Source organism: Rhipicephalus sanguineus, unplaced genomic scaffold, assembly GCF_013339695.2.
Source record: "Rhipicephalus sanguineus isolate Rsan-2018 unplaced genomic scaffold, BIME_Rsan_1.4 Seq216, whole genome shotgun sequence".
Classification (NCBI taxonomy): Eukaryota; Metazoa; Arthropoda; class Arachnida; order Ixodida; family Ixodidae; genus Rhipicephalus; species Rhipicephalus sanguineus.
Genome location: NW_023614789.1, coordinates 392017 through 464105, shown reverse-complemented (window position 1 = coordinate 464105; position 72089 = coordinate 392017). Strand labels below are relative to the sequence as shown.

Here is a 72089-nt window from a genome sequence, read left to right as displayed (position 1 = left end):
CCTCAAGCTGTGGTTGCCTCTATAGACTGAGTACCCTGATTCCTCCATGGTTGAAAGTCTCACTGCACTACGCACTATTTTACTCCCGGTTAATTTATTGTATGTTGATTTGGGGCACTACTACGCAAAAAAAACTATAATGAATTGATAGTACTGCAAAAAAGTCCTACGTGCATTTGAGGGTTATCGTGGACATTTACAAAACTTTAAAACAAAACCTTTTTTTCTAAAATATTCTATGTTAAAGGCAAATATACTACTATAAGTTGATGCAACACATCAAACAAAACAGAACACAGCATATTATGAATGTTCCCCCAATCCGCACTACAGCTTCCAACAATACATATGAGGACACCAAAAATAAGAACGAACTATACGGGAAACGGTTACCAGGCACCTACACTACAAAATCGACTACGTGACTTTGACGACGAAGCTATAGAAGGTTCGAATGAATCGTACAAAACGCTTCTCCTTTCACAAAATATTGAGTTTGTATGACTAGAACTGCAGTAAATATTGTCAATTCCTTGTTGCTCAGTGATATTCACGTTTTAGTTGTCGTTTAAGGCAAAACGTTTTCGATTGTATTCTATCGCTTTTTTTTACTTTTTCCTGTATACATGTTATTTTGTTTTCGCGGCTATTCAACTGAATCCGTATGTACGGTATATTTTATGCTTTGTGTGCTATACGTACGGCCTGCGTGCCGAATTGTTACAGGAGCAGAAGCCTTTGTCAGGCCACATGACCTCTAGTTTCTGCTTCATTTCTTTTGTAAACAGGAGAAATGAAATTCAATTTAACCTTGACAAATTAACTTTCACTACTTAATCCACTACTCCCTTAATTTAGATGAACTGAGCGCTGGGCGAGTTGGTAATACCTTACGACGGAAACTGCGCGAGAAACGGGGACAAGGAAGGCACACGCACAAGCGCAGACTGGCAACAGAAAGCTTATTGGGAGAAACACACGTAAATATACAACATGTTACAAAGAAACATGAACAACTACAGGTTAGCGCTTAGGTAGCCTATGTCAAGTTTGTGCAACATAACCGATGGCAACGCACAGGGCACCATACTTATTAATAAAAAGAAAAACGCCTCTGATACTTCCCGCTGTCCTATCTTTATACCCGGACAGCACCTTGGTTTGACGCTGCAATGGGCGGCATTGCAATCTTTGCAGCGTAAGCACAAATTAGACGACGGCTGAGCCTTCAGTGATGCCCTGTGATACATTAATCGGTTGTTCAAACACCTCCCGGTATGACACTTTCCGCAGGACAAGGAAACGCAGCGCCCTTTCCACAATCAACTACCGCGTCCCGGTGGCTTACGTGACACCCACTCCTCCTTTTTGTTTTACCTTGTCCCCGTTTCTTGAGCAGTTTACGTCCCTTAATTTTCTTTGATCATCATCTTATTAAGTGGATCACGCTTTCACTCGACGCTTCTGTACGACTTTCGCTCCCCGAGACGTCACGTGAGCTTTTCTTGCTGTGACTTCTCACGCCAGCGTTTCGTTCGAGACATGTACAGGCATTCGCCCAAAGGGCCCCTAACCTACAAAATGCGACGCGTTGTTCTCTCCCGGCGTTACCCGTCTTTCCCGCGAAATTCGTGACGCCAGCATCTGTTCACGTGCGTCACGAAGAAATAACCCCTCGATTGGTCCGTGTACGAGGGATATCAGTTGTGAATTGTCTCCAACCCCGCTTTTTCACGCAGTCGCACGGCCGTTATTCATTGTCTCGCATGACTATCGTGCGCGTTCAACTAATTTGACTTCGTTTTGTGCGTTTTCGAGTGCGCAACCGAAGATCAGCGTGTAGCCGAAAAGCGCCAAGTACTGGTAGGCGCAACGCAGAGCTGACATTGTCCACGTGTTTTATGAAGAAGCAAATGGCGAGGAGGAGATAGCACCTGTAAGGGTAGTGAATGCGCTCTCGTCCTTGAGCTGAGTGGTTTAGTGACCCCTTTCATACACGTATTTGCGTGAAATCCCTTTCCACGCCGCCTGAATCAACTTGGAGCGTCTGCGCATCCCACAACGAACTTACCCGAGGCCTCCGATGCAGACGAGCTGCATTTGGACGAGCGAGCCGTAGCGCTGCCGGTATCTCGTTGACGTCCACCTGGCGCGTGCACCGCAGCGGTTGTACAAGCGCAGAAAGATGAACACGACCCGACGACGGCCGCCACCGCGAACACGCTCATCAGCAGGCATAGCACGTACACCACGGCTGGTGGGACCGCAGCTGAGGCGTGCGTCAAATGATCTCACTCGACAAGAAATCGACACACCCTTTAGCTGAGGACCCTACGCTTTCAAGTTCGATTTACCGTTAATTTATAACACGTCACTCACATTTGATTCACCTTGAGTCACTTTAATATTCGATTCATGTTTATTTCGCGTACTATACAACTTCAATTAACCTTAGTTCACAAGTGACTGACATTTAATTCACCTTAATTCATAGGCGTGCGCAGGTTTCCCCATTAGGGGGTGGGGGCAAAGGTTCGTCGAAGCGCCCCCCCCCCCACCCTACTAAGTCAATGTATGGGGCAGATTTCGCCCCCCCCCTTTTTTTAGGCGACTAGAAGGGTCAATGTACGGGACAGATTTTGCGCCCCCCCCCCCTCTTAATGATTAGAGGGGACGCCCCCCCCCCCCCCCTGCCGCCCTGTGCGCACGCCTATGCCTTAATTCGTATCTGAATCACCTTATGCACGTAATGGTCACTTTTCTAATCACTTGGCACACACTTGCTACATTAATTCACTCTAGGTCACATGTCGTTTGCCTTTAAATATCATTACTTCTCACCCGGGGAATGGAGGTACGCGCCACATGTAACTTTTGGTGCAGTTCGTGTTGCAACGCCCAATTTTTTTTTTTTTTACTCATATGAGCCATACAAGGCTATCGCCTTAAAGTAATGTGGCCTTAAAAGTACTGCATTTTTACCTACACAACATGCATGTGAACACGACATATTCTACACATTTAATTGCTGGGCTAGTTGGTGCGATTATTTTGCGTAAACGGAAAGACTGACGGCAGATCGAGGATGCAACAGGAAAGACGCGCTCACTTGCGAATGAGGTTAACCTTATAATTGTTCCACTGTGACGTATACTTAGCACGCGCTCAGAGCGGAGCATAGAGCAATAAGGATTAAAAGGCTGAAGAAAAGGGGCAATAAATGTGATAAGGCGAACGTTTAAATTTAAAAAATCGCTGACATCAGCAGTCACACATAATCTATGGAAGTTAAGTGCACCAAATCTATGGTCCCTATTCATAAACAAAAGTGTCCATGTGTGACCGGGATAGTTTACAAATAATTGTGTACGACGCCGTGGTATCGCGCTGCTAAGCGAGGATGCCGGTTCGATTCCCGGTCATGGCGGCCGCACCTCGGTGGAGGCGAAATGCAACGAACGCCTGTGTATTTATATCTATACGCACGTTAAAAAACACCGTCTCGTTGAAATTAATCCAGAGTACTGATGCGGCTGCTCGGCACATTTGTAAGAGGCTGTCGTGACACGTAGAACATACGGCGAATTAGCTCACGTGCGCATACGTGAACTAAGTGTACCGCCAGTGCATCGTATACGAAGCCTTCGTTTCAATTCTATGAACGCGTTCTTGCGGTATCCATCGCACAGCTTCGGAAATTGGCACGGGGGATTCTACAGAATAAGGCTGCTCCATAAGCACTTAGGCCTTATGCATGAAGCCTTACGCTGGACAAATGACAGTCCAGGGGCTTCCTCCCTCGTCCTTCTCGACGGGTGCAAATAAATTTTTTTCTCTCTCTCTCCAGGGACTGGCACCGACTGCAGACGAACACATAACCAAACTTACACTAAGACACACACCACGGGATACTGAGACGAATGCCCCTAGTGCGGAGGGACACCAACACTAATACACAGTACTTGCAAGCGTCCCTCACATCACAGTGAAGCGAAGTCCTCGCTAATACAGTCGAACCACCATCACACTTGCAAGCTGGTCCTCCAAAAGTTTCAACGTATAGTGACCCCCCCCCCCCCCTTGCCCTCCCGTTGGTAGAGTCCGAAAGGAAACGAGCTCTGTAATGGGTGTAAAAATGAAAATGAAACGATCACGTGCTTCGCACAAAGGCCTGCCATTGGTCCTCGGCCCTTTAGATAAAGGGGCTGGCGCACGCCTATGAGCACACTGGTCGTGAGAGGGCGAACCTCCTAACTGGCCCTGAGAAGCCAACTGGCAACCTTGGACCCGGCCCAGTGGAGCCTGGGACTAAAAGTCCCACCCACCTTAGATCAATGAACTTTCGACCAGACAAATGTTTATCTCTCTCTCTCCGTAAGCATATCAACTGCACATCAGTATCTCTGAATCATAATAGTTTTCGTACCAGAGTTACATACGCCAACGATGATTTCCGGTGGAATGCAGCCTGCAGATCTTTGTAGAAACCTGGGCATCAAGATATGCATAAAAATGCCATGAAAACGCGGCCGAAAAACATATGAAACTGCAGCGCATTTAGAGACCCAGCAATTCGAGGTGTAGCATATGTTTACAGGGCCGTGAAATATATCATTTTCATGGAGAAAATGCATTTACATCGAAACAAAGTATATTTTATGCTGATACAAATTATTCACAGTTATACACTTTAACATTAACATGACTTAATTTATCACCTGTGAAGTCATCCACATACGTTTTGTACAGTTTCAGGAGGTGTTAATAAAATCTAGTATATTAGAATCACGAGTATATCTATAGGTTGGCTGACGATCAACATGCTGCAATGAATTGCGATGAAATCGGAATAGTGCAACAAGCTGACGACAACACAGGCCAATTTGTCAAAGTGTAAAAGCTTCGAGATGGAAATATGTCCGCTGATGGACATATCTCAAGGGCAAGAACAATGCTATTACGTATAGGTTATCTACGAAGGACGGATTTGAATCAGGTGGACGGTGACAGCAGCGTGGGCGTCGGCAGGGGCCGTGAAAGGGGCACTTGCCCCCCTCAAGCCCCACCAGCACTTGCCTCCCACCCAAGCTACACCAATGCTTCCCCGGCAGCGGTGCAACACGGGTTTGCATCCCCCAAGACAAAATCCTGTCCACGCCCCTGCAGCAGCCTAACGATAGTTCCACGAAATCACTTTCGAACGCTATCCATGAAGTCTCAAGGTTAAGGTCGGTACCAACTTAAGACGACATCATCTCTTCCTATAACATATACAAGTACACGCCTCCGCCGCCTTTCAGCGCGTTCACATGGATGATATTGTGTTATTTGGACAAATTTCATTGTCTAAAATGTCGGGATTGAGCCACATTCTGGTGCAAATGATATCAAATCATACAGTATCGTCAAGACAACAGACCACCTGGTGCGTTTCACTAAGTTGCTAAAAGGAAAGTGATATAAAAGGTCCAAAAAATTTTGACGGCTGCATGACCTTTCTGGACGGCAGTATTGCTCTTCAGCTAGATTGCACAGCTGTCTATGGTGGCGCTACTGTATGCATTATAGTTGTCTCTGCGAAATCCTGATAATTAAGCTTTTTTAAAAGCCCTACCTGCATTTCACAAATGGTATAATTTCTTTCTGGCCAATGGTACCACAGTGCACCTAGAGATAAGTACTGGGTAAAACTGAAATTTAACGGCACTGACAGAATGTGATATTTATCCTTCTTCAGTTTATAGCTACGGTCGGCCTACTTTATTATCAGAATGCTGGTGCAAGTCACATCATACAGTATCGTCAAGAAAACAGAATGGAAGTGCGTGCCTGTTACGGCTCCCAGTAACAATACCAAGTTTCTGTGAGCAAGCTTATTTTTATTTTATTTTTAGAGTTAGTCCAATTCTTACGACAATACTCAAAACCGTTCAGATATACTTTCAAATTTAAATTAATTTTTTATCCCAAAATACAAGAGACGGCTCGCGAATCCATGGGCAATGGCGTGAGCTGCGAGCTGTGAGATAGTTGACGCATGTGTTTGGTTCTCGTAGACGGCCTTGGGCACAATGCCGCGAATGTTTTAGTTGATGGAATCGACCAAAAAAAAAAAAAAAAACCAACTGAGCAAAAGCTGTCAGCTGTATACGAGCTTTGACGTCAGTGTACTGACTCGGTCTTGGTTTGATGGCAATGGCATGCACCAGCATCTTGGCTGCGCTGTTCCATGCGGCCATGACACCAGTGTGAATGACGAGCGCAGGGGCGTTGCGCCGGCGACGGCGCCTGCGCGTCAGCAGCTGTCGGGAAAGACTGCGTCGGAGTCTGCGCCAACCGGAGAGGGAAACCACCGCATTATGAGGCCAAAACATAAGCGCGCTAAGCAGACCACAGTGCAGCCGTACTCCTGCTGTGGTTTACTTTTAAAAAAATATTGAATTCTGACTTTGCCAAAATCACAAAACTCCATATGGTTCGCCCACGTCGATATACATGTCACCGTGGCCGAGAATCGAACCTGCGCCTTCGTGCTAACATAGCATGCGCAACAACACCAGGGCGGGCGGGTCCATTTTGATTGAATTGGCGTTTTCAGTTTGCGGGATGGTTTCCATAACTTCAGCTAAGGCAAGAGTGATTCCGTGCAAGTGCACCCGCCGCGGTGGTCTTGTGGTTATGGCGCTCGACTGCCGACCAGACGGCCGCGGGATCGAATCCCGGCCGTGGCGGCCCATTTCGATGGAGGCGAAATTATAGAGGCCCATCTACTTAGATTTAGGTACTTAGATTCACACGTCAAAGAACACCTACAAATTGTCAAAATTTCCGGAGCTCTCCGCTGCGACGTCCCTCATAATTATGTTGTGCTTTGGAGACGTAAAAGACTAACAATTGTTATTACTACGCAGTAGACATCACAATGATCCGGTGGTGAATGTGCATCAAGTTCACTGTAGAACCTGTGCGAGAGCAACCTTTGCGTCTACATTAGATAAGCCAGAAACGACGAAAGTTTTATGAGATATATAATATATACGTACATATACATTGGCGAGGATATTTCACTGCCGAATCGGGTCTCACCTTGTTCGAGCATATCTTCAGGCTGTTTGACGATCCTGAAAACTACAGTGCCAGCTGCAGCCCCGCAAGCAACTTCTTCTTCCTTATCTCTGCGGCCTCGTGCTCATTCGACGGTCGAGTCGAAGGTCCAACAAAATGGACCGAATTTTCCCGCGAAGGTTCGGCGGCGAGCGGCACCGTGCCGTCGTCGTCACCACGACCTCCTGTATTTAAATCATAAAGGAGGCCGCGGTCGTCACACATATGCAACAAAAAAACAGGGGGCGACCACCCCCATGATTTCAGTGTTGCTAGAAGCGCCGTGGTTTATTGCACCGTAAAGTTAAAACAAGACAGCTTTGGTTTTACAGAAAAGCTATTTATTATTCAGTGGCAACATGGAGAACGGCCTATACTACGCAGGATTCATGTTAGACGCAGTTGCCTAGTTGAGCCTGAAGGAAACGATAATAAACGTGCAACGACGAGAAATGCGCATCCGTGTTGTCATACTATAGTTATGACAACCTCCTGTTGTTGTGTATGCAGGCATTTGCTGAAAAGCTTGACTATTTGAGAAAAACACCTATTTTTATCACTCATATTCGCTAAAACACCCCCTCCATCAAAATTTCGGGAGAAGGGGGGGGGGTCCCCTAGCGCCCCCCCCCCTTCCCATCTGGCTACGGGCGGGCCTGTGTACGCCATACCAGTCCGAGTTAATGAGCCGCGTGGTTTTACAATAATTACTGGGGTTTAACGTCCCAAAACCACGACATGATTATGAGACACGCCGTAGTGGGGGACTCCGAATATCGACCACCTGGGGTTCTTTAACGTGCACCTAAAGCTAAGTACACGGGCCTCAAGCATTTCGGCCAGGAATTGAATCCGCGCCCTTGAGCTTAGGAGCGGACACTCTATACGTGCTAAGATACCATGGCAGCCGGGTGGTTAATGTGACCAGGTTTATCAACGCGCGAGTTCGCAGATGAATTCATTCTTAAATTCAGCTGTTTCCTCTCTTCTTGAGGAGCCATCGACGGCAAGCCTCGCAAGCGGGGCGATGATATCGCATGCGCCCACGTGCGACGAAGATGCTCGGCTCGTTTCCTCTCCACAGATTATCTTTGTTCAGAAGCACTAGAGGGGATAAAGGTGAAATTCGAGATGTACCTGCAGCAAATGTGTCAAGTCAGAATCTTAAGATAGAATTCGATAAGATTTTCCCCTCTAAGTCTAAATTTCAATCATACAGGGTGTTAAACAGTCGGCTGCAAGATTATCTTACACACGCGGAAACAAAACTATAGTAGCCACAGATGCTTCAGTAATCGACGAAAAGGCAGGCGTAGGTATTTACTCCCCTTCGCTTGGCTGGTCATTTTCATCAGGACTGCCGGACTTCACCCCTGTTTTTGAAGCGGAACTCTCGGCAATATACTAGCGCTGCGCAAACTAGCTTTGAACGACCATTGCGAAATAATAATAACAGATTCCCGGTCAGTATGTACGTTCCTCCACAGTTGAAACTCTTGAAATTATTATGAGCACCTGGCCATTGTGGATTAGAAATAAATGAAATGGCCGACACACCAGTGCGGGCGGCATTGAACGGTTCAATACGTTCGGTCCTTCCTATAGTGGCGAGCATAACTGCGATTAGGTATAGGAAATTTTCCTTTCGTGCAGACGCCATAGAATCACTAACTTCATGGACAGAATTTAGACATTTTAAAATTTCCGTGGAAAATCTAGTAGCGTCAAACTACCATAAAATGCCGAGCAAGCGCCCCCCCTCCGGTGAAGGATTATCCGACCATATTTGGAGGGGGGGGGGGGGGCGCTTGCTCGGTCCCGGAGCGAAATTCAAGATGGCGGCGGGAGAACCACTAAAAATAAAAAAAATGTCCATACATGCTTCTAATGAAATGCTTTATTTATTTACCGTTTTTATTCCCCCTCGACATTGTCAAACCATTGAAGCAGCGACCGGTTTGACCAATATAATACGACCGGCCACATGACAACGGAATTTCATAAACAACATTGCATACACATTCAGTGTACTAATTTATGCGATTATTTTTGCATAAGTGATGCTCGTCTTGAAAAATAGGTGGCCGCAGGGGAGGAGGGGAGGGGGGGCGCTTGCTCGGTCACTGGCGCTTATTTCAGATCTCCCGAAAAAGGGAGGGGGGCGCTTGCTCGGCATTTTACAGTTGGAAGTAGTATTAACTAGATTAGATGCCGAGTGCCCCCACTGAATCTATATGCCACAGGGCTGGTCTGGCGATATCTCCCCTGTGTCAATTTTGTTCAGAAATCGATTCAATAGAGCACTATTTTTTTCGTGTCGCCGCTATATATTACAAAGAAAAAGACTTCTTGAAACTCCATGTGCTAAGCTGGGGATAAGCCACAGGAATGTTTTGATGCTGTAAAACAAAACAAACGTGTTTTTAAATTCCTAATTACAAACGTATTGCGATAGTAGCAATGAATCAATAAGAAAAAAAATCAATAAAAAAGAATAAGACGTTCGGTAACACAATAATTTTATTATTCTAATTTCTATAGTCGGGCACAACTTTAGAAGGCAGCGGCATTTTCCCCTCAAAGGCGGATGCACACGAACCTCCGCCAATAGGCGCGCACTTCAGGTGACGTCATGAGCCGGACGGCCAGTGACCCCGCCGACGGAGAACTATTTCTTTAGTCGCGGAGGCAATTGGCTGCTGCGCTTCGGTCATCCGCGCGGGGCCTCTCCTCTCTTCTAAAGTTGTAACATGGCCTGGTGTGCGACCGACGGCGGCGCTGCGAACGGCGCCTGTATGACGTCAGAGCGGGGATTCACGCGCTTTCGTCTGCTACGTAGGCTCAGCGCTGTGTTGAAACCACCGTTGCGGTAAATCTCAACATAAAAAGCAGTTCAATTGGTTATATTGCGTATGGGGCTACTGACGCTGTTCGAACAACCGTGGGACTGCTTTTAACGTTCACTTAGAACAACAGCTCTTTGTTTCTTAGAACTGCAGCCGCTTGTCTCCGCGGAGAGTGCTGCGCAATGGTGAAGTACTGCTCTGTGCCTCAGTGTACTTCGTCCGCTCGTGAAAAAGGCGTTAGCTTTCACAACTACCCTAAGGACCCGAAGCTGAAGAAGGAGGGATCGTCAAGCTCAGAATGGGAATGCGCCCCACGCCTTCATCGACCGTGTGCAGCAAGCACTTCGCGGACAGTGACTTCTGCTGCCCACCGCACGCGCCACTCTTAGGTAAGCTTGTGACCGTGTTTAAGCGCCTCGCCAATACTTAAGCCATTTATTGCACGCAGGCTATAAGCATAGGCGACTTACACCAGGTGCGGTGCCGTCCCACAACCTGCCGCAAAGGCCCCTATAGACAAGGAGCCGACGACGTGGATCTCCTCGCACGTAAGCGCGCCTCGTGAGCTCAGCTGAGCGGCGCAGGATACCTGAGACTACGGCTGCATTTGGATGGTGTACATACGTATTTTACTTATGAAGGCAAGCGCGCGCCTAGCGGACTGCTTATCATAAAGTCATAAGCGAAACCTGTTGCCGCTGTTTAAAGCAAATTCTCTAAAAGTTTTCACCCGATGCAGTGCAGACACTTTTTTAAAAGCGGAGCTCTATAAGCTTTTCGTTAGGCTGCGTGGCATGAAACTGGGTCCAGCTTGCCTTTTCCACGTTAATCTCTGTGGCCCTGTGCGTGGTATAATCAGCGATTAACTATCTGTTATATTCTAATACCCATGCGACCGCCCTGTGCGGTATTAATATGAACTACGACGTAATATCGTTCTCACTGAACGAGCATTACGGGACAAACTGCGATCATGGGCATCGGCAGGGGGGTGCAGCAAGGCGGCACTTGCGCACTTGTTTGCAGGACGAGAGCTGCGACGGTGATGCGATCTCCGTTGACGTCCTCGACCGCGCATTCAACAATGTGGCCTGCGTCGTACACCGCCTCGCCCTCGATGAGGCACCGCGACCTTTCACAAGCTTTATCTACATACTTGCAGATGCTGGAGAACGGCACGCTTACTGAAATATCGCAAGAAACACCCAAACTAATTAGTATCGGAAGGCGGAAACAAGATAACGAGCGAGAACACTCACACATAGTTTCACTTTTACCAGCAATGCGGTCGGTGGAATCGGCGCACTAGGGATGGTCGATTAAAATTTTTAATCGATTAATCGTTAATCGATTTAGCCTTTAATCGATTAATTGCTTTCGGTGGAATCTTTTAATCGATTAATCGATTAATCGACATTTTTAATGGGTGCTTTAAAACCGATATCTCTTTGTTTGAGAGGCATCGTTCGTGTTTAATATGGGCCCAAATCTTTTCATTAGACGCGCTGGCGATCCAAAATTCCCCCTTTCGAAAGTGTCGACGACGGGCCCCTTGCGTACAGTGTGCGAAAATTCACACTTTCGCACACTGGACACAAGGGGCCCGTCGTCGTTGGTTGATGTCGCGGATTCAAGCATCTGTGGCCATCATCCCTGGACTATTCGGCGGCAGGTCGCATTTTCTCGAAGCCTGCCTACTCGAGCTCATCGAAACCGGAGGCGCGTTCGGGGACTACACTGGTTGGAAAGTAGCAGTTGAAACATGCAGTGTGGCGGAGGGTGAGGAAATCCCGAGAAAGGTAAAAGAGAGACGAGGAGAAATTAAATAAGACGCTCGCTCTAGTAAGCAAGTCATCTTTTCTCGGTTTGTCGGTTAGATATTGTGGAAGCCCTACATATTACTATAATTGCGGACTGACGCGATCTTTTTCTTGAGGTCACCTATGCAGAGATTACACAGAAATACTGGCCTCAAACAGACCATCCGTACAGGCAACTGCGGGAAATAGAAGGAAAGAAGATGACATTTAGGGGCTCGTTTTTCTTTGTTAGACACAATATTAATTAGAACTAAGAGACAATATTGCCAAGAAAAGTATAGGGGGTGTTATCTGTAATAATAGTAATATAAATCTGAAGAAAGTGAAGTGGACGGAAAGATAACTTGTCGCCGGAAGGGACCGAACCTGCGACCTTCGAATTACTTTTAGGGGCTCGTTCTTCTTTGTTAGACACAATATTAATTAGAACTAACAGACAATAATGCGATGGAAAGTATAGGGTAGGTTAAGGGTGTATGACAAAGAAAAACGAGCCCTTAAAAGTCACCTTCTTTCCCTCATTCATAGCGAGGGCCTCGTTCTGGCAGACTTGGTGCCTTCAGGTAGTATGCGAGGGATTATAGGTCAGCTGCGAGCTCGTAAAAAAGGTCACTTGCTACGTGACGCCAAAAGGCAGAAAAAGAGTGTTCCACACTCGCCGCCATGGCTGTGATCGGCACATGTGTACCCTATGAAGTGGACGGGGTATGACCGCCCCGTAGCTCAGTGGTAGAGCATCGGACGCGTTATTCGAAGGTGGCAAGTTCGGTCCCTGCCGGCGGCAAGTTATCTTTTCGTCCACTTTACTTTCTTCACATTGACATCCCAATTATTACAAATAACATCCTCTATACTTTCCTTGGCATTATTGTCTGTCAGTTCTAATATTGCGGGAAATAGAGTGACATGAGTTTCTGCCTCCCGGCTAGAAAAAACAGCAGCTGCGCCAGTATACTCCGCAGGTTTCACCTGATCTTTGCCGTAACACGGCGCCACTCACACCTTTTCAATTGTGCGTACATCCTGAACTGTGAGCGCTATCTAGTGTACCAGATATTACAACATAAATTGCGCGACTGTCCTTTCTTGTCACAGCAGAAGACGGGGCCTCTAGCTGAAAGCTGTATTTCTCCCTAAATATGCGACCATACAGTATTACTAAGTGCCACAAGGTCACTTCTTCAATAGTATTGCACTGGATGCTAGACGTTCGGTAAACCGACGCGTAAAGTTGCGGATTACATAAAGGGTCTATAAGGGCCTTTTCACAATTCGCGAGTGCGCATTCCTGCACTACATTTTCTCTCAACTAATGGCAGCAACTTTCGTGCTTCAAAAAAAGACGAGGTCGTAGTTGCACGTGCTGGCGTTTGTCTGTTATGCGTGTTCGTGTCAAGAGCCGAGTTTACACTTTCCGCGTCCCAGCGCAAGCAAACCACGCTTGAACACTCTGTTTGAAGAAGTGACTAGCTGCCATTAATTGGACTAACTGCATCGTAGGAAAGTTAGCTCAACAATTATGAAAACGGTATATATACCCTACAAGACGGACAGTTGGGCTAGTTGGTATACAGCAAATAAAAGATGGTTACTAGCGTCGTTGTCCTCTTTACGCTAGCAAACGTATCTTATTATGTATATTCGGATTACCTAATCATCTCCCCATTATCGTACTTCATCACTCTTTTTGCCCCGTTGCGTTTTCCCCGGTGCAGAGTAGCGGGCAGGGGCGTACTAGCTCAGGCCACCCTCTCTGCCTTATAATACATTTCTCTCTCTGTTTCATTGGTAAACAATATTTTATTTGCTAAAGAGTAAAACAGAACGGCACTAAGAACCAGTGAGTAAATAAGCAGCGCATATTACAATGCCGCACTTACACAAGAAACGAGTAAAATCTGAGGGTTGAATAAAAAAAGAAAGTTGCGATTGACACTACAGGTGACGAAAACTACTCGTTTACCAAATGTAAGCAGACATGCGTTTATGCGGCAACACGATGAAACAGCGCGGCAAAAAACAAACACGAACAAAATAAGCTACAAGACGATGCGCTGGCACGTATGAAATTTACAGAAAAGAATCAACTTCTCGTTTGAAGGTTGGCGAATCGCCGTGCTGCTAACTTTCTCAATGTCAGTTGCCCGAGATGCTCGGGCAACAACCGACACCTCCTTTGGGTCGCCACACATCCAGCATGCGAAAAAAGGCGCTCGGATGCTACTGATAATGCAGGAATTGGCAAATACTCCATTGCAACGTCAAACACATGATCTAGGCCAGTTCGCATGCTGTACCAAGTCTCAAGTGGGTTCGGATTGGTACGGCGATCGACTACAGGGTTACTACAGTATGTCTTGAACTGAGAAGGCATTTAGTTCATCGGATCGCACACCAGTGCAACGCAACTGCGTAGAAGTGCGCGATCGACGGCATCCCAAATAGAACCAGAAAAAGTAGTTGTAATCGGCTTTGCAACTTCCTGCGTCTAAGGATAGCGTTCAGCGTGATAGCGTTCAGCGTCTGCGTCTCAGGATAGCGCACCTCGCAGTCATGCGCTCCGGCCAAGGGGCGAGGTTGGGGGCGGGAGTGGGGGATGCCGTAATCGATTAATCCAATAGTTTTAATCGATTAATTCGATTAATCGAAAGGCACAAATCGATTATGATTAATCGATTAATTGTGGACCTTTAATCGATTAATCGTTCATCGATTTTACCATCCCTACGGCGCACTCGTCGGCCATCCGGGGGATTTCTGTCGATTGGACCGCAACAAAAACAAGTTCAAGATTATACACGAAAACATTCGTTGCAGGCGTTAGTTGACCGTCGCGAGGCTATTCGTTCGACAAAGCTCCCGCCTGAAGCAGACGATCCGCATACAGGAGCAGCGGCTGCTGCAGCGCGGTTGAGAGCGGAGTCCCCGCTCTGACGTCACACGCGAGAGGGCGCCACTCCAAGATCTCGAGACCAACAGTTAGGATGAGAAGTCTGGTCTTAATGTACAAATAATTATTGCACATACGGAACATAAGAGTTTCTAGGATCTCCTCTACTCTACTACTCTACATGGCGGCGACGGCAAAAGCCCACCGAGGGTATCCATATGATTGTTATCGCGATAATAAGTGCTAGCTACGTGATCAGCTTGCGCTCGATCGCGAGCGTTGTCGACAACGGCATCCGCCTAGCTTGGCCTGCCGCTCGGACAGTTACGGCGGCCGGTTATGCGTTTGTCGCCCGTGAAGGCATAGTTACGTTTTTGCAACACGAAGCAAAGTTGTTTGTACTTCTTGAAGTCCTCCGAGCGTATAGGCTGTGGCAGCAGATGTGGGCGAATTCCACGCGATCGCTCGTTCGTTCCACGCAGGGGCGTAGCCAGAAATTTTTTTCGGGGGGGGGGGGGGGTTCAACCATACTTTATGTATGTTCGTGCGTGCGTTTGTATGTGCGCCTGTATATATACGCCAGCAAAAAAAAATTTCGGGGGGGGGGTTGAATCCCCTAACCCCCCCCCCCCGGCTACGCCCCTGGTTCCACGTGTCCTGAAATGTCGTATACCGACTGCAGGTCGTAGGGAAAGCGCGCGCATCAAGGCATCCTATAATCACAAAAAGCAACGAGCGAAAAAAGCCGGGCGTAGCTTGCTCTAGTGGCACAAGGCTAAAGGCAGTGCGGAGCTGAACGGCTGCTCCACCTCGGGATCTTCTCGGACTCGGAGCCGACGTTCTGCCTCCCGTTCCCTAGAAATCTCTCACTGGACGTACTCGGGGTCTCGGACTTGCCATCGTCGTTTTGCAGCGGCTTAATTCTTTGGCTAACCGTCCAATCGACGTCGATGCTGACAGTCTCGCTTAGCAGCGCGCCGCGATTCTTGGTAAGCGGCTTTTTCCTCGGCTGTGCGAACCTTCCTTGGTATCCGCGTCTACCTCTGGAGCCATGGAGGAATGTCTGGAGCGCCGCCGCCGCGCCAGTAGACTCGTAGGATAAGCAGGATAAACATGATAAGTGGGGCGAAAGCTATGCCTTCCGCTGCTTCCGCGTCGACCGTAGCGGCGGCGCTGCAGTCGCTCGGTACTGAAGGCGCGCTGCGCCGCGCCCAAGAACTGCTGGCTGGGCGTCGTCGGCACCCGGCTAATCGGCAATATTATTGATGCGGCATTCGTTGCGTGTTCATCATTATTAAGCGTAGGACTTGTCGTCGCAAGCCTTGATGGACGAAACTTCAAAGCTCTTATAATGGATGCTTGCTTCATATATGCCTTTGAGAGATATTGCAAATTAGTTCTTGTAGCCGAAGTGACTGCTGGAAGGTACGCAAAATATAAAATGAAAACGGGCTGATACCGACCGTCAAGATTCACGATCTCGGTGTAATTGAGCCGAACTCATTGTTGGGCTAGTTAGTACATTCCTCTCAATCAACTAGGCGTCCAACGACCGCCGGAAGAAAGGGACAGAGGAAACAGAAAGGGCGCGTGCCTTATTCAGATTTCTTCCGTCTTTCTTCTGGTGGTGATGCGGCGTCTAGTTTATTCAGCGTAACTGAGCTGCTCTATTGGAATTTAACTGTGATCAGAAAGCTCTGTGCTGATATCCTGCCGAAAGCACGCCGAACATTTACCGCGCTTTGGGGAAGCTGTATGTACGGTGTGTATTTTTACAATTGCGCTGTGTAAATGTGACTTTTTCGACATTACGAGGGCTCAAAGGTATTGGAAGTCAAGGTAATTCGACCGGTACAAATAACGGTCGTCCTCAGGGGGCGTTGCACGGATATTGTTATTGGCGCCGGGTGGGGAGGTGAGACTTTACGGTCCGTATTTTTGCGTGTAGATATATACGCACACATATATAAAAACATAATATCGCAAAGCCTAGAGAACCGCCGCCCCACCTGGCTTCACTTTTGACACTTGACAGATAAAGCAATGAAATTATCATACAAAACATTGTCAAAAAGAAGTTTTTGCCATGGCATCGATAGAAGATCAGGAAAAGTGCAATATAAGCTGTCCATTGAAAAGGAGAACTAGTGAATTTAGGCAGAATAACCGACGGGCTATATTTACATCTGCGCATTTTAGTATTCTTGAAATAAGCCCTGAAGTTTGTGCCTCGGAGGCGCACGCGCGCCTTCGGCTCGGCTCCCTGGCTCGGCGGCTTCCTGGTATTTTAAGACCTGAGAGGTCGCATAACCGATGCATATAGTAACCGCGGAAGCACGCTGTTGAAACAAGTTAGCCTTTCGGCATTAAAGAAACAGCGCAAAACTGGCAGAACTCAGCCGTCACTAATATAAATGCGGTGGTAGAGTTGTTTGTACTCAGGTTACTCATGAAACAGTAGAGCGCATTGGAGCTCATATAAGGATCAATGCTCTAGATATCGTAGAGACTGCCGGCAGAAGAATTGTAGGCTTTCGTCGCTGGTTGGTTATTTCTTCGTAGTCGGTGTTCGTAGTCACTTATGGTGTAGCGCGGCTCGAAGTGTTGCTTGCAAACCGCCACCAATCAGTGAGCAGCTAGGTGCATGCGCGCAAAATCTGATTGTAGCCTTCTTTGGGGGTCGGCAGGCTCCAAAAACAGGGAATATCTCGGCGCAATTTTGGCACGTCTGCATATTCACTCGTGCACCATGGCGCGTAGCACGCGCTGAGCAACCGATTAAAGCTGAGTAATGCATTAAACACGCTCAAAACACGCAATTACACGCTTTCGTAGGCTGCGACGGGCGCGCACCAAATGCAGACGCTCTCCACAGCTTCAGTACAAATAGAGTTACTGTATATGCTACCTTTACCTAAAGGTAGCATATCCCTTTCAGTCACGAATTATGATGCACTGTCTGCAAATGCATCAAAATTCCATGGCATGATTTCAAGGCACTCAGTATTATATTCCAAGATATAAAATGAAGGAATGTGTTGTTTTGTGTGAGTTACAGTACTTAATGCTAATTAGCGTGCAATTAGGTATTTAATTATTCTGCATTCAGTAAACTTCAATCCTTGTATAAAAGGAATCAACTATTAGGCCCAAAATGCATGCACAGTTTGTTTTTTGTTGTATGCTTTTCGAGCGAAGAAAAAAAAATACTCTTGACGTTGGTCCTGGAACGTCGCACATCGAACGATCGTCGAACAGGGTAGTGTCTCTAGCAAAGTGATCATCTGCAGCAATATACAGCATAACGAAGGTAAATAAGCGCTAGTTGTTTACTCAGGAAACCTGCACGAATGTGCACACTGAGTTTCAGGTCATTTGAAGAAACACGCGATGCGTGATGCGACTTAGAAGTTGATACACACCGTGACTGAAAGGGCTATACAGTAACTCTAAGTACAAAGTGACTACAGCGCCGCCGCTACGATCGCCCGTCAGCATCACCCGAGATGCGGCGGCGCGGCCGCTTCGTTCGTTCTAGAGTCCCTGGCAGGGTTGCCGTTGGTGGCTACTTTGCGCCAAATTGGCTACTTTACGACCCAGTCTGGCGACAAAAATTTCAGGTTGGCGCCATGGCTACTTTCTGGCTACTTTGAACCTCTATGTTAGCGCATTCAGTCGCCATTTTTTCTCATTATCTGCAGATAAAATACCGAGCAAGCCTGACGACTACCTTTTGTTTCCAAGCTTTTCTGACGCGTCAGCCAGTGTATACGCGTGTCCTAGCCCCGCCATGTGTATGGTGCTCATCGAGGCACCTGAACGCAACGCGCGATGCGCCTGCCGAGACGGAGTGATGAAGTTCTTGTTCGCCTAGTCAGTGTCTCACACCCACTATGGAGGATTGGCCAAGAATTCGGTGGTTTTATTAATTTAAATAAAAATTAAGAAATTGGGAATATAACTTACAAATTAAAGATGAAATTAAGTACGCCTTTTGTCTAAGATCAAACCTGACGAAATTGCGCGCATGTTGGCATACGCGTGGCTAGCACGCTGTTCACGCTGCCCGCCATCGATGCTGACGCTACGAGTCAGTTTTGTAAGTGCTGATGCACGGCGCGTGTTTTCGGGTGAACTTGACAGACACAGAGATCCGCTACAAAATGAAGCTGGACCGGTCATCTTCAAGCGGATATCACTACTTGAAGTCGCAGACTTCAAGCACGACCTTCTTCTACCATTAGTATTCCTACTGACTGGTTGGCTGGAATGTTCCATCCTTACTCTCTCTCTGGCAATTACTATATCTATTCTATATAGAATGTATACAGGTGCACGGAACTTATAATATGTTCATTTATTTGCAATTTGCTTACAGCTTGAAGACCAAGCATGAGGAGAAAATAACTGTGCTCGTATGCTATTTTATTGCTGACACAAAATGGTATTATATATTATTCAATGATAAAAACTCTTTTGGGTGATTCCACGAGAGATCGAACATGCCTGTCCGGTCGCATTTTTTGTTTTGCCTGGGTTTTTTATATGTTGTGTGGGCACATTCAAAGTGCACGGAACTGAAAATTTTATTTCCAAGAAACGCTCCCAGCGCGCCAAAAAAATATTTGAAGGTGGCGGCGCGTGCCTCCTGTTTTTGCTCACTGCAATGTTTTCGGATTTCACGGCCGAATTTAGCGCGAACTATAAATGATGTGTCGAAAATTTCTTTTGTTGGTTTTAATACGCATTACTGTGAATTACATCCATGCTTTTTTTATGCCGTCCTCAAAAAGAAGAAAATATGAAAAAATGGCAAACACGGCCGAAATCAGAAAAGGGTCCTAAGTTTGAGGCGCCTTGGCGCCTTTACTATTTCAAACAGAAACTTGAAAACAGTGTCACCTATAGAAAAGAGCCTTTGCAACATTTATACGGAAGATCATTTTCCTACAGGCAGCGCGAAAAAAGAAAAAAAATAGTTAAAGAACCGAGTTTTTTCAAAAAAGTACATTTTCAAAAAACAAAATAAAAAAAACTCCGGTCTCAATTTTGACGGCAATTTTTTATCGAAGACCGCTTATGTCAATGAACACACGGTTTTAATATCATATGTCCTCATTTGCTTTGTTTACGAGATATAACTGGCCAAAATGACCCTTGCTGTGAGTGCTCACTTCAGTGCGACTGATGGTTGTTAATAGCTTGCATTGTGCGTAAATCGCAGTTTTATTTATTCTGCTGCAGCAAAACCTTGCTTTGGTGGCTTTTCGTCAAGAAAAATGTGTTCTCAGATTTTATTTGTGTCTAGCGTGTGCAAAAGTGGGCGGCTGCCGCCCTCTAAATGGCTCACGTGTAAACAGTTTGCAGCCTACAACCTCGCCTACAATCATCAGAGGAAAGATGGGCGCGCCTGTTCAAGATATCAACCGCTTCTTCTTCCTGAAGGAATGCCTGGTCTACCTCATCGCGGTTAGATGTAGACAGGTTTTCCTTAAGGAGCCTAAAGCAATGCAAGCAGACCTCGCAGGTGTCGCGAAGATCCTCAGCCTATGACAGTAGCTTCTAGAGGTAGGCAACAACAAAAAGAGCACAGAAGAAAAATTTGTGCAACGAAAACGTTTTCCTCAGCAATCTTCTTTTTGTGAACGCGTAAATAATCGGCACAGAACAATTGGACGTAGCCATGGGCCGCGCGCATCGCGTATAGTGAACAGCTAGACCTAGAGCAAGCCGAAACGTTTATACTGAACGGCGCCGCACAAATTATCTCACACCTGCGCAGCTGTCATGAATGCCTTTCCAGAACTGCGGTTTTAAAATTTTATGACTAAGGGTTTCTAAGCGCTTTGGGCTGTAATATTTAATTTGTAGGCCGCACTCCTTGTCAAAATTAAGGGTAATGTCCGTCTGGTGCCACCAATGACATCTGCTGTCCTCGACGTGGGAAAGCACTTTAGTAAAGTGGCAACAAAACATCATAAATTGGGCAGCTTCGGACTCTCATGGCTTAATCATGCCGCACCGCACGTTTTCTGGCTGCTGAAACGCTGAGGTAAAGGTCGAGATGATACAGGAAGACATTATCTGCGACGCCGAAAACATGTGATAGCGGGAAGTGAAATAAACGGCTCGGAAATCATTAAGCTAACTTTTTTACAAATGTTGTTTTGGCACAGTGTGCGTCGAATGGGGAAGATGGTTAGAGCGTACAATGCATGTAATGGAAGGGAAGCAAGCAGGCAGTGAGAAAACAACTGCATAACAGCGCGCCTGCTGATTGTGGCATTTAGTTACAGATTAAGTTGGCCTTCGCTGCATACAGATGCTTTATTCTGTGTGCAAGGAGAGTTTTGACAAAGTGACCTAAACCACGTGTTCGCGGTGTCTCGCGTGCTTCTGATTAACGAATACTGGCGGGGTAAGTTGAGGTTGTAAGCTGCAAACTGCGTACGCGTTCGGCATTTAGAGAGCGACAGCAGCCCACCCCCACACACGCTAGACACTATTAAAGTTTGAGAAGGCATTTTTCTTGACGACAACACACCAGAGCAAGGGTTTACTGCAGCAAAATATTTAAAACTAGACTTAAGTGCAATGCAAGCTGATGACAACTATCGATCGCACTGAAGTGAGCACACACAGCAAGGGTAATTTTGGCCCGTTAAATCTCGTGAACAAAGCAAATGAGGACATACATATTAACACGGTGTTTTCACTGACATAAGCACTTTTCGACAAAAAGATGTCAAAATTGAGGCCTGAGTTGTTTTATTTTTTGAAAATGTACTTTTTTGAAAAAAACTCGCTTCTTTAACTATTTTTCTTATTTCGCGCTGCCTGTAGTAAAACGATCTTCCGCATAAATGTTGCAAAGGCTCCTTGAAATACTTGGAAAAAAGCATGGATGTAATTCACAGTAATGCGTATTAAAACCAACAAGAAAATTTTCGACACATCGTTTATAGTTCGCGTTCAATTCGGCCTTGAAATCCCAAAACATTGCAGTGAACAAAAACAGGAGGTCTGCGCCGCCACCTTCAAATACTTTTTTGGCACGCTGGGAGCATTTCTTGGAAATATAATTTTGGGTTCCGTGCACTTTGAATGTGCCCACATAACATATAAAAAACCCAGGCAAAACAAAATATCGACCGGACAGGCATGTTCGATCTCTCGTGGAATCACGCTTTAGGGCGGCAGCAGCCCACTTTCGCACACGGTAGAACCAAATAAAATCTGAGAACACATTTTTCTTGACGAAAAGCCACCAGAGCAAGGTTTTGCTGCAGCAGAATAAATAAAACTGCGATTTACGCACAATGCAAGCTATTAAAACCATCAGTCGCACTGAAGTGAGCACTCACAGCAAGGGTCATTTTGGCCAGTTATATCTCGTAAACAAAGCAAATGAGGACATATGATATTAAAACCGTGTGTTAATTGACATAAGCGCTCTTCGATAAAAAATTGCCGTCAAAATTGAGACCGGGGTTTTTTTATTTTATTTTTTGAAAATGTACTTTTTTGAAAAAACTCGGTTCTTTAACTATTTTTTCTTTTTTTGCGCTGCCTGTAGGAAAATGATCTTCCGTAAATGTTGCAGAGGCTTTTCTATAGGTGACACTGTTTTCAAGTTTCTGTTTGAAATAGTAAAGGCGCCAAGGCGCCTCAAACTTAGGACCCTTTTTTGATTTCGGCCGTGTTTGCCATTTTTTCACACTTTCTTCTTTTTGAGGACGGCATAAAAAAGCATGATGTAATTCACAGTAATGCGTATTAAAACCAGCAAAAGAAATTTTAGACAACATCATTTATAGTTCGCGCTAAATTCGGCCGTGAAATCCGAAAACATTGCAGTGAGCAAAAACAGGAGGCACGCGCCGTCACCTTCAAATATTTTTTTTGCGCGCTGGGAGCGTTTCTTGGAAATAAAATTTTCAGTTCCGTGCACTTTGAATGTGCCCACACAACATATAAAAAACCCAGGCAAAACAAAAAATGCGACCGGACAGGCATGTTCGATCTCTCGTGGAATCACCCTTTTCATAATACCGCTTTCCTGCCATTTGGCTACAAGTTTGGCGATAAGATTAAAAGACGTGGCTACTTTGGCTACTTTTAGCTTGAATTCTGGCTCCTTTTCGAATCTACCCAACGGCAACCCTGGTCCCTGGTTAGTTCCACTGCCCCCTTCTAGTACACTCACAGAACACTTATACTGGTACACTGTAGTTCGGCGGAGCCGTGCCTTAACGGAGCGCGCAGCCTAGCCGGCGGCTGCTAGGCAACGTGAGTCATCGCGCCGCGGAGTTTTTCGCTACGACAGACAAGTATACGCCGAGCTTAAACAGCTCCGCTGTTTAAAAAATTGCTGCTGCCATTTGCCTCGCAGTCATTTTCGCTGACAGCTTTTGCGTGCAACGGAGACGGCGCAATTCCTCCAGAGTGACGTCCAAGGTTGCCCCTTGCTCCCATTTATTATTCAGGAATAGAATATAGGAAAATGGAAACCAGCGAAAAAACTGATTTGACTGATTTTGTTTACGTTCGACTTCACTAACACTTTCGTGACCGCGCCTATATTCCAATCGACAGTATGTATATATGACTTCAATTTCAAATTCTCGCCAGCTAAGGCCATTCAAAGGGTAAAAGAGGAAGTATTTTATAAGTTTCTCTTTTGAGTTTCTTTCTTTTTCCACCACGGGATGATTTTTGAAGCTCTTTCGCAGTCGGGCAGTGATGCCAACCCTAGGAATTTTCTTTAACTTTCAGGGATTTGACGTCTTTTATAGGATCTAGGGATTTTCGTAAGCCTCTGGAAACGTTACACTAAGCGGCCTAATGACATATGTGTTACAGTGTAATCATGCTTTTTCAACTAGAAAGGCTATAAAGACGATAATTTTCTATATTTGCTGTTTTTTAAAGACAGACTTGGTTTTCAGCTAGGCGGAGCGAAGGCGACAGCAGTTGTGTAACTCGAGATTATTATATGCTGAACACTGGGGTAAACGAAACATTGTCGTCGTAAGTGTTTACCACGCGCGGGGCATCAACATGAGCGCCCTGATTGCTGCTTTGGGAATAGAAACTTTGTCTTGTAGTGCACATGAAAACGTGCCAGGTTTACGCTCGCCGCGTGCCTTCACCGTGCAATGTCCCTATGTCAAATACCTTCTGCATCAGGAGACTTTGAGAAAAGAGAGCGAAAGTAGAACTGACTGTTGGGCGAGTTATAAATTAAGTACGGATTCATTTTTTATTACGAAAACGACGTGACGGAAAGAAACGAAAAGCCTGTTCGTGTGTTTTCAGTCTTTGCGTCGCGCCGTTTTCACAAGAGAAAATACAGTGACAAGAATACTTGGGCAAATTGGAAGCTGATGGAAAGCACACATTATGACTATGAGCCAGTAAAAAAGGGCCCCTGTATAATAAATTAAAAATCACGCAACGCCGATTGTAAATGTGAAAATTAGAAATGGACCGCCCTGCATCCGCGAAGCCTACGCGGACCGAGACCTGTACAATGGTGACGAAACTGGGCTGTTTTTTTCAGATGCTACCCTCAAAGACGCACGCGCTCAAAGGCGATGCCGGTAAGGGCGGCAAACAGAGCAAAGTGCGAGTGACAGTTTTTTTCTGTGCTAAAATGGACGGCAGCGACAAGTGTCCCACCTCTGTGATAGGCAAGTCGAGGAGGAACCGGAACCCATGCAGGTTGTGTCGCATCAGGAAGCGTTGCAAACGATCGACTCCCTGCGCGATTTTGTTTGCTAAAAACCTTCCGCTCGGCCACGCGCAGCAGTTGGACGCTTTGCAAAAAGATGTCAATAAGATGGCCAGTAAGCTGTCGAAGCTGACTGCTTACGGTTTTCTACCTGCTAAAAAGTGAAAAGTGTAAGCAACTTCCCCCTCATTAAGTGCTCTTGTTTATCATGTTCCCCTCATTATATGCTCTTGTTTGTCACATTTTCTTTGTTATTTTCGGCATAACCCGCTTATAACAATAATCGGTTATAACAATGATATTTTCATGGCACCTCAATATTGTTATAAGTGGACTCGACTGTACTCTTGACTCTGAAGTGTTGTATGTTTTTTTTTTCTTTTCTTTTTTTTAGACATTGTGTTTCCCACAATTTCAAGAATGAGTATGCCTGTATAATTTCGCTCTTTGATTGTACTTCTTTATTGTATATTCTTGCCCTCCCTGCAATAATCCCTTCTTGGGATTGGCAGTATGTTTAAATAAATAAAAAATAAATAAAAAATAAATAAAAAATAAATAAATAAATAAAAGCAACACGCACTGGAGGTCGACTTAGATTACACTTCCAGTCGCGAGCGCTGGCAGGATTTTGTGGGGGTGCAAAACAGTTTTTCATCGCAGCGGGAGGAGAGGGGAGCAAGTGGCCCCTTAGCACACACCTGCCAATGCCCATGCCTCCAGTAGAGTCTTATTGCTTGAGACTACAAAAGGAGCCCCGACCTGAAACCGAATTCTGCAATACAGAACATAACGATGTTTGTGGAATAATTCAAAATACCCAACAATTCAGAAAAGCTGTCAAAATTACGTACTTCCTATGGCCTTACAAGCAAAACATCAACAGCTCTTTACCAAATGCTTACACTGCACAAGATTGCGATTACGGCGGTCTTCAATTTTTGCACTTTGTCATCTATGATTGTGTCAATGCTACCACTTTTTGTGTCTGCAATTGAGAATATTCAGCTGCTTTTGACATGTGGGTTATTGAAAATAGAAAGGAAGTTTGACGCAGTATATTTTATTCCACTAAATTTTATCTTAAATGTACACTTGTGTGCTGTTTTGGTTAAGTAAACATAACCTTTGAGCAAGTATAACACTGTACATGAATGACCAACAATGGAAATATGCTTGAGGCCAAGTCTCAATTATAAAAACATAAGTGTGCTTTCACTGCTACATTAAAACAATGCAACACCAGGTTTAACACTCAGGCATGAGTACTGTTCATCTTAAATGTCAAAACAAGTCTCACTGCAAACATGCTACTACAGTAAGATTACAAATGAGACACTCAAGTTACAAGAAAATTAAAGGCTCCACTACAATCCTTGTATGTGCCCCTTCATTCTCGGAGCAGCACAAAAATTAAAAATGGCGACAGCAAAATCTTCACGCCAGGAAAAATACGGAGCGCATGTGGGCTTCCCTAGAAGTCTTCTCTCTTAGTTCTTGGCACGAGGCATTACACAGCCGGTTCACAAAGACAAAGCAATCAGACCGCGGTAAGCATGGCATGGAAGCACCTCCAATGAAGATCCAACACAACAGCTCTTGGTAACAAACACCAATCTCAGAGGCCTTACTTTCACTGACTACGTCGTCATAGGTATCACCTCGGAATACATATCTTGAAGGCCATGCTTTTGATCGCGGGACCCCGAAAATCGTAAATTCTTGTGCTAAGTTTCGCGTGAAAACAATTAGCCATGAAATTGGAGGCAGCGCTTGCTTGGAATTTTACGGTATTTAGGCCCCCAAAATTACTAATAATTGCCAGCACATCTTGCTGCAGTAAACATGACATTAGAAAGAACATTCATTGCTTTTAGAGTGCGTTAGTGCTTGCATAGCCTATTTTTCCATACGAAGAACTGTTACACATAGTATTTGTACAGTACCTTCCTTTTGAGTGTCACCTAATATAAACTGTCACTGTTGCTGAAGTCTCACCTGAAATTTTCGGTAAAAATGCGCACATATACGCTACTTTTCAGCCGAATTAGCACACAGAAGATGTAAGACCCACAAGACACTTCTTAGCCGTCTGTTCTCTTTAGCCTATTTTTGCGACACAGAATTCAAAGTCGAGGATAGCATTGCTGGAAATAAAATAAACAACGTCATCACCTCAAAAAGCTGTGCATAAATTCGTTGCTACCAGCATGGAAGTCTTATTTTTTCTGATTGTAAAACAAACAAACGTAACACCAGATGCCTGTCGGTGGTTAAGCCCGAAAGAAACAAGCTTCGCAATGAATGCAAAAATGAAACCAAATGATGGCATGCTCTCACAATGGCCTGCCGTTGGTCCATGGCTCTCCAGGAGTGAAGGTGGGAAGTAAATAGTTCTTGGAACGTAACACCAGGTGCCCTCGGCTGCCATTATAATAAAAAACACCAGCGTTGGCCATAACTCTGTACATTCAACAGACTTCAGCAACCACCTGCCCCTGCCCCCCCCCCCCCTCCATCCAATGCGCATGCCTATGCTAGTAGGAATCTGATAATTCCTGCAACAGCTCCTAGGCCCAATGGCAACAGCTCTTGGCTTGATGTTGCTAAGTGGAGCTCAGTGGCTGCCTGCTATCATAGCTGCTGAACCATTCATGTACTGAGCAGAATAAATGGCAGATAGGGCATATAATGAAAGCATCATTTGCTGCCATGTTTTGCATTCAATGAATAAAAAATTAAAGTTCTCTTAGATCTTAAAAATTTGGGAAGAGCCAGACCAAAGTGAAAACCTACCAATCCAGCGAAAATCAATGCTCGTACCTCACTCTTTAGCAAACATTTTTCAATATACAGAACAACATAGGCACTTTCAACAAAGGAAAATGATGCAAATGATATAACCAGCTTCGATATGGTCACATATTAAGCAGCATCAAATGCACATCCGGAATTGCAAGTACATGAAAACTTTTAACAGCACTAACAACAACGAGGCACTACATCTAATTAAGTGCAAAAGTTCAAGGCAAATGGTAAAAAGCATAAAGTTCAAGGTAAATGGGCACTACATAAAAAACTCACATTATTCCAAACACTAAAGCATCACAAAGGAACAATAATAAAAAGTATTCTCACAGAGATCCATGATGCTACCATCCTCAATCAGATTAAAATAATAGCAATAATAATGCCCAGTTAAACAACATATAAAGTTTGCCACAATTGAAGCAAAGTAATATTTCGCCCACTGGAAAACTTACAAGGATGTTTGGGCTAACAAAATAATTCTGCCTCATTCTTTACGCTCTGTGTTGAACAGATTTTAAGAGAAAACTTATAAAGTATATATATATATATATATATATATATATATATATATATATATATATAATATATAATAGGGAATAACATTGTAACATGCCATTTAATGCTTTCAAAATCACTGCAACATGCAAACATTTACAACGGCTTTCATTTGCAAGTTACAGCACTTGCATCAAAACAACAGCGCTGTTCATTTTTTTCCAGAGGGCCACACCTCAGCCAAAATATGGCAGCTACAACAACATAGGAGCATTTGTACAGAGACTCAAAGCAAAAGCTAGAGCTTAAGTAACCCCCTTAAAACTTGTGGACCACCTCATGTGAATGACTTGGCATTATATACAGACATCTTTACTAATGCATATGCGAGGCCTTTGCCCACATTATCAAATAGCATATCCAATTCGCACATTGCAAAACACAATGTGAAGCCTTGCAAGTTACTTCGGCACGCCACAATTTGGGTATAGCATTGCAAATATTGCACAGATTTTATAGTTAAAATGTGACATCATGCCACACAGGCCATCCCCTTCCTAGCAAATCAATCTTGCCATTTCCTTTTCATTGCGTCTACAATTAACAAATGAAAACGTCAGTTCTTGCTTGGTATAATCACTTTGAGATTTGAATATGTATTAACAAATACTTGTGAAAGGTGTACACCCAACAGCAAAAGTTTACAGGGCGCTGGCTCCACTAAAAATGCAACTTTTGCTCTGTTGCATAACGCTTCTGATCTAACGTGTGACTGTATAGGTTGCAGTACCAACTACAGGCTGGAACATTTATTTAGAGGTTATCTTTCCAGATAAAGCGACAATAAAGCTTTCTTAAAAATTTCGCGTCCCACAAACTTTTGCTGTTGGTGCACATGATGCCTGGTTTTGAATTTTTACGCTTTAAATTACATCACTGTGATAAGTGCTTTGATTCCAGCCTACCAGACAGAGCTATAAAGACGCAGAATACCTTGCTAAAGGTCTTCCTGAGGAAATGAGCAGCCTGCTGTAACTCTTTTGCATGCACATGCATGATGCTATACTAAATGTGTACATTACAGAATTGACACCACACATGAGCCAATGATTTAAGAGCAAGCAGTCCACTTCATAGGCGCTGGTCTTGTTGATACAACATACATCCCACTAAAGCATTAAAAATTCGTTTGTACATACATGATGGTCATGTGGGAAGGACCCACTCTGTTTATGGTATCATCTTGGCTGCTTTTTTTGCACCCAAGCAAACTACTGTTTTCTGCACTTATGTCTTGCAGCTAGCTCAAAGTATGAAAAGCTGGTTTATGCGATTGCAGCACAAAGTAATAGCCCGAAACGATACATAATGGCAACAATATTGTGAGCAGAGTACACTGCCACTGACCATAAGCAAACCAAAGCGTGTGGAGTGAAGGAAGGAATGTTTCAGGAACCACTTGCTGGGCAGCCAGCCATGCTAAAGAACAATCATAAGCAATAAGCTCAGCGATGCTATCAATACATTAGGACATACACAAGTGATGAGGGCATGTTTATGCTTGGTCCACTTCATCTAAAACTAAGATGCTCACCACTAAGCTAAATGAGAGAATCGTTTCGAGCTGGCATCTGCGCCCACTTTGAGAACAGCACTCAAATGAACATGGCTATATGCCATCCCAATGGACAGGCAAGTGCACTTCTTAAGAGGTGATATGAGAGACGCTTAAGCAATGGTGATTACAACAAATGCCAAAAATGCAGTGCTGATGTACTCAAGATGCAGCACTGCCATTTCAACAACAAAAATGGCACCTCAATTAGCAGCAGAGGATGACTGGCGGAAAAGTTTCCTTTGTACAGTGTCTCAGGTCCATACATATGTGCTTGGGCTGTCCAGTCAATGCAACTGCCAGACATGCACCATTTGAACAATGGCCCATTGTCGCAGGATAGGGGCGAGTGCATTTCAAGAAGGCACATACCTGCTATGCTTGAAGCTAGCTTCTACAGGTTATCCCTTCGACCTTTACGTTTCAGACATTTATATCTGTCAAGAAGCACAGAACCGATTCGAAATCATTTGCAGTCTTCTGACAAACCAAGCCATCTTTGTTGCGCTTTGCCTTCACAGCTTGAGTCAGTGAGTGCTGCAACCTTCACTAAGTAGCACGATTCTTCTTGGAGAGCAATATACAGCTCAGGCAGCTGTAGGCCTAAATTACTGTGACAAACCCATCAGAAATGCAAATGTTTACTGCACTCTGAATCCTACCTTCGTAATGCTTCTGAGTGAGTGCCCCTTCCAAACTAAGAGTTTTAGGCACCAGTAAATGTTCCATGCAGACGAGGTCAAAAATTGAGTCTTCTTGTCAGCCGAGGGCCAGCTGCAGATGCAACCTTTTTACTTCAACATGCGATCTGGCAAGGACCACAGTTATAAGCACGAGAGATGACAGATGCGGTATCTGGCCCGTAACCAGTCACAGTGCAGCCAGCTGAGCTTGGCCCTCTTCAGATATCCAGCAGAAAGCCCACCTAAGCAAAGAACAGAAGTGGCCATTCTTGAAAGACTATCAACATGTGTCAGCATCTACGCACATTCCGCTTGGTCCTTGCTTAATGCCAATAATAATAATTTCTAGGGTTTTACGTGCCAAAACCACGATATGATTATGAGGGATGCCATAGTGGGAGACTTCAGGTTAGTTTCGACCAGCAGGGGTTCTTTAATGCGCCCTAAAGATGAGGACAGAGGTGTTCCTTGCATTTCGCCCCCACTGAAATGCGGCCGCCATGGCCGGTAATCGAATCTGCGCCCACGATCTTTGCAGCAAGACACCTTACGTGCTAAGCTACCGCGGTGTGTTTGCTTAATGTTAAGCATGCTCAACCTATGCTGCACAAACACTCGCAACACACCAGTGATGCTTTAAATTTTCTGTAAGCAAAGTTTTTGACCTCACCTCTGCAGCAACTTACCACCCATTTTATTTCTGACATCACCGACAGTGATCTATCTACAGCTCACGCATCACCATTCGTGCTTTTCAATGTGAAAGTTGTCCCTGACAGTACTGCTGATTTAGGCAGAGGTTACCTTGGTAAATCTATAACATACCTGGAGCTACACATGCTCTTTCAAAGTAGTTATTTTAGTCAAGAATGTAACCCACTTGTGTAAGGGTTGCACCAGTGTAAGGTCCACAGCTCTTAATTACAGAGGGATATTTTAGAGCACGATAAATAATTTTTAGCATTTTTTGGAAACTAGGTTCTCATTCAGCAGATGGGAAAAGTTGATCACTAAGCCAAAAATCAAAGGTCAATCACTTCTTGTTGATGTCAGTGTGATCACATGAAATTCATTTTTTTCCTTTGTGTTTTGCATGTTTTGGTGGAGAAGTCCTAAGATCTTGCTAAGTTGACTCTTTGGTTTTATAATGCAATATTGTCTTTCTGTGCAAGCAAATGACTAGACCCTAAGAAGCAGCCTCAAAGTCCATGACATCATGGCAAGCTGGTTCAGAAACTTCCGGGTGGCTTTGCCACCAGGCCGTTGTTTTGGACTTTTGTCTATCTGCTCGGGTAAGAAAGTAAGTTCCCATTATTGCCATGAAGCAACAGATATTAACGCAATGAGACTGAAGTGGCAGTGTGATCCAAGCTTGCCCAAATGTTAGCCTGCTGCATTATTTGTTCAAAAATTACCCATTGGTCAAGAAGCACTACAGCTTCTCCTTGTGCATCAATTCACGGTTCACCCCCGAGCAACCATTGCCCACTTTGTTCTTAGTAGTCACAGCTTCTTCAATCACATTAAAGGGGCTACGTAACACTTTTTCAGCATGGTCAGAAAACACTACCGATCAGTAGTCGAGGCTCCTGGGAACATACGAGCCAAACATTATAGCGCAGCACGCGGCATGGAATTTACAATTAATTCTCAAAGGCAGCTAGAAATCACTTGCTCTTCTCTCGACAAATGATGCCATAAACACAAAGTCCACGGCCAATGACTGATTTGAGCGTTACCAAAAATTACCGCTTAACACTTTCGTGAATGCACCTATTCCTATCGTTAGTATGCTAATGATGACTTCAAGTTCAAATTATGGAGCTCTCTGAGCACTTCTGGACAGCTAACACCATGCAAATGGTAAAATAGCACATTTTTTATCAGTTTTGCTTGTGAGTTTCTTTTTTCCACCGCAGGCAGATTTTTAGAGCTCGTTCGCAGTCAGGGAGGTGAGCGCTAATGGTTTCGCTTATGGCGTCGACGTCGATCGCAGGTGCTCCACTAAAACAGACAATTTCCACAGATTCTGATGAATCTGAGCGTCAATCTCTGAATGATGGTAGCAACACAGGCATGGAACGTGACTTCGGTTCGTTTGACTTCAGTACGGGCGGTGATAGTGCGTCAAACCATCCAAGAACATCAGCAGTTATCCGCCGGTAACTTTTGCTCTCTCTTTGGGCCATTTTATTGCTGCCGCGCGTTGATGTAAACGTAGCTGGTGTGTACTAAAGGTCACAGCTTTTATCTGGAAGGTGTCAACTTCGTTTGGGCGGGAGCACTTGGCGCCGGCTGCAGAAAGAGTGGAGTTCTCTCCGCGAACACGGCGCAGCGTGGGCCTTGACCTAGCGCTCCGGAGTGCCTAACTATCATTTGATATGCTGTGCTTAGTATCAATCAATTTCTGTGGCAAGAAAAAAAAATTTCTTGGACACCCAAAAACCGATTTTTCCGTGGTCACGAAGGTGTTAATGAAACCATTCGATGATTACTTGGAAAAGTGTTGCAGTGCCCCTTTAAGATCATCACCACCATTTCATAAAAGTGGCCTAAGCTGGGGCACTGACACCATATGCAGAAAGTGGACCCTTGCTTCTGTTTCAATTAGCTTTTCCCAACAGATGCTGGCTCTCTTGATATTGTTGTCCGAAGGGTGCTCCATAGTTTTACATAGGACATTCTCACATTCTGCTGAAACTAGAATGACACGAGTGTTTTGATGTCTACCGTGAACAGCTCTTCTAAATTTGTGGTACTACCAATATACTAGGCTAGGGCGAATACTCAAGCGCTTAGAATATTCTAGTGAATATTACAGTACTCGAATTCACTTCGACACGAATTTATATTTCCGAAGTTTCAAGCTACAGTTAAACCTGGATATAACGAACCTCTATTTAATGAATTCCTGGATTTAATTAATTTTTTTCCTTCCCCAACTCCATCCTCATAATAGAAGCCCACGTATTTTTTACCTCCATGTAATGAAGGCATTGTGGCAAATGACCTGGGTGTAACGAATTTCCATGCTCATCATTCATTATTTTGAGCAGTAGATCTGCCGAAAATTCAGATAAATAATGCATAACTTTCGCAATTGCTAAAAAAAAAGGCAAGCGGCGATCGTGAGAGGAACCAGCGCCTCCTCTATTTTTCAGTGCCTGGGCGAACGCTCTCCTCGGGCCATCGCGCGCGCACTCCGCGTCCGCTCGACGCTGCCGCGTGGTGGCACTGTGCAAGTAGACTACGGGAAGCTGGCGCTGACCAACCACCTGTATCACGAAGCTCACGAATTCGTGTTTCCATCCGAGTTTAATTGCATTTGTGCGTCTTGCAGGCTTCACAGGTACAGGGGGATGGAAAGAAACGCGAACATAGCAGCGCGCTGTTTTCATCACGCTCTAACCGTGGTGGCAATAAAAAGATGCTAGATGTAGTACCAGTAGCAACGTTGCCTCGCGATCGCCGCTATGTGCATGCAACGCTGACATTAGGTCCCGAAGCTGAAGAATCGGAGCCCATGGACACCACACGTGCTACCAGCGAAACAACCGACAATCATTATGTACAGTGTCACAATAAATGAGTGCACGAGGCTGAGCAGGCTGCTCCATGCGACAAAAGCGTCCAGGTCGACAGCCATTCGGCCTCTACTTTGCTCACTACCGAAAGGGCCAAATGGAAGAGAAAAGAAAGAGAGCTGAGGAGCCAGATGAGGCTACAACAATCCGTCGACAAATACAAAGACGAGCTCAAGCAACTGACAACGGGCTGCGCCACTTTTCACACCTTTCACATTGGCTCAAGTTGAGAGTCGGCACTACGACTTTATACTCGAATGACAGCGTCTGTTCACACACATCGGTCAGTGTTGCAGGAAGCGCGCGGCATATGTAGCTGTTTATGTTTGTTTTTCGTACCACCACGATTTAACTGGTTTAAGGTCTGAAATGGTGGAATCACTTGGCATAGTTCTTTTTCTGGCACCAGCTGTTGCTTTCTCCCGGAGGCAACAAACGTAATTCTCAAAGCTTTACGAAGGGAACGGGCAATCACGTATATCCCTGGAAGCAGTCTAGTGACATTTCATGCTATTTAGCACATGAACTCCATCCAGGCTTGCGTGTAGTGTGCTACACCAGTAGATGGTAGCACGCATCGGGGAACTTTAAGCGCACAAGCTTTCATTATTAGCTCTTGGCAAATGCTGCTTTCGAAAATCGACTTTCAGACAATCAAAAATCGACTTTCAGTCAAGCGAATGTAACGGTGACAAAACAATTTTCTGCGCATCACTGGCATGCGCTCTGTAGTATCGGGCTAGCATACGACGCGTGAGCGTCTTGATCAAGTAGCCGCGAAAGACACATGCCTTCGAAATTGGCTGGTTGCCCAGAACGACAAGTGCTTCAGTTTACAAGTTTTCATTATACGTTAAACAACGCGAATATAGCCAAAAACTGAACCATACAGCAGCTTCGAATGCAGCCACAGCATTTGTTTCCGTGAGCGATGACGCGACAGCTTGTCTACTACGGTGGCGGCGCCCGGCAGCTAAAAGCCGCACTAACGCCGACGGTCGGTTTCCATTGCGCTCCGCTCCTTCGCCCAGGCACAGAAATTAGAGAAGGCGCTGGAGGAACGCATGCGAGAGCAGTGAGCCAGAGCAGACGATCCGGTGTGCTATGATGATGATGATGAAATTCGCTAGCTCCCCTAATGCTGCTCTGTGGCAGATCTCGAGTTTTTTTTCCCTTTTTTTTCACTTACGCATCGTGACACCAGGTGTCGCCTCTGTGCGTACCTGATTTTGTTTGCTTTTTTAGGCTTGTGCATGTTTTGTTGTCATTGCATCGTGTGTGAGTAGACGCGACACGAGCCTTAACGCGAGTGTCAATGTCAGCAGTGTGTATTGCGCGTTTCTCACAGTGATTGTTCGCTTCGAAAATGAGTTCGGCGAGAAAGCATAAAGTTTTGTCTTTCGAGGACAAGCTGTCGATCGTCAATGCGGTCGCCGCTGGCAAGGAGAAGAAGGATGTCGCTGCGCGATTCAACATTCCTGCTAGTACCCTGTCGACTATCTTGAATGCGAAAAACAGCATCCGCAATGCAGTAGAGTCGGGCACAAGCTCGAAGAAAAAAAGGATGAAGTTGTCAACATACGCCGATGTGGACAAAGCCGTGCTTATGTGGTTTTTGGACACACATGCTCGAAACGTGCCCATAAGCGGTGCCATCCTACAACAAAAGCGAAGGATTTTACTTGCATCCTGGGCCATGACGACTTCAAAGCTAGCAACGGCTGGCTGCAAGGATTTAACAGCCGAAACGGAGTTGTTGGGAAGATCATTAGCGGTGAGTGGCCTCCGCCGACAACGATGCTTGTGCATCGTGGGTGGCCGAGGAGCTGCCTGGCGTTTTGAGCTGCTACGAGGCAGCTGACATTTATAACGCTGATGAAACAGCTCTGTTTTATCAGATGCTGCCTAATCGCATGCTGGCACTTAAAGAGAAGACTGCCACGGAGGCAAGCAAAGCAAACTCCTTGTGACGGTTTTGCTTTGCGCCAACAGCGATGGCAGTTACTACAAGCGGGCCCCGTTGGTTATCGGGAAAAGGGCCCGGCCCAGATGCTTCAAGGGAACAAAGCGAATTCGGTAAAGTATGTGGCCAATTCAAAGGCGTGGATGTTGCGGGTGATCTTTTCCATTTGGTTGAAAGACTTCAACGAAGACATCAAGAAAAAAGGCCGCCAAATCTGTTTGCTGCTGGACAACTGCTCTGCACACCACGTTGATGGCCTTCAGCTCTCAAACATAGAGTTGATATATTTTCCTCCCAATTGCACATCCCTGATACAGCCACTGGACAAGGGAGTAATCAACAGCTTCAAGAGCTGCTACCGCCGTGATAGAAAAGGTTCTTCTGGACATCCATTTTGAACGGCAAATGAAGATCAAAATTTATCAAGCCGTCGAGATGATTGACACGCCGTGGCAAGAAGTTGCCGCTCAGACGGTTTCAAATTGCTTCGCCATGTCCCAAATAAAGGTCGTTGAAGCTGGAATTTGTGACAACGAAGAGGAGCCTGTGAATCCAGCGGATGTAACCGAATCGTGGGATGCGCTACGTGCGAACGAGGGAGTGCCCGACGACGTCGAACTTGGCGTATTTCTGTTTGCTGACAACGGCACCGTATGTACTGAAGAAATGTCAGACGTGGAGCTTGTTGAAATGGTGCAAGATCACAGTCACGACGAAGGCGCATCAGAGAAAGATCCACTGTTTGCCGCGCCTACCGCGAAGGAAGTGATGGACGTATTGGATGTCTTGCATCGTGCTGCCAGTGCGCAGGATGATGAAGCTGCATTTCATGAATTAACTTCTTTGGAGCGCTGCTTGATGTCATCATATATGAAGAAAACACAAGCCAAAATAACGCAGTTTTTTTCTTTTGAATAAATGTGAAAGGCGGGGTCTCCTGAAGTGATGTCCATCTCGTTTTGGTTTTGTTTTGCATGATACAGTCCAACCCACTTATAACGATCCCAGATATAACGATCTATCGGTTATGACAACCATATTTCGGTGAACTTACGATTTTCCTATGCTACCCATTGAAATTGCGTCCACATATTGCGAACATTTTTCAAAGCCTCCTACTTTTATAACGAACACTTCAGACACGGTCGCGGTAAAAATATGGCGCATATACAAAGCGCAAAAAAAGTTAAAACAGGCCTTGTAAAGAGTGAGAGCGGTGCGCGCTCGCGCGTGCCCCGCCCCAGTTTACTCGCAACTAAGATATCCCTGATCGGCAAGCACCGCACGCAGGTTTCGGAGGCTGCGAGCGAGGTCGCTCACTTTCCAGCCTTTTTCTTCAGTGGCAGAATGGCAGTGAGGAAAAAAAAAAAAAAGGAGGCAGCATGAAGCCTTGCGGTCAGCTTTCGCACGGTAACCTTTCCTGATGCCGTTCTCTGCAGCTACGACTGCCTACGATGAACCAAACAATGCCTTGGAACGCAAAAAGGCATGAATGCAAGAAGTGATAACCGCAATACAGTCAACTGCCGATTTTTCGGACGCCCGATTTTCCGGACATGCTCGAAATTCGGACGCTTTCGCGGCACCGTCACGAGCCCCATAGACGTCAATGTATTAGAACGTCCAAAATTTCGGACGCTGAAACTCTTCCGCGCCCGATTTTTCGGACTTTCTGCCCAAATTGCAGGTCCGAAAGGTATTATTTGAAGCCCCACCTGTGCCGCGTCTATCATCTCGTAGGTTCAAACCAGCGCTTTCGCGAGTCGGTCTGTTTGCTACAACAGCAGAGTCCGAAAGTCAGCTTTGCCGCAATGCCGAAGCGTTATGGGGTGAAGCAGACCAGAAATTCCAAGGGCCCGCTATCGCGGCGCCGTGCGGCGATGTCTTTACGGATAAGCAGCGGAAATGCACGGAGGCGTGATGGCGGCAGCTGGCAAACGCGCCAGTACGACTTAATCGCTGACAACCCTTACGATAAGCATCTTCAGTTAACTGCTCGGTAGTGCACGTGGCCTAGCGCAGTTGCATGCGTACTGCACGCATTTAATAGGCGGGAATCCAAACGCGCCGCCATTCCTGCTGCCTCTTTGTGCGAGACTGCCAAGTGCGCCGCACAGACACGTTGCCTTCACGGACGAAGCCAGCTCGCCATTGCCGCGCCCGTGTGCGGTCAGGAACAAATTGCGCATCACGAACCCTTTCATGATAAATGCGTGCGTATGATACAGCAACAGTACAGTGACGGCGTCAGCTTAGTTGGCGATGTGCTGCACACAACTAGAAACGATCGGGTTACATGCGCACACGCATCGGGAAAGCCGGACGATTCGTCCGCTCGTCCGCCACAGTCTTTGTGTTCCGCGTCATCGTTTTCCAAACGATCCATGCGAGAGAGCCGTAATATATTCCGCGCTTTGCTGGTATCAGCGGCGCTCATCACGAGATGCCAAAGTGGCGGTTGGCACGTACGTAGTTAGCGGAGTTCGCGGCAGGTACCGATTGTATTTGCGAGAGTCTGGGCGCGCACCAAAATGCCTGATAATTGCACTGGGAGGCATTAAAACTATTTCGGACGTGGCTGTGGCGATTTGACCGCTTGACCGGAATAAAAAAGCATGAATTCGTTTTTTCGGACTGCCCGATTTTTCGCACGATTACTCGGTCCCTAGGGAGTCCGAAAAAATCGGCAGTTGACTGTAACTTTCCGTCGCATAAAGGTCCACTGCGTCCATAAACTCGTCCGCGCCACTATGTGCCGCCGCAAAAGGTCGTTCGTCTTTTCGGTAACGGCAGAGACCCGGTCGATCGGTGATAACGACTTCCGCGCGATTGCGGCGATGCCTTCGCGGATAAGCATCAGAAAAGAGCGAAGGCAGGTGGTGGCCGTCGATGACATGCAGTTAGACTAGGGTTGCCACCTTTTACCGAAAAAAAAAAACCGGCCTTCCAAGGGGGGGGGGATTAAAATAATGTTGAACAATAGACGCTATGTCAATTCTTCGGCATGCAGTGCCAATTTAATGTAACATTGCTTTCATTGACCCAAATAACCCAATGCACAAACAAAAGCCTAAAACCAATTAGCCTAATTGCTGACATAAAAGTACCCGTGATTGGAAGGACGCTTCGCTTATTAGTCTGAATGTGCTGCACTGAAAAGGAACCACAATGCTTCGTCCATATAGAAGCTCTTCTTTGCGTCTGAATCCAATAGGCCACTCGCATTATAGACACAAAGAAACGTTAAAATGTGGCCTCTGCCGACAAAAATGTCGGATATTCATGTACCATACACGCGCAATAATATGCTCTATCACATGATCGCTTGACTTGAAGGGATCCCAGAAAGTGGTTGACTAAATAGCGTAAGAGTTTTGGTGATTGACGATAAATATTTACCGTCGTAGTTGTTGAACTACGCGGTCGGGGACTGACTGCCGGTCAGTCCCGACCGCGCAGGTGGAATTCCTCAGTCAACACGTGCTGTCAACACGGAGAAGAGTAAAAAAAAAATACTCGGGATACGATGAGCAAAAACCGGCCAATGACGGCCGGTCTTAGGTGCGGACCGGCGACCGGCCCCTTGTCAAAAAAACCGGCCCTGCCGGTCCAAAACCGGGCAGGTGGCAACCCTAGTTATGACATATAGCCGACAACCTTATATCACAGTCATCTGTAGATATCTGCTCGGCTGCACGTGTGGCGTACGCCGTACACTGTGCGGATTGACGTCGGTACGAGCGCGCCATGCTGCCGTTCGCAAGTCCGCCGCCGCCGCCGCGTCGTGTGAGACCGCTTTAAAGTGCGCGTCGCTTTGTAGAAATGAAAGTAGCTCGCTGTTGCGCCGGCACGGGCACCGAAAAACGTCGATGTACTGACAGAGAGCGTATACTGCGTGTCTGACTAGGTGACAACTCAAGTGCGCCGCGCAACATCGTGCAGGGCCGCGAGCGCATCGTACGTAGAGTTGCGCGTTGCTTGCAAAATGCTTGTTTTCCGCCGCGTTGAACCAACAGGCTACTCGCCGCACCCGTGCACGGTCCGGAGTGAGCAGGCACGAAGAACATACAAACACGCGCATACGGCATACAGCAAGCGGCCCGGCAGTGACTCCGCGAGCCAAGAATGCGACGCGCTGCACGCAACTAGCCAAGGATGATCGGCTCCACGTCGCGGTACCGCGCTTCGGTGAAACGGTGTCAGTTGATTGCAAAGGCGGGTAATTCACTCGTGAGCACGTAGCGGGCGTCGCTTCACGACGCAAAAAGGCTTAGCTTGTCACCGAGGGGTTGTTAGCACTTTAATAAAAGTGCACAGAAAAAAAAAACGGCTTGGCCGATAAGTGCACGTTTTTGAAGGCGAGTCCATATACAACGAACTACTGATATAGCGACCACTTTTCGCGACACTTTCGAGTTCGTTATAAGCGGGTTTGACTGTACTTGCAGATTTTCACGTGAAACTGCATGTAACGAAAATCTGTATATAGCGAAATATTGCTGACATTCGTCAATGTCGTTACATCCAGGTTCAAGTGCATTCGAAACAAACAAATAGACGTATCTTTACTGCATGGAACTCCCCTGAAAAGTGGTTTGACTGCAGCATGGGGCCGCTATGCCGTGAACGATCTATTCAGAAAAGATGTGCACTGCCACGAAGCAACGCTTCAAGGTTAAATGTACTATTGCCTGCACCCCGATTAATTCCTTTTTAAACTTTGAAAGTGTGTTTTACGGGCTAAGTACAGCAGATCGTAAAACGTAACATATTGTACTGCTTACAGCTTGCACACTACCACTATTAGAATTGCTATGACTTCACTTTGAAGCAAAAGTGATATTCCCACAAGCCTAGTCCTAATCCTTAAAAATATTGTGCAAGTTTGTTGGGTCATGACGAAAATGCTCAGTTTTCTTACAACATGCGATATATACTATTGAACTATTTCATTCGAAATTATACGGCCCAAATAACTATTCGCTTCGCACCTCAAATCCCCCCAATTCAGCATTCCCTACAACATACAAATTTCACAAACATGCCTCTTACTACAACTGCACATTGACGTACCTCAGACTGTAGGTCAGGGGGCAGCAGGTCAACGGGGCGCATTCCTTCCTTGTTCAGTGCTTCTACTGGTGCACCATGGTGCATCAAAAGGCGCACCAGCCGTTCTTGCTCTTGGCCAGGGGACCGGCAAGCCATGTGCAGCGCTGTGTCGCCCACATTGTTGGCAATGCAAACCAGCCTGCTGGGACTGTCCGCATTAAGCAGCAGAAGCTGCAAATGACACGAACAATGCCAATGGGTTTTTTCTTCTTGAAGAAAATTGTTGGCAAAGCATTTCCATCATAATAATAAGCCCATATTTCCGCAATAAGAAAACAAGAAACTGTCCTTTTCAGCAGCAATATACACATTTGTGTACGTGACTTGCTTTTGCCAATTCATTCCAGCTGTGGCAAGAAAAAATCGTGAACTTTAAGCGCAGGTAAATGAAATTTTGTGCTTACCAACCTTGGCTCCGTTCCATTTTAGTCTGCAGGGTTTTACAGCACGTAACCACTTTATGAAGGCGCAGCCATGTTCAATGCTGGACATTCAATCTAGCATCCCCTTTAAAGGGAAGCTTTTCAGCTAACCTACCCACACCTCCCTATCCATGCTGCCGGGGTACTGCTGTCTTGGCAAATAGCTCATGTGCAGGGCAACACTCGAATGGACTTGTTAGAGATGGCACCTGCAGTGGCACCACTATCAGCTACAGCTTTGGTAGAAAAAGACTCTCGAACACAGCACACAAGCATGTTGGTGGCCAAGGAGAAGTGGGAGGCTCAGCTGTTTCACTGGAGATGCTTTTCAAATGAGTGTGGCCACGGTCATCTCAAGTGGCGATCTCCAGAGGCTTGCATGTAGCCACACACAGGGTTTGTGAAGGTTTAAAGGTAAAAGTAAAGGTTTTAAAGGCTATTCAAGGACTTTGAAGGCCCTGTTAAAGGTTTCCTAAAGGCACTCAGAGTGGAATCCCAAGTAGTAGCAATATTTTACTACCATATTTTCTCACACATAGCTCGCCCCTGGATATAAACTGCACCTCAACTACAAACTGTGGGAAAAAAAGATAATAAAAAATTCCTGCATACTGTCTTGAAACCATCTTCCTTGCAGTACTGCAAAGCAGTGCCATGAAGCTAAATTGCACATCAAACCTTTATAAACCCACAACCCAACTTTAGCTCGGAATGTTCTGTATATATTGTATGGGTTATATGGGAAAAAATACAGTATAATGTTTCTGAAAGACTATGGATAGTTTTTTTTAAATTTGAATTACAATACTGTATGTACATATTATGCCAAATTAGCCGGGTAGTGGCCAAACATAACTGAATAAACATGGCAGCCTTGATGTATTTCACACCATATGGCACTCCAAGCACATGCAAGCTAGAGTTACTGTATATGCTACCTTTAGGTAGCAGAGTTGCGCCAAGGTACGCCATATTGGGCTTCGAAGTTTTGCGGGAAAGCCACTCACCACCCGCGGAGCCGCGCTTGCGCGACAGTGTTGGTTTATGGCGGCGGTTTTGGACGCCCGCTTCGAACTGAATTTAGCGTTGATGTCGCCGGATCTACTTCTTTTGTAGCAAACGACTGTGTAAAATGGCTTCGCTTGCCTTCAGGTAGCTTCGACGACCGAGTATTACGAATAGCTTAGCCTAGTTTTCGAGATCGCTTACCATTTCTAACGACCCTAGGCCTAGCTAGAAGATCGGTGTAACAAGTCTGCAAGATAAAAATTTTCACTTTGGTGTGCGGTTCACATTTATTTACTTTTATGTTACTAAAAAGAGTAGTAATATTGCGTCGTGCGGGAATACAGGCGAGAATTCCAAGTTTTTTCTTTCACTTTTTTTACGCATTCACCCTCCTCTAGGTGGCGCCACCGTCCCAGCTTGGGCACGTAAACGCTATTCCGCTAAACTAAAACACCCTGTCCACAACGAACGTTAGCGGCACGGTAACGATATTCCCTTAACCCCGCTATCACGCTAACGCTAAAATATAACTGTCTAATACAGCAGCACCGATGTCAACCACCCTGAGCGGCCCGGAATCTGCGGAGTGTCAGCGTCGCCTGCGAAGTGTTGGTAGTGTTGGCTTCTCCGCAGCGCAAAGGAGCCACCTATGACCACGTGACGGCACTCGGCGAATAGCGTTGCTGGAATCATCAAAGGCAGGGCGAGCGGCGTCCGGAAAACAGTGGCGCAACTCTGCTACTTAAAAGTAGCATATACAGTTAACTCTAATGCAAGCATGGCTTTTTGAGATCAGTGCATGATACTCAGAGACGGCATCGCCCGCAGTGAAATTTGGACAGCCCTAGTGGTCCCGCGACCTTGTATGCCTCGCGTCCCTCTCAACTTTGTGAACAGTCTTGAATTAGCCGAAGTATACCAAATCTGTCTGAATCAACAAGAGTTTCATGCCATAGGCTTACTTACATGTATGACGGGACCAGACTGAGCGTCCCAATGAAATGATTTCTGAATGGGGGCCAAGTTAATTAGGTTTTACTGTAATTGAATTACATGACATGCCAAGTAAGAAAAATAAACGGTTGATTCATGCGTGTTTTCTCACTACACTATGCACCATCCATAAAAGAGTAAGTAAACTTCTTTACTTGAGCTTAGAGGTCTTTTAGTTTTGGACCAGAATGGACGGATGGTGGGAAAAGGTTTCGGAACAGCCACACATGAAAGACCAACTATAGCTGCTACATTCCAGTGGCACAGTGTTGTGAAGTTGTTGCCTTGGTAAAGTCTAACTAACACGTCCATGATAAGATTGAGAGAAAGCTGCCTTCTGACGTCATGCAATGTTTTCCAGCAAAACACGCTGTCATGTCTCTCACTTAGCAAACAATGTCCTACATTTTCAGTGAAGCTAGACACTTCAAGTAAACCGTGTGAGTGCATCCACACGGGTGTTATATGTGCATACCTGGATATGTGCATACCTGGAGATATATATGTGCATACCTGGACAAGGTCCACCTTGTGGTGCTGGGCGGCATAGTGCAGGGCAGTCTCACCCACTCGGTCCTGCAGGTTCAGCTGGGCATTGGTGGTGGTGGCCAGCAGCTTGACCACTGTGTGGCTGTTTATTATCTCAAATGTCGCTGCTGGCCTTGCTGCTTTCAGTACACAGTTTCCCTCCATGGGACAGAACTGCCAGGTGAAGCGGTGTGCGCCCTAACACACATGCAGGCAGAGACATTCCATGCAATGATTGTAATTTCTGTCATACAGGTCAGCGCTCTAAGAGCTAAGATTCTTTTGACAAGTGAAAAATGTCAGAATTGCCAGATAAGCCAGAATTGTGAATACCATAAAAATCAGAATATAGGTCAAAACTTTCTTTCTAAACACAAGAAGTTCAATCCCCATCTCATATACTATCACCAGCAGAAACACTGCGGGAGTCTGGGAACTATGGGTGACTAAAGTCACAAACCACAACTGCCATCACCATCACCACGCTTCAGCCGTTATCAAGCATTAATGTTTCACTGTAATCTCAACTGTTCTTGCTTTTTAAAAGGGAGCATAAAGCAGTTCTGACAACTTCTTATAAACGAATTGAGCCGGTAGCATAAATCCTCTGAATTATTAACCGAGTAATTTAAGTGCTCTGCATAAACTGTCTAATTTATAAGGTTTCAAACATGCGCAATGCAGCACACTGCACTGCCACACCAAGAGTTTTCATCTGCTCCTGTTTTGAGACATGGCACTGTTTTGACACGTCACTTGTACAACCAATCTGACTGACTGGGTTTGTGGCTGCAGCGGATAGTGGCAAAGACCACCCAGATGAAGCACGGAAAATGGCCTCCATAATATACGGCATGCTCACGGGAAAACTAGAAGGTAGGGCCTATCCCTGACCGCTGACCAATGATGCTCAGGTCAAAAAGACGGATTGTGAGAATGGAAACCTTGAATCACCCATAGATGCAAGGTGCCTCGCTTGAATTACGGTGGGAATGATTGACCCTAGCTGTAACCTCACAGCACATGTAATTTCAAACAAATGTTTCAGGGGCTCTTTAAAGAGACACTAAACATAAAACAATTTTCTCGTATTAGTAAATCACAATTTCACAATACCAAAAGGCCGACTTATGCCGCGAGAAGGCACTTTTCACACCAGCTTGTTGTGATGTGGAATGCCATAGATTTTGATGGCGTCTGCTAGGCCCTATGTAATCATTTGTCGCTTCTAAAAATAATTTACGTTGCGTTCTAAGGGACACAATGTCTTAACACGACAAGTTTAAAAAGTTATAATAAACAGCACGAAAAAACGCGGAGGTGAAAAGCAGACGTATTGGACAAGCACTGTCAGTGTGTCCAGTAAAGTAGCCCAGTAAGCTACCTTGCTAAGTTTAAAAAATTTCGTTGACCAATACGGCCAAAATATGCAAGACTTCAAAATATGTAACGTTCATGTGCCGAAGAAATGGTGCAAAATTCTAATGAAACTTGGACCTTCATCTTCTCTTCTAAAGATCAACCTATGATGGCAAAATTAATGACAATAGAGTTCTGAAAGAATAATTTATCTGTCCAAACTGATTTAATACTTCACTTTAGTGTCCCTTAAGAGGCTCTTGTCACAAGCCAACAGCCGATGTGATGAGAACAGCTGCCAACCTTTGAGATCTTGGGCGTTGACTGAGCCAGGGCACGGGGTGCCAGCAACTGCTCAACACAGGAATGGCCTCCTCGCTCTGCAGCCAGGTGCATGGCTGTGGCACCGTCCTTATCTCGCACGTCCCGCTGTACACCTGCCTCGCACAACACGCCCACTACGAGTTCCTGCCGTAGCATGCACGCATAGTGCAGTGCTGTCTGCACAAACAGATACATCCAGGGGACCAATGTAGAAAGAAAAACCTGATTTCATACTGACAACAGCATTGGTGTTACTTTCGATCCAGTCTATGGGAGGTACTGCATGGCGCATCCTTTCATCGTCATAAGCCTGTCTTATGCCCATTGCAGGACAAAGGCCTCTCACAATGATCTTCAACCCATCCTGTTTTGTGTGAGCCGATTCAATTTTGCCTGCAAATTTCTTAATTTCGTCACTCCACTTAATTCTTTGCCGTCCTGGGCCATGTTTGCGTCTCTCGGTATACATTTCAGTGTTGGTAAAAAAAACGCACACTCGCCAAGGTAAAAATGAAAAATGAACAAAGCATTGACGTTTTGTGCCCTGTACGGGTCGCTCGATCCCAATGAAGAAGTCAGCATGGGCACGCGGCTATTTATGGGTCAGGCGGCACAGCGTGGTGTACATCTCTGGCAGATTTCCCTTTGACCTGTAATCTGCCACAGCAATCTGCCAGAGATATTACACCTGCACGCTGCATCACCTCACCAATAAATAACCGCATGTCCATGCTGACTTCCTCACTGTGATCAAGGGACCCCTACGGGGCCCGAAACATCGATACCTTGTTCATTTTTCATTTTTACATTGGGGAGTGTACATTTTTCTTTTACCAGTACGTTCCCTCGCCACACGAATGTTCGTGAAACGCTTGAGTACATTTCAATGTTCTAAATGACCATCAGTTATCTGTACTTCTTACGATGTGACTTGCCCAGGTCTGTTTTTTTCCCTCTTAATATCTACAGTTGAACCTCATTATAATGAATACTGATACAGCGAATTGTCAGTTATAGCAAACTAAATACAAATTTTGGTTGGTCACGAATCATTTCAGTGATTGTCACAAACGAGCACGTCCATAAAGCGTGCGTGCGGTCACTTTCAAACAGCAGCGAGATAGAACAGCAAGAGCCACTCGCCCAATAAGCGCGAACGACGAAAAAACAAGTATCAAAAGACGCCAACGCGCCGCATCGTCCTCGCCCACTAGCAGTCTCAGATCAAATGCCCGGCAAAGCCTGGATTTTTCTAGAGGGAAGGGATGACGCATCGACGAGCGACGCCGCCGCGATTCGAACCAACGAGAAAGCTCTCGCCCTTTTCCTAGCCTTGGATGTACTGCACGCCGAAGAACCCTCCCGAAGCATCTGGGAACCCGGCGGAGAAGGGATAAAAGCGTGCGACGACGACCAGCGAGCAGTCAGTTAGCGAGTGAGTCAGTCGGCCCGGAGATGGTGAAGTTATGCTGAGTGTGGCTCCGTCAGCCAAAGAAGACGTGTTTATGATGGTGCGCGGTCAGTCGATCGTCGATCTGGAAGAATTGGAGGACGACGCCGTGTGAGCCGTGACAAGTTACGTCGACGGAAGGGACAACGACAGACACCGCTGGAGTTGACGTGAGTTTCCTTGAAGAGAAGCATTCAAGTATCATCCAAGAATTGTGGACTGGATACACCGTTGTATATTCAGGACTTTAACTGTCCTTGAATAGTTGTAATGCATGAGATTGCATTGTAGCATGTGATCTGTTTGTTTAGTTCCCGTTGTGTTAACACCATCTGAGTGATATCGTGAAGTTGTTACTGGTACCAGCCGAGTGTGCGTGTCTTTGTGATGTTGTACTGCTTTAACTGAGAATATATTTCGTTTGTGTTATCGACTCTCGGCTCTGACTCGGTCTTTGGACCACAACCGGCGTTCGCTGGCGCACTAAAAGGACCAACTCTAAATTGTCCGCGCTTTCGTGGTGCGTTTTCAGAGGGCCGAGACGCCAGCCCTTGGAATCTGCCCGGCGATTGCCATCGCAATTAACGAGATCAGTGACAGTGATGTTTATTCTTTTTATAGCAAAACCAAAATGAGGATGAAGACGTGAAACCCAAAAATGCAAGAGCCATTGCTGGAACCATGATTGTCGGCTGCCATTGCACGCTTTCACTTGCACATAGAACATGAGACACGCAGGATGATGTTATTGATTTGCACTTTACACAGAACCTCACAGCGACAGTGACGCCAGAAATGCGCCTGGAGGGTCCATATAATTGCTATCGTAATAAAATGGAACTGCTTATGTGATGCGGTTGTGCACAACATACTACATTTCCTACAGCACACTGTCTAAGAGATGGTAATAAACAAATGGCAAAAGTTAGCACACCTGCCCAACGTGGTCACACGATTCAAGGAGCCTGCTGCCATTGTCGCGGAGAAGGCGTGCCACCAACTTGTAGAACAGTGCCAGATTCCCAGAGGCCACAGCTTCATGCACGTGCCTGTCAGGATTGCCAGGTCCAAAATGTGAAAAGTAGACAAGAGATCTCAGAGTAGCCAAAAAAATCACCTGTTCACTGACGGTGCTAAAATTAGGAAAGAAAACATTGTTTGGCCCAAGTATGAAAGTTCTCCATTTGGAATGATTACATTTGATCATTTTCAGCCTATTTTATGTCCGCTACAGGACGAGTGCCTCTCCCAATGATCTCCCCTAACCTGCGCGAGCTGGTTCCATCTTGTGCCTGCGAACTTCCCGATTTTATCACTCTGCCATCCTCAGCTACATTTCCCATCTCTTGGTATCCATCCTATTGTTCAAACTAACCAACGGCTATCTGTCCTTTGTATTACGTGGCCTGCCCAAGTCCACTTTTCCTTTTTAACGACAGCTAGAATGTTGGCTACCCGTTTGTTCCCTAATCCACTCCGCTCTCTTCCCGTCTCTTAATGTTATGCCCATTTGTTTAAAAGCCCTCTACGACAATCTGCTCTTACTTAGCTGAAATTTGCAGCCCAAAATATCCGCTCAACAAAAAACATTCTTCTGGCTCAGTTTATGGAATGTCTCCTGTTATTTTTCATTGAACAGAACACTATGAGGCAGATGTATCCTTTTTTCCAGTATAAGCTATTAACCACCCATTAAAACATAAATTTCAAAGGCCGGCATGCCCTCAGCCCTAAATATGGTGTGCGCTTCCCTTCCAAACAATAATTACGACAATGAGTCACTGCAAGTTATGCATTTCACAAGAGGTGTGATACCATCAATTATTGCGTTGAAGATAAAAATTTGGAGCACGCTTGAGCTTCGTCTTCAAGAGTAGAACGCGATAGCGTAATCGGGTCCCATGCGCATCGCCTTCTTGACTGCTAGCCTGGCTTCAGGTCTCGGTGGATGCCTCAACTGTGCCACAAGGAAACAAATGTCTGTGAGTGTAACATTGGCCATCTCAAACTATCCTAGAATGCCTACTGCAAGAACAGTTGTGAAGTGCCTACTATGCGTTCATAAGGCACCACATGAACTACTCAGCTGCTCACTTTGTTGACGCTTTTGCTTATGTTGTTGATGATTAAATATGTCCGAGTGCTTTGTCATGGGTCGGCCTTTCAACACCCACTCGTTGCGCTATTCACATGTTTTGATGCCTGGTGCGATTCTATGCTTCTGCCACGCGATATTACATGCGTTAAGGAGAGTCCTCCACTACATGACATTCATATACACTCAAACCTCATAATAACAAAGTCACATCTGACATGAAAATAAGTTCGTTATATCCAAAAATTGCTATAAACATATATTTTAAACACTGTATCTATGACAAGACTATTCTTCATTTACTTCGTTATATCTGTGTTCGTTATGTCAAGGTCTGAGTGTAGTGTTTTTTCCGAAGCAGTTTCAAACAATGGCGTGGCTCTGTGATAAACACCTTCTTGACACGCAGCAGGCCTAGGTACAATTCTCACTCAAACCGAAGATTTTTATTATTTATTTTATTTGCATCTTTCTCGATTTTTGCTCACGGACAACACTAATTTATCGCTCACAACCAACGACACCGATGCCCGACACTAGAATTTCTGCGAAACAGCTCTTTAACGGTTAGTATTTGGGTTGATCATAGTTCTCATCACATAATGTTGTAGTGTGATAATAAAGTCACGAAATTATGGCAACCACGGTGCCAGTTGCTGCAAATGTCCTTCATAATGGAGCCACCCAGTGAAGTGGGGAATGTGCACAGTTACATGGCTTGCTTGCATAACAAGCATATCAAGAAGCTTGACTCAATGTCTAAAATCAGACCCCTTGTTTCAAGGGTTCTACTGTTAGGAGGGAGCATTAACTTGAGAAGCTAACTGATTTCCAATTTCAAGTACATTTGAATCACACAAAGGTGCTTCCATTAGCACAGCCACTAAACTGGTATAAATAAGCTGCTGCAATGAAACAAAGAAAATCCAAAGAACTGCAGTTACAGACAGACAGACGGACGGACGGACAGACAGACACAGAACTTTATTTAGGCCCTGAGAAACACTACTCTTTTAGAGCAACGCCGCGGGCGCTCCCATGTGGGGACGGGGAGGCCTAGCCTCACCGCCGCATCCTGGGCTCTCTGGACAGCCCATAGTTGTGGTAAAAACTCTGAACTTCGTAAGGCAGAGTCTGTTAGCAATTATTTAAGGCCCCCTGCTCCCCCACACACATTTCACCCAGTAGTTGAGCACTGATAGATAGCAAAGGACTATGCTTATCAACCACATAATTGGAGTACACATTCGCTGCTAATTAGACAAGCGTGGTATTGTTCACAGGCTAACATGAACAGATTTCACCTAATGACTGCAAGCTGTTGCTTACACAACGTTTTCACAATGAAAAGTGCTGTCATTAAGAAGCAAAGACTTCATGCTGCCACTTGCTTTACAGCGCACTCGCACGACTCCGACACTGGGCATGCAAGAAGACAGTGCATGCGAAGCCGCCAGCCATTTCAACTTGCCCTAATCATAAGCAAGTTAAATGGCAATCATAGCAGTCACAGCCCTAATCAAACCTCAATAAATGGCAACTTCGGCTTTCACCACCTCCTCTGCCCCCTTGCCGGGCGACACCATCAGGGTCCGCACATTAAGCACTTGTGAAGCTGCAAGTTTACATGTTTTCACGTTCCGCGAGCTATTATACAAGGCAAATGTTCTGCGAGTGCTATTGCTCTGGGTAGCGACAGTGCTGCAGTGTACCACAGCTGGGGCATGCGCTTGGTGCTTAAGCTGCCATTACAAGACACTGTGATCGCCTCTGTGGCTGGGCAATGTGGTCGGATTGGCAATGGTGTATGGCGGACGATGGTTAATCATTGACATTATGGTAAGTTGAGTCATCAAGAGGCGACAACTGTTATTCACTTTATAACATTAGCTCAATCCAATGATGTTTTCTGTGTGAACGTAGTTATTGGTCTTTCAGAGGTTTTTTCACTACATAGCACACTCACCCGTCTTCTCCCATGACCAACCACTCAATATTACAGTGGTAACTCAAATATGAATTTGGAGCACCTGTTGCCTTCTTTCTCTCTGCAAGACCGTAAAAATGTCATCCTGGCACACACTCGACGTAAATATGAAATTTTTTATGAAATGTATAGCAGGTTTCACCTATTGGCACATCAAGGCGCAACATCACATCACTGTCAAAGCCTTGATTTCTCCTTACGTGCGGCCTTTGAGTCTCGAGCCATTAGAGTGCCGTTGGCTTGCAGCTTTGCAACAATGCTAGCAGCATAGTTGCAGGCAATCAGGGGCAGCGCCTTGCGCAGACGTGACTGCTGCGGCCATTTGGATTGGGGTGCTTGGCAGGAGGGCTCACAGGGTCCGTGTCCCTGCACACACTGTAGAGGAGACCAAACTTGTCAATGCACACTTCCCCCAATTTGCAGGTCTCTTTTCAATTAGGCTGCAATTTTTCTGTACCAGTTCTCAAAAGTACTCAAAAGGCATTGTAAGAGTTAAAGGGACTTACAAGTGGCCAGAATGTTCATTTTAAAAAGACAGGGCGTGCAAACAAGGAACAAGAAAGAAGTCAGGACACCACAAACGCCGACTAACAACTGAAGAGACGCACAACGGCTGAAAAGAAAGAAGGCACGAAAACTTATCTGCGCATGCCCATGCAACAGCGAACCTATCAATCCGGCACGCGTGACGGTCTACGTGGAATATAACTGTTAACGTCACGCGTGCCGGATTGATAGGTTCGCTGTTGCATGGGCATGCGAGATAAGTTTCGTGCCTTCTTTCTTTTCAGCCGTTGTGCGTCTCTTCAGTTGTTAGTCGGCGTTTGTGGTGTCCTGACTTCTTTTTGTGTCCTTGTTTGCACGCCCTGTCTTTTTAAAATGAATACTTACCAACTAGCTCAGCTCTCGTTATTCTAGGCCAGAATGTGTCGCAAGCGGATTGAAGTGGAAAGCTTAAATTTGAGTGACAGAATCTAGCATTCTTTTCGTGATTTGAATAGGATTTGTATTTCTAACTGTGTTTGAAGTAACAAAACTGGCACATCGTGTTTCCTGGCAACAAGCTTTGATACTGCGTGAATGAGTCATTCGGATTGCTGTATGCAGTCTGCCATTGTTTAGGCGCACCATAATTCGTGCTTAGAATTACAGTCTGTATATATCGTCATTCTGCTGTATTCTGCACTTATTACAATGTAAAAGGAGTTACACTGAGAAGCGCGGCGTTGCCTTCGGGGCAACAAGTGGAACCATGTCGAGCTGCGGCACATGCGTGTGGCGTGTATGCATGTGCAGCGAACCACAGTGCATGGACACGCACCGCTATCACACTCAGCTATTACTGTTTACACGTATGCCTTTATCGGCACTGCAGATTGAACAATTCTGACAAAAAATGTTTCATGGTGTTTCCCATGTCATTGCTCCATGATTAGACATACTGATTGGTAAGCCTTTCGCTGCACTAAAGAAAACTGGTATCATAAAAATTGGTTCTCAGTCCCCTTAACATTGTGCAAGTGCAGCACACCCCATGACCATCCCATGTCAACAAAAGGGCAGCAACGAATGAACTCTGTTGTCTGTTGCAGGCAGTCAGGTTTTCAAGAATTCACATGCAACAAACGGGACATATTTACTTTTTGTTATTGTAACGATCGCTATGTTGTAGTACTGTATAGTGACAATGGAAAGGTGGCCTTGGATGCTACTTTTAGCAACCAGAATTCACATCAAAAGACAAAGCTGTTCAAACTAAGCTAACTACATGTGTTGCAAGCCCTTGGCCCTTATTAAAGGGGTACTGACACGACTAGGGTTGCCACCTTTTACCGAAAAAAAAACCGGCCCTTCGACGAAGGGGGGGGGGGGGGTTAACAGGAGATCAAAATAATGTTGAACAATAGACGCTATGTCAATTCCGGCATGCAGTGACATTTAACGGAACATTGCTTCATTGAGCCAAAAACCAAGCCAAATAAACAAGCAGCACACAGTGGGCAGGAGCCAACTCTCGTACTCGGGTTGAGATCTCCGCTCTTTCCGTAGCGTGCATTGACGTATTTTACGCTTTTTCAAAGGCGGAGAATCCGTGCTCATGATGCGAAGCACGTAACTAACTACTGATACTGATTTTCGCTATGTTCCAACGATCGATCGGTGGCAGGAGAGGGAGGGCAATGTCCCCGTAGAGCGGTTGGTGTTTCCTGTTGTGCTGAATGTGCCAGGATTCGAGGAGGAGCCGCCGGCGAGGGTTCCTTTCATTTGCCAGAATCACCGCGTCGACGGGACGGAGAAACCGCTCGCAGTGTTCTGCTACTGCGCTCCGTTCTCGGTTCAATTGACGGAGGTTATTCTTGTGCTGCCGCATTCTTTCATGGAAGTTCTTGGTTTCCCCAATGTAGGAAGCGGGGCAGTCGGCTCACGCGATCCGGTACACGACGCCCTGAGCTTTTTCCGCAGGTGCGCGATCTTTGGGACGAGGGATGAAGCTGCCGATGGTGGTGGATGGCTTGTGGGCGACGTCGGCCCCTGCCTTTCTCAGTATACGGGCTATTGCTTCTCTGGCCACGGCCGCGCGCTCGCTCCTTCGAGCGCGCGCCTCCAGACCGGCCGTGCTCTGGCACCGGCGATGTAGGGAATCGACACACGGTGTCGTTGCGGCGACGCAGGTGTCACGTTTCGCCCGTCTTTTCTCTTCCCCAGTCTTTTTCCCGACCGCGCAGGTGGAATACCTCAGTCAACACGTGCGGTCAACACGGAGAAAAAAAAAAAAACTCGGGATACGATGAGCGAAAAACCGGCCAATGACGGCCGGTCTTAGGTGCGGACCGGCGACCGGCCCCTCGTAAAAAAACCGGCCCGGCCGGTCCAAAACCGGGCAGGTGGCAACCCTAGACACGACCTGTGACTGGCCGTGAGCAGTGGGCTAGGCTAGCATAGAATTGAGCCACATCACCACAAAATGGTGGCCTTGGATTTGAGGAGACTTTTTATACCTAGACTCAGTGGCAGAAGCTGCAGTCGGCACAACAGATCCCTCTCTTGTGGGCAATGCCGTGTCAGACAAACAAGGTCAGCAAGCAAGCAAGAGATTTGCATTCAACATGGCTGTCAGTCATTCTCTGATGCACATGCTGAAGTATCAAAATACCATGACGAGTGCACACAATTCGTATATAAGCCCTTATATCTGAAAGAGCGGTAATGCTAGCGCAAGCTCACCTTCTGTGTCACTCCTTTGACAGGAAATATTCCTATCAGTATGGAGTCGACACCATACTTTTAGACTCGCTCCCTATGTCCTTTGTTTTTCTTTTTTTCTTTCTTGCAAGTGGTACACTACATGGTAAAAATCTTCCTTGCGGCTTGAAGTTTCATCTTGCACATCTCGCAGATTACATAATCACCTCAGTTTCACTCGCATGTATGGAAGCACTCACGCATTCAATTCGTCGGCACTTCCTTGTGCCATTCAGCTGTGGAATGCACTTCCTGATTCCACTGTGTCCGAAAAAAATCCTGATAAATTTCTTCAACTCATCATCTCACATTCCTCCACATAACCTCGAAAATGTATAACACCTTTTTTTTTCGTTGTGTGTGTTTATTACCTCTCTATGTATGAGTTCGTTATTTCTTTTTGCTCATTCATTGTACTCGTATGTTTTTTTACTGTGCATTACCTGCGCGTGTACGAAATGTATCAGTTGATGTTCTAAATTGTATTAATTATTTATAGCGTTGAACTACTCCTTTTCTGTTTTTGCCTCTACAATTATTGTTAGCCAATATTTCAATGTTTTTAAAAAGGGAGATGAGTGCTTTGAGCCATTTCATCCATATGTATTCATTATGTGTGATCATTCATTTTTTGTGATGCCCCTTACCCAATGCCTCTAACGAGGCCTGTAAGGACTCTTTAAATAATTTTAAAAAATAAGCCTGCTTGATATAAACTTTTTGTTGTTGGTCAGCGCTATTGTATGCCCCTTCTCGTGCCCTCTCCCTGAGTGCCTTTTCCGCTCATGAACAATATTGGTCCGATTATGCCAGCCATTTCGTGTACTATTCATCACTTAGTGATATCTGAAGATGGAGCGAGTGGTGTGCATTATGATAATGAATCAGTCAATATAAAAGCTGTCAATGATTTTAAAAAAAAAACCTTTCGAAGAGCTACAGGGAGGCCGACATGTTCAATAGTTTTTTCTTCATTATCAACAAGTGATTTGCCTAACTCTTCGTTATTCGCTAGAGATTACATAAAATTGCGACGATCGATTTCAAGTTATTTTTTAAGTCTTTATTGATGTTATATTTAAAGACAGGTAACGCAGACCATACGCTGTTGATAACAGAAGCCGTGACGTCGTTCTGTCAACCCTAAGTTCGCGGAAAGGAAGGCATTCCGGTACGTTTCCACCGCGAACCATGGTCAATTCCTCCTCATGGAGGTGACAACAAAAACCAATGGGCTCAGAAACTATATAGCACGTGGTACCTGTCTCGAGGCAAGATAGGCTTGAATCGTGGGGGCTGACAGTTGATCTCTTCAACCGAAACAGGCAAGGATGAGGGCTCGCCATCATGTAGGAATCTCAATATTGCCTCCAATTTGGCCGTTTTTCCGGGTCGCCGTCATCCAGTTCAGCGCCGCTGCTCGAGGTGTGCGTATCGTCTCATTCGATGCCGGCGGAGACAGGGAGACGGCCGAGTCGACCGACGAAGGCCGGCAGTCGGACGGAGGGCTCCAGTCGTCGGCGCTGCCATAGCGATACGGGCACGGCCGGGGCACTGTATCGCGACGCAGGGGTCCTCGACGCCGCACTGTGGGACTCGCGTCGCCGTCATCGTCGTGATCGGGTGACTCGTAGCCTTCGTCGTCGACACACAGCGAGTCGAAGAGGTAGCGCAAGTCCTCGACGGGCTCCCCCGCTCACCATTTTTTATAGGCGATAACAGCTACGCCAGTGACTAAACGCGCATCCTTTCGACGACACGTCCGGCCGGCAGTCACGATGACGCCAACAGCAAGATCCAGACTGTGGTTTCGTCTGATGGTAGCTAAAGGGGCCGAAGCTGAAGCTACCGCGGGAAACTGTGCTTTCGACCCGCAGCTGGCATAGCAACCAACCTGCTGTTGCGTCACACATGCGTATCTTCCCGTATCCGTTGTTTATGCCTATGGAGTCTATGGACCATAGTTGGCGCGACTTGTTGCAACGCAACACTGTCGTGTCATACGCTTTCATTTTCACACAAAAACAAACTTATGTAATCTACATTTAGTACAACACTCTAGTCTGTGCCGTTTCAATCACTCGAATGAAATTAAACAAAAACCTATCTTTTATTCGTTTACGAAAAGAGCAACGCAGCCATCGCGAGCCAAGTCGAAAGCTAAGCAAAATCCACAAGCGTATCAACAAAAACGCGAAAGGCGAAGCCTTCCGTTTCTGTAGCCTGCGTGGTTTCATATTGTAAGTACGGTTGTCGTAGAAGGCGATAAGTGGTAAGGATGCAGCGAGTGGCCAGCGGTTGTAGCTAGCCTAGACGTGTTCATGATGGGCCCAGCGGCTGCTGTGGTGCTGCTTTGGGCGTGCTTTGTGCAGCCGACGCCGGCGCAGCTGATCATCAACGTGCGCAACGCGGGAGGCGACCTGCTCCGCGAGCGGCTGCTAGCCAACACCAGCGACGAGACCATCACACTCGAGTTCCAAAGGGCGGATGGCACGCACGTTACGCAGCTCATCGACTTCCGTGCGGTCAGTGGACGGGACCGCGCCGCTCGCGAAAGGGCGTGCGCACCCTGTTACTGAAAACGCGCGCGGGTTGCGAAAGAGAAGCCGCATGTTGAAGCCCGAGGTAAATGTACGCAGGTTGTTGAACGGCGGTCGCAGACGGGAGATCAAGTCGGACTAAAAGGTGATACAACAAAACGAGCATCGAAAGGGCGCCGTAGCCGACTCCGTGCTCGTTGCTCTCATCATAAGTAGCTCATATACTACTATGCAAATCTCGGTCTCTGCTCAATTGAATTTAGTCGCTCATAATTCCACCTACATGACCATGTCTGCATGTAACTGTTATTTTTTCTGCGCATGTAATGTTTGCTGCTATCACAACGAAGTAGCTAGAACTAAGATTTAAAAAAAAAATCATTTCCCCGTCGCACAAAATGTGACCATCAAGTAAAGTATGTGGTTCGGTTGTGACGCTTCCAATTTTTAGCTGTGCTATATTTACTTCACTGCTAAGTAAAAACTTCATGCAGATGATTATGGACTAGCTGGGACAAATTTAATGATGCATTTATAGTGACAAAATCTTCATCACTCGTCTTGTAGATACGTGGCTGCTGACCTGTAGGTGCAGCATTTCATCGGTGCCCTATTGATTACAATGTATGTGCTGTTCTGAGCAACCTGCGTTTAGTCCAAGATGCCATGTGACTACTGCTGATTGATGCTGGCACCAGGCCTGCATTGTGGTGGATGTGTGCTCTGCTCGGCAAAGCTCGTTCACACACGAAGGGCTCCGACCGTAAAAGTGCTAGAGGAAAGTGATGTGAAACCCAATGCATTCGCGTAATTACTTGGAAAGGTGCTTGCACGAAGGTTGTGCTGCAGTAGCTGCCACATATGCAGTTCAAAGAGAAACTGTGCTTGTTGTGTAGGACATTAAATGTTTCATTGGTTTGTCATGCTATTCACAGAGAGAAGGTACAAAGAAACTACAACAGTGCATAATGTCAACTGATGCACAAGTGACATTACCTTATGAAGGCAACACTAATGAAGCCAAGGACTGAAGTATTACATTAAAACTTGATCAAATGAAAACCGATTTAATGAAGTGCCCATTCTAACGAAGAAAATTCCATTGCCACAGAAGGTACTCCTCAGTGTTCAATCTGTGCAAACCGAGTTTAAAACCCAAGTTCGCTGCAAAACTTGAGAATTAACGAAGCTTTTCCTGAATAAATCACAAAAATGTGATTTAATCTAATTTTCCACAGAGGTTTTCTTCGAGCATGCACTCCAACGCTGTTGAGTTGAAAGGTCTATTGGCCCTAGTCTACGAGCCTAGTTTTCTTTTGTAATGAAGCTGCATGGGACGCGCTATATGAAAACAACCGGCTCAACATTCCACATCTAGCGCACCAGAATTGTGCTAGGGGTGGTGGTGCTTTAGTGTCCCTGTGAAATGCTCCTACAGCAACACAACAATGGTTGCTGACCTTACTTCATGGTTATGCAAGGACGGCACTGATTGTCTCCTTGCAAGTTTCTTGCTTGTTGACCTGCTCACGCAATCACCGCTATCAATCTCCTTGTGTGCGTATGACAGCAGCTGTCACAGCTTGATGTTACTGTCTACTGTGGCGCGATTTTGTATGCGTTCTTAAAACGAATGGAGGCAGTCCCTTCTATCCAGCCGTACGCAATTGGTCAATGTAGGGCCATGACGTCTGTCATGGTTCACATTGACCATTCGCGGTGGCTGGATAGAAGGACTGCCTCTCGCTCGTTTAAGAATGCGTACAAAATTGCGCCAAATCACACCCGAGCATGGGAGGCTCCATGTCTGGGCCGCCCTAGCGGACTTTTTAAATGTGCATGAGTAGGTTAGTGGCAATATAATGCCACGGTAGCTTTTGAGTGTCGCTACGTTGTAAGGAATGAAAATTCCTTTCCGATTTTACGAATTTCTCGGTTAATTAAATAATTCGAGCATGGTCATCACCTCGTTAAATAGATATTCAACTGTATAAATAAACCCCTATACTGGCTTCAATATCTGTTGGCTTCATATGGCTGGGTCTAAAAAGCAAGCCCCTCGGTTCCTTTCCCTTCTTTCAGTCATTTCATAGCGAGGGTCTCAACCCCAGCAGGTTTGATGTCTTTAGGTAGTATGTGAAGGTTCATTGGTCAGTTGCTGCATGTAAGAGTCATGTGCTACATGATACCATCCGACCTAAAGACAGAAATGTTCCACATTTGCTACCATGACTACAAGCAGCGCTGGCCTATGCTCACAGGTTACACATGCAGAAATACCAAAAAGAGCAGGGGAAATGGCCGCCGTGTAGCATCATTGGTAGTGCATCGCATATGACGTAATGTCAAAACTGCGAGTTTAGTCCCAGGCAGGAGTATGTCCTTTGTCCACTTTCATTTCCCTTTTTTTTTGTATTACCACAGTGCACTTCAATTAAAGCTACCAACTACACCCCCTTGACTTCATCGGTTTGTTTGTGGTTGTGTATAACAGGCCCTCCAATCCATTTCTTCTTACAAATGACATAGCATTTTGTAGTGCATATTTCCCTTTCTTATAACTACATGTGCTGTGGTTTATGTATGCTGTAAGGATAACATTATATTTCTGTATTTTTTATTAGGAACGTCGTACGAATGTGACCGCAGTGATCAGAAATAAAAAACCATGGCACGCACACACACACACTGCGGCTACCATGGAAGGCCTTTCCACCATCACTCACTCGCCCGTTTTTTTTATATAGCGTATGTTAATTTTGAAGCACATAACGCCATAGTAGGTAATGTCTCAGTATCGTTATTACTGCTATGAAATGAATTTGTAATTTTATTTCAGGGGACCGGCATGACGAAAGATGCATATAAAACGTTTTTATGGTGCGATAACCAAAATGGATGCTTGAAATCTGCACACTTGAAGAAAGTAAGCAAAATGTTTTTTAACTTGAAAAATTTAAAAAGAATACCTACATCACTATGGCACATAGTAACTTTTATATGTTATAAAATAAGAGAGGTTAGAAAGCAAGCACTGACTCTTGCTTTAGAGTCTAGTATAGCAGTACCAAAAAAAAGCTATTATACGAAGTGTCAAGTCTGAAGGCTGTTAAAGCAAATTGCAAAATGTCTAAAGCTGTGAAAGGAACAATGATGATTATAGATAGCTCTTTAGGTCAACTACTATTGTTGTTTGTTCATGGTTTACAAAAAATGTCGCCTTTAACGCCATGCAGTAGCATCAGTGGAGCAGTTAGATATCTTGCAGGCCTCATATGTTGTTTTATCTGTAAGAAGCCTTTGCTTTTTTTTTTCTGTTTTGTGGGCTTTTATGGCATGATGTGAATTTGTACTAATGACATTTTGCTAAGAGTAAACACGCTGATGTGGGAAAAGATATTGTCGGTGTCGGTTGTGGTGTGTTGCAGCATAGCATAGCTTTCTGCTTACATAGCAGAAAGCACATGAGCTCACTTTCTGAGTGGCATGACTGAGCACAACAGGCTACCTGGCAAAGCGACTAGACAAGTACTTTTATTGAAACGTGGGCTACTGAGGTACTTGTCACAAGTTGGTAGTGGACATCTCCGGAAAACAAGCAGCGTGAATCAAATGAGAAAAAATCGAAGAAAAAATAACACATACCTAGAGCTTATGTAGCAACAAATGTCAATACATCAGACTGTGCATTACGTATACGAGGTAAATTGAGGCTGTGGACAAAACAGCACTCGTACCTCGTCATCTGGGAAACATACTGAAGTGGGGCAATAAAGACTTAATCATGGCTGCAGGCGACACCTGTTGACTGCCTCCCTGGTTCTGGTCATGCCATTTTCAAAGATGCTGTGTGGTGAATCCTCCTCCATGTTGTGAATGGCCACAGGAGTTCTCAGCTTGTGCAGCAGTCATTCATGATGACATGCACTCACACATTTCTCTTCATCTTTTGCCACCATGTTCATGTCAGGCTCATGGAGAAGTATGTGAAACTCTTAATGTGGGGAAGGGCTGTCCAAGATGAAAGCAGGCAGTCTTCACTAAGCTTCATTAAAAAGGTGGTCCATTGAATTGTATCACATTATCCTTGCTTCCTTATTGCTACTTTTGCTTCTTGCAACAGGTTCAGATAGAGTAACGTTTGCTATAATTAGCACATTTTGCTGAATTATTGTACTCTCTCAGAGGTGGTCTGAGCCTATACATTGAGGAGGGGAGAAATTAATTGAACTCTCCTGTCATTATAAATTTAACCAAATACAATAAAAATACAAAAGAGACAGGGTTTGCATCAAACAAAACATATTGGAGAGAAAAATAAAAAGATGAGATGCAGAACTGTCAACATTTCCTTTATTACATGTTCTTCTTTCTGACATCCACTTTAGAAAAGGAGCTGCTGTTGCAGGCATGCATGGTCTTAACTGATATTTAAAGAAAAACTGAAGTATAGTTAGCAGATTGTCAAGGCTAGTCATCTTGCCACATTTTCCATGTGCTGCAGTTGTAACACTTTGCTTGTTGATATGCAAAGATTAGTTTAGCGTTTTTGCTAGGGTGATAAAGAAGTTATAGAGGCTGTTGAAATAAAACTGAAGCAGTAACTGTGTGAGCCACAGATATATCACATGGTCAGAAGTCCCACTTGTTTATTAATGGTGTCTTGTACGCATGCTTCTGCTGGTTTATATTCTCCATTATTTCTCATTCCGACAGCGTTATTTTAAACCTCCTTGTTCTTTTCTTTTTCTACCTTTTGTTTCGCTTTACTCCTCCTGTGCAGGTTAGCAAAGTGGATATTTATCTTTTGGCTAGAGCTCCCCACATCTCATTCATGTCTTTCTCACTTGCTTCTCCTCACTGAATGTGTTGGCCCATCCTCGGCCTTGCCTCTAGTCATCTTGAGAAGCATCTTGTGGTGTTACAGCATAAGGCTACTGCTGCTCCCTCGAATGCAGTGTATAGGATGGGTCTTTAATTTCTCACTGTGGCAGTGAGCAGGCTTTATGCCTTGTTTCCATGCTGATGCAAGCTTTCTTACTACAGGAGGTGCAGGTGTTCCGGGTAGTGGTCTTGGCCGAGGAAGAGCAAGGTCACAGGGAACCTCAGGTGCTGTGCTTCCTCATTCGCTTCAACCGCTTGGGCTTCATTCGGTTGATGCCATGTCCAAGTTGCGGCAGGTGGGTTTCCTTGGTCTTTCAGAGCGTTGGATGATGAGGTTTTAAATCCAAGGGCAGTACAGCCTATAAGAAATGTTGCATTAGGAGTCTCTGAATTAATTTCTATCACTTAACACTCTTTACAAGGACACTCTAAAAGAAAGCAAAATCATCTTGAAGTGGTTCAAACAAGAGAGAAGTTTGTGGGAAGATGGAGGCTTGAAACGATGAACAGTGATAAAGCAAAACCGTTCATAAACCGGTTTCAAAACTTAAATTTGGCATTTGGGAGAAATGAAACTAAGCGCTATGTATACCTACTTCACCTTTATTTATGCCAAAACAACAGCCCCTGTATTTGCGACAGTATTTGAATTTACAGAAAGATTTCCAGATTTGTTAGGTCCTTTGTTCTTTATAGTGAAACTTTGTCATAAATAGATTGGGTACATGCTGTCAAAAATCCATAACATCTTGGCCAGCTGGCATAAGGAACTGACATGACATTGCAAGAGCACTTTTTTTTTTCACCTTTTTACCTTATCAAGCTTCTTTTCACAGCAAGTGGTATATGCTCAATATATCTAGTAGAACTTTTTCAGTAGCTTCAATAGTTTGCGATTTCCCTGGGTATTGAACAGCTAGCATCAAACAGCCCTTTAATAGCATGATATAAAACCCTGTGATTTGATCAACAATGCCTATGAATCAACATCTTCAAAGGACACTCATAGGTGAATTCGTGTTGTCTTAAAAGGAAGTAGGAACTTCACATTAACATCAAGCGCCCAGTTTGGGAAGGGGACGACCTTGAATGTCGGGTCGGTTGCTGTTAAATTTGCCTCAACGAGCAAGCATGTAAAAGAAATGAACTTTAATAAACAGCGGTGGTTTTGTCGTTCGTTCTCTCTTTGTCCTTGTTTTACACACTGTCGTTCCTTGAAACTATGCAACACCAACTAGCCCAAAGTTGTACACTTTTGCAAGCATGTAAGCCTATACATTTTGTGTGTTCAAAAGACCTGTGAAAGTATTGTGCCTCCTACCTTTTGTGACTTGTCATTGTGTGATAGCGTAACCCTTTGGCTGAACGGGAACCTGAGGATGACCGTGGCCGTGAGCTGGTGCAGCTGGACCTGAGTGTGGACTTGTCCCGTGCGGGCCTCATTCTCCGCATGTGGCCACGTTGTGTGCCGACGCCCCCAGGCGACCTTCGCTCGACAAGGGGACATGCAGGCATGGGCTGCTTCACCTGCACGCCAAGGTCCGAGCAATTCTTGCTTCTTTTGGAAGAGCTGACCATTCGGTGCACACCTGACGCGATTATCGAAGTTCGCTTATCAAACTGCTTGTTGCGACATTTTTTGTCTATATGACCACGTGTCACATGCCTCTAATGTGTCAGGCTATGAGCTTGCCATTTCCTTTTGGTCATGTTGTGCATAGACAGTTGAGAATAGAATTGCAGCAGGCAAATCAGTGCTGTGGGAAGCCAGCACCGCACTGTGTTTGTCAAAAGTCATACAAGAGTACGAGTAGTACTGGCACGTGGAAGTTCCGTGACAGAGGTTATGATGCAAGTCGCCTTGCCGATACATTGACACCAAAAATGAGGCTTTTGTTCCTGTTGATCAGTTTGCCTCCACCTTATGAATCCAATAGAACTAGTAGTGCCACTCTCCTAATGCACTTGCCAGCAACTCTGTATTTATTGGTTTGACTGCACGAGATCTACAAAGTAGTATGTTTCTGTGGCAGTACTGCTTCAGATACAAGAAGGAACTTAAATATATTACAAACAGGGGCATAGCCAGAAACTTTTCTTGTATGTGGTGGCGGAGGGGGGGGGGGTTCTACCAACTTTTATGTACTCTCGTGCATGTGTTGTATGTGTGCATGTATATATATACACACACACACACATGCAGAATGGAAAAGTTTCGGAGGGGCATGCAAAGCCACTGCTTACAGCCATTTCTACATTACATACCACTTCAATTGCTTTCATTCTACAAGCCTTGGGTCAACATTGTGTGAGAGAGCTGGAAGCCCTTGGATTCATGCACACCACTTACCATAATGGAAATTTGTGGACATGAGAATATGTGAAGCTTTTGTGAAAATAAGCAGACGTGTAATATTCTCATGTGTGTCTGCTCTACACAGCGTCTGGCCAGGACCCACTTTTGCTGGCAACTGCTGTACGGCCGGCACCAGGAACAACGGAAGCAGCTGCGGGGCTGCGCTGTGGTGCCCTGTCTCACACGACGTCTGGCCCATGTGGCTGTCATTGCAGCTGTGCGTTGCCTGGTTTCCATGTGGCCTCAAGTGGTGCCGTGACGCACGCCGTGCTGCCTTCCGCTGCGGCATTCGCTCGTGCCGCAAGTGCCGAGAATTTCGCTTTCCCGTGACCGACCGCATGCAGTGCCTCTGGGACGATGCCTCTGCTTCCTGATGGTTGGGCGTCGCTTGCCCACCATAGGCGGCCTTAGGGACAAAGCTTTGGCAAGCACAGTCTCCAACATTCCCAGCCTTAGTTGTGGCCGAGATGCAGCTGGTAGAATTCTACAGTCGACTCCCGTTAATTCTATGACTCAATTCTACAGCTACGCTGCTGTAGACCCTCCCTCAGCTCAAAAGGGTATACAGTAGGCATTGAGCATGGCCAAAGCCCAGTCAATGCACAAGCACAGCAGTGTTGCAAGGTTCACTTGTTATTTGCAAGGTTGTCACAATGTCGACATAAAGTCATGACAAGTTTAGTACGAGATACTACATGTATGAAGACATTCCCTGAGGCAAGACGACTGTTTTTTTTAGACGTATGAATAGGCATATCTTTATGTCTCTTACAAAGCCTGAAGTGATGTGAAGAAATATGTGAAACTGATCAAAACTTTGGTAAGCAGTTCTGCCATCTGGATTCTTTGCTAACACTCATAACATTTTAAAATGAAAAGTGTTAATGAACCATGTTGCCATTGTTCAGTGCTCTACAAATGTCCTTTTGGTTAGCCATGGTGCAACACTAAGCTCTTGCTCTGCCCCAAAAAGCTGTGAAATAAGGATAATACATTGCTAACAATGTGTGCAAGATGTCTCAACGTGATTTTATTTTTGTTGGCTTTGGTGCTTGTAGTGTACATGTGAAGTGCAAGAGTTGTGGAAGCTACCATACATTCAAAGCAACTAATCATTTACAAATCGCAACTGTGCTCGCGTTAGTGCACGCATAATTGTTACACTTACACTGTGTAGAGCAGAACACTTTTTTATTTTGTACAGTTCTTGTAATTCGCCTGTAAGGCGATGTTGCAGGCAACTCGTGGCATGTCATGATCAAACACACAGTGCGTAGAGCTGGTGATGTGCTAGCATTTATGAGATTCGGAAAAAGGTCTGAAATGAATCCAAAGTGGCAAATAGGGCATTTTACATTCAACAGTTGTCATAACCTACACAAGAACACAAAAAAATTGCCGGTATTTGGTCTATTCGGCTGAGCATTGGAGCTTTTGTTAAGCAGCATGGCTATGCAATGAACCCAGACCATGACAGGAAGTCTAGCAGTTTGTATGAATCACTGCGAGTCGACTGTAAGTTAGTTCGTATGGAAACGGTTTAATATTTGGCTCCTTGAGTGGCTAGAGAAACATACTTGCCTTTAAAGGGATACTGAACAAAATTTTCGCCGCCGAGATAAATGGCCCAATTGAAAGATTGGGTGCTGAAATTTGTTGAAACAACCTTCATTTCAGCCAGAGACAAGCAGAAAATAATGAATTTAATGCATTTTTCGCAAATTGGCGCGTCTAGCGGCCGCACCGCAAACTAGAGAGGAAGTGACGCAAAATTCGGTGGATACTGACTCGCCAACCGTGCTCGCTGCAAAATCGCTTACCAATCGACATCGCAAGCCGCCACCCGCTGCCCGCATCTCTCTCAAAACGTGTTCTCACGGTCGGGAAGGTGTTTTGAGAGGAGAGGTGGAGAAAGGGAAGTGGCAGGGCAGGAGAGAGCGTGCCGGTTGCCCCCCTCTTGCTGGAGCATTCGACGTCACGGCCATCGACAAGCGCACTGGTGTGCAGCCGCTGCGCTCTCACAATCCACTAAAAATACAGCCAACTGCTCGAAATTACGTGAAATAAACGCTGTTTATAGGAACAGTCGTGTCGTCCGAGTCGAATGCAAGTGTTTTCGTAGCTTTTTAAATTTTTTGTTCAGTATCCCTTTAAGCCATGTGTGATGCAGCTGGTGCATGGAAAGGTCTTGGGGCACAAGTAAGGTTCTGTGCTTTAAGACGAATCTGACAGAATTTGAAAAAGCATTTACATACTGTGTGCCTTCATCAGGACATATTGATAACTGTGGCTCCAAGTCTGATCCCAGAGCTAATCGCTGCAATATAGAATACTCAGCAAAAATGCTGCTGTATTTCATGTACACTGAAGCATGGCTTTGTGGAAGCTTGTCAATGCTGTGCCTATAAAAATATTAATATATAAATAAAAGACGTTCTCAGTGTTTGCTCCAGAATAATTTAGAAAAACTCAGAACCCTTGGTGTGATTCAAGAAAAAGGCAAATGACGAAGGGCGAAAAGAAAAGAGAAAATGTCACAATGTTGAGTTTTTCACTGAAAACTTTTGATTACTTTTGGTGGAAGTGTAGAGTGATGTGTGTGAGGATTCAGTGTGCAGCAGACTTTTTTATTTTTAAATAGTTCTCTTTGCAAATGCTGTCGTCTTGCAGTATGGTCACAAATGATTTTTTCAGGTAAAAAGGGTGCTTCAAAGTGTCTGAAGAATATTGGGCAGTCTGTAAAGCAAAGTACAAGAGAATGTCATTCTTAGGGCTGTTTAAATGGTGAAATTTACGAATCAGAATACAAGAGTTGGAATTCCATTTACATAAGTAGCTTATCGATGAGCGAAAGATGCCATGTCGCCCCAGTTCCTGGTTGTCTGAGGGTGCTCCTTAGTGGTCGTTGGACCATATTTGTAAGGGAAAAAAGCCAGAGAAATCTGTTATGAGTGGCACCTTTGCTGCAGCCGAAAGCCAACATTGTCCACGTAGTCTTCCACACAAGTGCATGAAATACTTGATGCAACGCTATTGTTGCAGTGATCACGGGTCAGAACTTGCATAAATGGTGAGCAACTGCTTGTAGCAGTCCACATAGGCACAGTTTATTTGGCAGGCAGCGTCCAGTATTCTTATTAATAACATTTATTCAGCCACAGTGATATATGAAATTCTGTAATTCAGGTCAGTCGATGCCCATTACAACAGATCAGCATGCAACACGATTTCCAATATAGCAGACCATTCTTCTCACTTGGTTTGGTTAGCCTATAATATCAAGCAAGAGATTCCACTTTTAGTAATCTATCTGCTGCAGTGGATGATATTTTTGGCAGAATTTGTCTAAGTGATGCATCTACACCATACCTTGTAGATGTATGGATGTGGACGGTGTAGATGCATCGTCTACGCCATACAGATTCTTTCCATTACTAATGCAGCATAGTGAAGCAACAGATATGCGAGAGCGCAAGTGCGTGTTTCGAAAAAGTCATAAGATTGCTTGCCAACAGAAATTTCTAGCTTTTGCATTTTGCCTTTGTTCATTTGATGCTGTTTAGAGCAGCCTGAATAGTTGAGCATGCTGTAATTCATCGATATGGAAAGGCACACAATAAGTCCCAATGCGATGATGGGGAAGTTTACTTTTTCCAGAGCTTAAGCTTGGTGCTATCATTTTTTGTGTTTACTTTTGTGGCAAGTGTACTGAGAGTGTTTTATCATGAAAGGTATCGTCACACGAATGTGTTGATGGTGAGAAACATATTGCGTAGTTGACTAAAGGAAAACGGGGAACAGAATATGATGCAGTAATGAAGCAAGAGATGCTTCCAACTGCACATGAAGTACAAGCGAAGATAGTAGTAAGCAAAACTATAGGAATTGTCGTAGACAAAACATCTTTGGAAATTTCTGTTACAGGTATGGTCGTTAGTTACACTATTTGGAGCTTTTATTTATGGCAACGCTACTGATGAAGAAAACATTCACATTGCTGTTCGATTCTGGAAAATTAATTTTATGGTATCTTTCAGTAGGTGGAATGCCGCTTCAACCACCAATGTCACGTCTTGTGATGTTTCTAGGTCGTACATTTATTTATACATGTGTGCCTGTAATGATTATGTAACAGTTAATTTAAAACTATTTACACTGATTTCATTCAACACAGTGTGAGCTTGTTAATTTCCACTAGGATAGAGGAAAACGACATACAGCCCACCTTTGCATTTGCATATCAAATGCTGCATAGATCAGTGTCAGCTATACATAACACTTCTGGCTGAATCCTGACATTCATAGTGCAAGTATTTTAACCATCATATCTGGGAGCAGAACTAATGAGAAGGCATGTCTGCTATTCCCGACAAAAAAAAAAATATGCATTTCTCAGAAAAACAGTGATGGTGCCATCTGTTACTGTCACAATAAAAGTACTCCATCTGCTGTGCTTAGTTTAACAATTATAAACATCTCGATGCTATGCTGAAGTCTTCTGTATGGCAATGCCATGGACGATTATGTACACCTGTTTTGTTCTAGCCGGAAGGTTCATACATGCCCAGCATTCATATTCACAAACTCACAGCATGTTTGCACTGCCTGAGGGTGAGGAGGGAGAGTAGCTGTGCTTTCTACTTACGTGGCTGTCGTGGCATTAGATTGAGACAAACCGAAAATGCTATTTGTGAAAGCAGGTTGCCAGCGCCTCAGTGCTTGTGTGTAGAGAAGTGTGAAAAGTTCTGCAGTTCAGTGAGCATCGCTGGCATTATGTACATCGCAGAATGAAGGGCTTGATTGCACTGCTGTTTCTGTGGCCAAATGTGGTACTCTCTGCACATTAGCGATATTGTCGTGCCATGTGAGAGGTGCTCAGCCCTGAAGTCAGTACAAGTAGACATGTACCTATCATATCACCATTCTTAAGACAGAAGTCTCGGAATTGCATGGAGTACACAGAAAAACAGAAATGTGCCACATTTTATCCATCTAGAAGAAAAACAGTGCTACTTAACGCACGGCTCTGTCATCATGTGTTTCTCTCGGAGAAGGATCCATACCAACGAGCTCTCATTCAAACCCCTGTAAGCCTCATTTTATGTAATGGTCCTTTATGGCTAACACTTGAAATGTGAAAATTGCAACACGATATGAGCACTATAGTTGCTCGCCTAAGGAGTGTGGCGAGGTAGCATGTTCAACTCTGGCCATGTGTTAGTGAATTCCTGCAGAGGAACTGTAACAACTATGGTTTCCTGCCACTTGTAGGCTTCTAAGTCAACAAATGTGTGTTTGTACTTACAACAACAACAACAAAAAGTGACTTCTGTGTGTAGATTCTTGCTCAGAATTTGTAAGATATGACCGGTGTAAAGCTTGTGGGCCACATGTGTGTGAGTGATTGCCTGGATCTATGCTTTTCTCACTTATATTGATATCTCCTAAATGCCACAACTCTGCAATCTTACAAGTCTCACCGTGCCTTTGTTGTAAGTGTGCCGAAGTAAACACACTCCTGGTCTTAAAGTACCGCTGGCATAACAGACACTTTGCCAGGTCTGTGAGGCTTGGTCCAGACTTCTAGGCATTTGTCTCATCGTAGACATGAAGATATCTGCCCCTGGTGTTCATTCCTCCGGCCACCACTCGCAGTGCACAATAGTTTACTTGTTCATAACACAGTTGAGTTTTTCCATTGGCTATGCATGCAAGTGAAAACTCTGTGATGAGATATTCAGCACTGTTTGAACTTTTTATATTACAGTGGCAAAGTATCATGAATATGATGTGTCCTGGCACAACCTATTTGCTACCTGTACATGACATTGTTTGAAGTGGGGTATTCTGTGCATGGTGGTTGTACAGGTGTAGTTAGCTCCATGTGCTGAGCAACACACTGTTTCCATTGTGCTCATATATCTGCATTTGGAGCACTACTGTAGCATTTTACTCTTTAACAGCAATGTTCCACAGTATGTCTCTGACATTGTAGTTGTTGTTGAGCTACAAGCTCAGTATAGTTGAGAATAGCCTAGTGCCATGTGTTGAGAGCTCAGTAAAGCTGTCACCTTTAGTCTGTTCAAATTAGTGTTGACCTAAGTTTGATCTTTAATAACTGTATTATTATTATTGACTATTGAGACTTTGCTGGTCGGTTCTTCTCACTTGGTTTGAGCAGTTGATACTCAAATTCGTCGCGTGTTTAGATATTAGTTCTCTGTTATAGCAGGTTTTGTTAAAAGGAAAGACTTGCACAATTATTTGTAGTATACGTTAACCTTATTTTTTTCAGACGTCTATGAATGTCTCTTTTCATCTGCTCTTGGCCACACAAGCTACAAATCTTTTATACCGCTTGCACCAAGTAAGCAGGATGTTCCATGTAACTGAAAGCCTTGCTTGAATTAACCATTTAAAAAAATGCACCACAAATATCGCAGATCAACAAACATTTTTACTGGTTTGGTATGGTCAAAATCATAAGCCATTCAAGTTTCGATTATAAGAAGTTGACTGTTACACAAGGGCAATGCATTTGTACATGTACTTGCAAAGCGATATTTTGTGTCCTTGCAGATATATGCCAGCTTAGACATAACATGGGTGTGTGTTGCTTATTGTTTCATGTGTTTGTGTACTGCTACACATCTGGCATTTCATACAAAGTGTTGTTCTTCCCTGCATGACTGGCTACAAGGAGTGTTGCATGAGTAACATATGGCCTTGCTTTTGAGAGGTTTTTTATGCACTGATATGCCTCAGTGCCCTTTTTTTTGGGGGCTGTTTCAATTTAGGCAGCTCGCTACAGAAGGTGCAGCCCTGCCCATTTTTGACATACCACATTGTCAAAGCAGCCAGTGCAGCTTGCTATAATTTAAATTCCAGTGTTCATACATAGCTCGACTAATTGTGATGCTTGTGCATTGCTCTTCATTTTTGAGAACATTTTGTAGGGGCCACTGCAAATGCCTCAGCATCTCTAGTCACATGTAATGTTTTCATGTTAGCCACTCTTGCCACTGGACAAACTTAGGGAACCTACAATGCATGATTAAAGTGAAGCTGGTAGGAATGATGTTGTATTTATAGCTTATCATTCGTTTGGTCTTAAATTTAATCCACTGTCTGTTGCTGAACATTGTGAGTGCCATAATATCTCGAGCCATCGCTCATGCTCTTTGTAAACACGGTCTGAAGAATGGGATGGCAGGCAGTCTCTACATCTGCAAGCACATAATGCCTGTAGCCAAAGAAGAAGATTCAGCGAGAGTAACCTGTAATTGATATGACCTAAGCAATGTCCAAGCAAACTTTTATCTGAACTTCATTCCCATTGAAGCGCCCAAAGGAAGCACACCATTCAATGCGGAGAAAGTCCAAGCTTCTGAGCGTCCCTTATTTCTGGATGACTGCAACAGAAGTGCTTTCATGAAGCCCACATGTAGTGTCTGCATATTACGTCCTCTCAGGCTTACTTTTAATGTTCCCACCAATGGACAAGAAAAAATATTATAGGGCATCATATAGAATGCTACGGCAACCATCTACTAACCAAGATATATGCCACAGGCCACTTTAGTGTGGCAAATAACGTGAATTACAGGTACCAATGAAGAGGTTCTCTACGTAGCTTCAATGAATTTCCCTGTATCACTGCTTTGAAATCAGTCTTGCATCAGAAGGCCCTCGGTGTAACTATTAACTGGTGCTCTTACATGCATCAAATAGTATGCTATTTTCGAGACAGTGTGTTGACTATACGAGGTGTATATCTGTTAGAATTTAATTTCCGTAACAGTGAAGGATCTCCTGAACTGTTCTAGATGTTCTTGCTGCAAATTCCAATTTTTCCTTTGCAAAGTTTGCAAGTTTGGGATATAATGTATAAATTTGGACATCATAAGAACACTCAATCATGATTAATTCTGAACGGGTAAGGAATGTGCAAGTGAGTTTACTATGAAGTAATGTATACAACTGCTGCTTAAATTTGTGCGAGTTGTAGCAGGGCAGTTGGTAGATCATCAAGCCTTTGTTACTCATTGGGTAGACAATGTATCAGTGAATTTTATTAAAAAAAGTGTTGGGGTTGACTACATGCGATTTTACAGTAGATTTGACCCTGAAACTGGTTGTAATGGCAATAATTGCATTATTTTGTTAGCAGGATTCTTGTTTTCAGCTTCAAATATACTGAAAATATTAGTTGCAGTGTCTTCTTTTAATATGCCCTTTTTTAAC

General features: G+C 45.1%; 1 protein-coding gene, 1 long non-coding RNA gene and 1 pseudogene across 2 annotated transcripts; 1 reads left to right on the top strand and 2 right to left on the bottom strand.

The window, feature by feature from the left end:
- Positions 1–29588: 29588 nt before the first annotated feature.
- Positions 29589–43772, bottom strand: LOC125756586 (B-cell lymphoma 3 protein homolog). The gene is made up of 3 exons (XM_049411475.1): positions 43593–43772; positions 40618–40827; positions 29589–30239 (listed from the first exon to the last, which is right to left on the bottom strand). Exons 1-3 carry the CDS (start codon positions 43770–43772, stop codon positions 30216–30218), a joined length of 414 nt encoding a protein of 137 aa, XP_049267432.1. The 3' UTR covers positions 29589–30215.
- Positions 43773–45310: 1538 nt separating this feature from the next.
- LOC119376754 (uncharacterized) lies at positions 45311–51034 on the bottom strand. The gene is made up of 3 exons (XR_007414617.1): positions 51023–51034; positions 47675–47789; positions 45311–45467 (listed from the first exon to the last, which is right to left on the bottom strand). It is a non-coding gene; the product is annotated as an uncharacterized LOC119376754 (long non-coding RNA).
- A 5221-nt stretch (positions 51035–56255) lies between these two features.
- LOC119376735 (out at first protein-like) lies at positions 56256–64219 on the top strand (annotated as a pseudogene).
- Positions 64220–72089: the final 7870 nt, after the last annotated feature.

Coding starts and splice junctions, on each gene's coding strand:
- LOC125756586 (XM_049411475.1), bottom strand. CDS start 43,772: ATGGAGGGAAACTGTGTACTGAAAGCAGCAAGGCCAGCAGCGACATTT. Junction 40,828..43,592: donor ACAAGGTGGACCTTGTCCAG/GTATGCACATAT, acceptor TGTCATTTGCAG/CTTCTGCTGCTTAATGCGGA. Junction 30,240..40,617: donor CCCCTGACCTACAGTCTGAG/GTACGTCAATGT, acceptor TTCTTTGCTTAG/GTGGGCTTTCTGCTGGATAT.